This window comes from Mytilus galloprovincialis, chromosome 5 (assembly GCF_965363235.1).
Source record: "Mytilus galloprovincialis chromosome 5, xbMytGall1.hap1.1, whole genome shotgun sequence".
NCBI lineage: Eukaryota > Metazoa > Mollusca > Bivalvia > Mytilida > Mytilidae > Mytilus > Mytilus galloprovincialis.
The window spans coordinates 57,779,395-57,851,483 of NC_134842.1; the positions used below are offsets into that span (position 1 = coordinate 57,779,395).

At 32.8% G+C, this 72,089-nt stretch overlaps 2 protein-coding genes and 1 long non-coding RNA gene across 3 annotated transcripts in view; 1 reads left to right on the top strand and 2 right to left on the bottom strand.

The window, feature by feature from the left end:
* Positions 1–1,280, top strand: part of LOC143076118 (uncharacterized) — an 8,376-nt gene extending 7,096 nt beyond the window's left edge. Inside the window, exons 5-7 of the mRNA XM_076251773.1 lie at positions 1–160; positions 292–467; positions 1,137–1,280. The exon at positions 1–160 is cut by the window's left edge and continues 1 nt beyond it. Of these exons, the coding sequence (XP_076107888.1) occupies positions 1–160; positions 292–467; positions 1,137–1,237 (437 nt within the window). The 3' untranslated portion in view covers positions 1,238–1,280. The remainder of the gene's footprint in view (positions 161–291; positions 468–1,136) is intronic.
* Positions 1,281–5,273: 3,993 nt separating this feature from the next.
* Positions 5,274–28,237, bottom strand: LOC143074093 (perlucin-like protein). The gene is made up of 5 exons (XM_076249641.1): positions 28,195–28,237; positions 26,729–26,826; positions 9,597–9,693; positions 5,861–6,086; positions 5,274–5,407 (listed from the first exon to the last, which is right to left on the bottom strand). The coding sequence occupies exons 1-5, from the start codon at positions 28,235–28,237 to the stop codon at positions 5,374–5,376; spliced, it is 498 nt and encodes a 165-aa protein (XP_076105756.1). The 3' UTR covers positions 5,274–5,373.
* A 31,360-nt stretch (positions 28,238–59,597) lies between these two features.
* On the bottom strand, positions 59,598–62,005 carry LOC143074620 (uncharacterized). Its single transcript, XR_012977972.1, has 2 exons — positions 61,740–62,005; positions 59,598–59,960 (listed from the first exon to the last, which is right to left on the bottom strand). It is a non-coding gene; the product is annotated as an uncharacterized LOC143074620 (long non-coding RNA).
* Positions 62,006–72,089: the final 10,084 nt, after the last annotated feature.

Below are 72,089 nucleotides of genomic sequence, written 5' to 3' on the forward strand. Positions count from 1 at the left end.
TTAAAGTTGAAGTGTACAAGAATGGGTCTGTCATCGCTGCGTTTTACTTCAATGGTCTTGGTACGAACCACATTAACTGGTTCTCGAAGAACAACCTGTTAGGAACCACTTACACTGATTTGACACGAAGTTCAACGGTTAACTATTTTTCAATTGAAGGGTTAGTATTTATTTTTTTATATCTTTCAACTTTCTTCAGATGTCGTTTATGATATTAAACACACACATGCACACACTGGTTTTCTGGAATAGTTAAAGCTTTAGATGTCACATTTCATTCTTCTTTAACAGCATAGAGGAGCGCCATTTCTACATAAATGAACATTTTGGAGGGTGTCCTGCTGATGAAGGATGGCTATTAGTTCGTGATGTAACAGGACAGGTTGCGCCATGTCATTTTGATCATTTGACAAAACCGCCATATTTCATTGTTAGTCCTGGAAACAAGAAAGGGAGATTCGAAAGTGGTAAGTACCTCGTAATGTGGTTCTTACCAAATGACGCATTTCGGGCCAGGGAGGCTTTTATTGTTTAGAAATAATGAAACTGCGGAAGAAGTAAATATGATTATCTTATCAGATAATTGTTCTCTATTCGTCCATATTCCCAATTTTATTGTTAGCCATTTCCTTAATTTTTTAGCACGATTATTCTTGGTTATGAATTAATAACATTCGATTTGTAATATATTTCTACGAGGCAAACTTCACACAGAAGTGTCTCACGAAGAACGAAATAAAGTTGCATTATCCTCTAACTCCATATTAAGCGGTATTTAATCAAAGCTTTCCATGTAATAAAATGTTGACAACTTTGAATGCCTCTATGCATATCTTGCATCTTTAAAAAAAAATAATTGCTTATTTAAATGTGTAAATTCTAGTTGTATGCTATTGGTAATAAGAAAGTAAATGAAGATGGCGGAAGAGATTTTTCATCTGAGATATATAACTAATTTTATTTTTCTGCTGCCATTCAACGTGTTTTGTGCTGGTATTCATACCTATAGTTGTTGAAAAATATTACCTCTTTTATAATGAAAACGCAGAACCCGAAAGCAAAGCTTACAATTAAATATTTTCTGTAAAGTTTTAATTTTAAGTGAAAAGCATTCAAGTCATTTATTTTCATTTCAGGGCAGTATATTCTGGCTGATGCTATGGAGATTTCTGTGCATACCAACACATGTAAATGTCCATCACCAATCTCAAAGGGAACTGAACAGATAGTTGGATGATTGATAAATATATAGATCATATTAAAAATACAAATAGATGGAACTTTTGTTTATTTTTTTTTTGTACGAAAATCAGTCCAATATCATATTCTTATGACCTCGACAATAATGAAATCTAATTCATAACTTTTTTTTGAACATACCAACTATTTTATCACTGAGTATACCGATTACCGCTGGAATAAAATAAAACACACAGTATATCTAGTGCAATATAAATTGCCAGTGATGGTAAGTCGATAACTAAACTGAATTTTTCCAAATATAATTTTAATTTTCAATGAAGCAACTCATCTGCACCATGATATGAGGTAAATATATCAGAGCTGTCACTGTATTCTATGGTTTGTCTTTCTTATCAGAATATCACTGAAAGATGAAAGGGGAAAGGGGGGTGGTGGTGGGGAATAGGAGGGGTCCTGATCCCGAAATGCCGGGCTTAAAAACACGAAATTTTACAAATAAATTTAAATCCCGAAACCCCAAAATTTGAACAAAGAATTCCCGGATCCCGAAAGAGTAATTAGCGAAATCCCGAGCTTAGAAACACCCGTTATATGAGTCTTAGATTACAGCTTATATTAAATTCGAGGTAACAGTTTAAAAATGATGCAGAGAAAGCCGTGCCTGTCTTTTCTTTAACTTCTAGCTCTGGAGGACATATAAAAACAATTAGAAAATTTTGGATTGTAAATGAAACGAAAATCATCAATATATCTGAATGTGAAATTCAATGATATGGTTTCTTTGATCTACCCTAAATTGAGCTTTGACTCATATGTAAATAAGAAGAGGTCGACAAAGAAAGACACACAGTTTGTTTCTATTGGCTTGCCGACAATCTGCTTAAAAGGTCTACCTCCTAATTCATAAATACATTGTCGTGAAGAATCTCCAGCATACTAACCACTTTGTCTCGGTGTAGCATGTTTTACCTTTTTGTTAACTACTGACAAAAATGCCGTATGGTATCCCAAAGGAGTAAAATAGCGTATGCGGAGTTTTCACAAAATGATGTAAAATGGTTGTCTGAAGATATAAGCAACCATCTGTGTTTACGCAACGCTTTCGTTATTGAAAAACTTGATAGTTGACGATAACTCATTCTGGACTAGTACGTTATTTTATACCCAAAGGTAAAATGCCGTATTGTGAATTCAGATCAAGGTACTAAAATCTGAACATACCCGGTAGTTCAATGCAGAGGCACTGAAATTTCCATTCAGGTATCCTGATTTATTTTTAATAAGTTTATTATAACATTGTTCAAACAGATAGTTTACGTAGACATTTGTCAATTATCGTAGACTGTTTTATGCACACTTAACGGATTTGTTTGTGTCATTGGCTTGCTGCCACAAGGACAGAATTATTTTGTTCATGACCATATCTGGTCTTTTTGATAATTGTTCGCACTGATAACGTGAAACGGATATTCCATTACGGCTAACCAACTCGTGAAGGTGTCCGTAAATTTACGAAATGATGTTTTCAACTTCACCATTTTGAATTATCTTTACATTTGGTATGTAGACTAGTGGCCTATAAGTGTTCAAGTCTTCAATACTGTTAGCATTAAGAAAATACTTCCATTGGTCTATACAAAAGCAAATTCCAACAATAACAACTTGCTACTTTTGGATAATGTGTTTTATAAATTTATTTCAGTCGTTCATCATCTGTTTAAATCTTTTAATGTGTATCCTCAACATCGTGTTGTTTTAATGAAGGGACATAACACCACTACTAACCGTGTATTGAAATGATCCCCGCCTAATAACCTAATATGGAATATACACGGTCTACACGTCGGTGCTTTTAATCAACCATATTCCTAGACATGTATATGAGGTAATATAAAAATAGTTATAAGAAGATGTGGTATGAGTTTCAATGAGACTACTCTCCATCCAAGTCGAAATTTGTAAAAGTTAACCATTATAGGTCAAAAGCACGGTTTTAACACGGGGCATTTTTCACACTGAACATCAAGCTATAAAGGGCACTAAAATGACTAGTGTAAAACTATTCAAACAGAAAAACCAACAGTGTAATCTATATAAAAAACAGTCTGCACGTGGGTGCTTTTTATCAACCATATTCCTAGACATATATATGAGGTAATATAAAAATAGTTATAAGAAGATGCGGTATGAGTTTCAATGAGACAACTCTCCATCCAAGTCAAAATTTATAAAAATAAACCATTAAAGGTCAAAGTACGGTTTTCAACACGGGGCATTGACTCACACCGAGCATCAAACTATAAAGGGCACTAAAATGACTAGTGTAAGACTATTCAAACAGAAAAACCAAGTCTAATCTATATAAAAAAACAAGAAAAACTTATGAAGCACATCAACAAACGACAACCACTAAACATCAGGTTTTTGACTTAGGACAGGTGAAAATAAATGTAGCGGGGAAAACGTTTTAATAGATACCAAGCTTCACCCTTACTCCGTATGCAGGCGCTGCTGGAATGTTGTAACATAGAAATGGAAATTCTTAGAATCCTAGCCATACTTCATTTGCCTCGATAGTAACCTGCTCGAAGGATGTACACGTTTAGAGTGCCATCAGAAAAATATGATAGTGGACACAGGTGGAACATGATATTCTTACCTTTATTAAAACATCTAAAATCCTTTTTAATCTTTTTTGGGGATCGTATTACTCAGTCAATAATTTTGTAACGATTTTTATCTTTGTTTCTTTTCGTCGTTTTCTTTTTTGGAATGATGTTTGTTATCTGAATATCCTCGATTAGTGATTTTGATTTTCCCTCTGATATATGCTGGTAAATGGACAATAATCAAGTATTCAGACAGTTTTGAGGAGTCAGATCTTCATCAAGGTCGTCTGATTTAAAAAAAATAATAAACAGAACAAAACTCACAATGCCACAATGCAAGCAATAAGATGACGTTTTGTAAAATGTGGTATATACCGTCGTGGACGGAATGCTACTGAAATATCGACTAATATTATATTAAAACGACAATTTTAAGGTAAGGGTAGCTTCGTGCAATGAATGTATTTTTAATTTTGTTGGTTTAAACATATTTTATCGTTCAAATAGGACAATTGGATTAAACACAGATTTTTCTATTTAGTAACGACTTCCTTTTTTTTTTTAAAAGAGACATGCTTGAAAAATATCTTACAAGTCCTCGATGAATCAGAAACATATGATATTTGACACAAGTGGAACATGATATTCTTATCTTTTTAAAAACAACTAAAATTCTTTTTAAATAATTTTGGGATCGTATTACTCAGTCAATAATTTTGCAGCGATTTTTATCTTTGTTTCTTTTCGTGGTTTTCGTTTTTGGAATGATGTTTGTTATCTGAATATCCTCGATTAGTGATTTTGATTTTCCTTCTGATATATGCTGGTAAATGGACAGTTATTAAGTATTCAGACAGTTTTGAGGAGTCAGATCTTCATCAAGGTCGAAGAAGATATGACTCCCAAAACTAAGGATTTTCTTATCCAAGTAATAGATTACTTTAGCCGTATTTGTTACAACTTTTTGGACTTTTGGGTCCTCAATGCTCTTCAACTTTGTAATTGTTTGGCTTTATAACTATTTTGATGTGAGCGTCACTGAAGAGTCTTATGTAGACGAAACATGCGTCTGGCGTATTAAATAATCCTGGTACCTTTGATAACTTTTTTTATTGTGACTCCAAGCAAGCATTTCCTCGATTTTACATTATTGATGGATGTAAAATGATTAAACCACCATTCTTATTGGTGGCTAATTTGCATATCTATATTGTCCGTTCATTCGTTTGTCCAACAAATATTTCCTTCACTGTTTTATTCCATGTTTCACTTTTCTCGCGATTTACTGACCAGAATAAGTTTATGGTTAGTCAGTAGCTTAAAAGTGCATGTGTGAGTACATTTTGAATCTTTCAGAGACGCATACAATTTGTTGTCTGATACTTTGAGTTACAAATGGGTTGTGCTAAGGATAGCAACGCGTACATTTGTTTCGTCATTTAAGTTTAATAAAACACAAACTCTTTGATAATTTTGTTAAAATATAATGTTTCTTAAAATCATCTGTAGGTATAATTATCAACGGCTAAATAAATGAAAATATGTCTTCTGTTCTTCCTATTCAACCAATGATTTCACCACTGTCAACCATGCTTCTAAACCCAAAAATACAAAAATTTTATTATTCGTACATAGTCATAGTACTTAAGAACATAGACGTTTATTTTATCCAATATACGAATTTTCAGATTTGAATCAAATCTGTGAATGTAAACTATTTATTCATCATTTAAAAAATTATTGCAGTTCTACCTTCAATATAGATGTAACTCTGACTATGACTTTTTTCATAATGTTTAAATTATTTTGTGAAAATCGGCATTTCACATGATCTGGTTAAATTGTGTAAATTAGGTAAGGATGAAATTAAAACACAACTGAATATAACTAACCTGAATAAACGAGGCAACTAACACGAATAAGTGAACGCAGGCTTTATAAAGTAGTTAAATCTGTTTTTATTAAAATGTTGACGAACGAACGTTTACACCATATAACATGTATAGCGCCCATTCATGATAGATGTATAAAAAGAATACAAAACTTACCCCTTCTCACAAATAAAATACAAACTAGTATCTTTGCAAAAGTAATCGCCCCAATCGAACTGAAAAGGAGTCCATAAAACCCCACAGTTTTGATGAGTATGACCCTCCGGTTGTCCCGGATACCAGCTTACATATGTTGCAGTCTTATCTGATGAAACCCATCTGAAATCATCTGGTACTTCTATATCATTCAATCCCATCCAATATCCACTCGGTGGACTAGAATCTAAGATAGAAATGATATTAAATACAAATTTGACATATTCTCTTGCACGATATGGAGCATAAGAAAATATAAGCAGTGTTTTGTAGGGAAAAAATCGTCTGGAAGATAATATAAGAAGAACAGAAACGGGAGATATTGAAATGCAACTACTCGTTTAGGAGTAAATTCGGATCTAAAAGAAAGGCAAAAGACACCAAAGGTATTATTATGCCTGAACGGTCAACCAAGTCATGGTTGCGTCCGTAAAATTCAAATTTATAAGTCGAAAATAAACTGACAGCGCAATGGCTAATAAAGAAAAGACCAACAGACAAACAAGACTACAAAAGCCACAACATAGAAAACTATAAACTGAGAAACCCAAACCCAACCAAAACCCAAGGTGATATCAGTTTCCCCGGGAGAGTAAAAAGATCATGCTCCTCATATAGCACCCATCATGATGCTCATGTTAGTACAAACCCGGTAAGTCTAATGTTGGTAGATTTGATTTGAGGAAAAGGGAACGGAGTTGTAGTTACAACATTTGGAGCATATTCGCTAGCATCTGTGTTTCGGATACATAAATTCCATAACGGTCACCCACTACAAGTAAAATTAACGAAAGGATGACTTCAACTTAATCATATTCAACTGTTGGTTTAATAGCTTCCTTGTGATCAGTAACCCTGTATCTAGTAAATTATGGTAGGAAATACAAGCCCTGGAATATTGAAACTACATTGAGATATAATCCGTATGCAGGCGATGGTGGAATGGTGCTACATAGAATGGAAAGTTCAAAATTGGATGCTTAAACCTTCTCTATTGTCGTAAAATTTTGCATTCAATCGACCCTCATTGTTAATTTCTGGATGTTATTCAAGCTATGAAGAAGCCTTAATTGTACCTGGTGTATCGTTTATCCCAAGTTCGATGGGATAGATTAACTAATCAAAGATACCAGTATTGAAATATAATTGCACCAGACGCGCGTTACGTCTACAAAAGACTCATCAGTGACGCTCGAATGAAAAAAATGTTAAAAAGGCCAAATACTAGTATAGTAACATTACGGTTTAGAGGGTAAGCTGTAGGTTTTGTACATATAACTTTTTTTGGCTACTCAGTAAACCATCACTTCTATTTTTTGCGTTCGTCGTTTACTGTTAGCCAACGCGTATGCAAAGACATTTGATGAAAATTACATATTCTTTTATAGTTTTTGAATGTAGATAGTGTTAGTAAGGTCTCTGGCAATAATGATATAGAGTTCGTCTTCACTGTTTGACCAGGGGGTCCCTGACTGACCGATTGTTCCCACCTTCGGTTTATCCTTATTTCACATGTTCCCGCTTTATAACCTTGTTATTTTATTATTGGAGGGTCTGAATATTGTAACCGGGCCCCATACATACTGAGAGTAAGCTTAGTTAATTAAGTCCCGTTTGGTCATTTCCCGACTCGACATAATGTCAACATTCCGATCGCCGACATTTGCATCACTTTGTTTATTGACGTCGGTGACATAATGACATGAGATCAGCATCCAATCAGCATAACGTAATTTGCCAACCATCTCCATAGGGGCACGAGACGTTGGTTGGACAGACGTATAAAAGCAAGTGCACAACTAACTCGAATAACAGTCTTCCAGGAGACTGCGGCCCGCTACCAGGGCGTTCACTCCTGATACCAAGGAAATTACCAGAGCAAAAAACTAATTAGCCGCAGTCGATGGAACCCGCAAACGACATGTAACATGTATGCATTCCCGTTGGATTAATGGACCAAGCCATGATAGACCTAGATGTTTTACTACGTTTACTACGATGTTGACAAACGATTAACGTACCAAAAGGGGGGGGGGTGTCTCTGAATATTTTACGCTAAAGTTCTCTGTTGGGTTTTAAGTGATTTATACTTATAAAAGTATTGATAAAAAATTGATAATAAATTGTAAAGCTTCAATGCATCTTGTTATCTGTTGAACATGTAATAAGTAAGTAAGTGTTAAAATAATGAGTTTCTGAGCTACAATATTTAGACCAGTGCCGTAGCTGTTTCGCCTGCTACACTACATAGTGCCTTGATGATTGTGCCAGCTACGCTACCAGTATTTACATAGTTTGTAACTCGACACCAGAGTTGACAGATCTATATCAGTATTGACCAATAACCTAGTCACCAGTGTATAGTTAACCTTGTAGAATACTTTTACTTAGGGGACACTCCCATCCCGTAACAGTATGAAGTTAAAGAGCATTTAGGACCAAAAATTCCTAAAAGTTTTGCCAAATACAGCTAAGGTAATCTATTCTTGGAGTAGAAAAGCCTTAGTATTTCATAACTTCAAAGTTTTGTAAACTGTTAATTTATAAGTATGACGATATCAAATGATAAGGAATTTCTTATCCCAGCCATAGATTACGTTTGGAATTTTTGATCCTCAATGCTCTTTGCTCTTTAACTTTTTACTTGTTTGGCTTTATACTTATTTTGATATGAGCGTCACTGATGAGTCTAATGTAGAGGAAACGCGCGTCTGGCGTACTAAATTATAATCCTGGTACCTTTGATAATTATTAATGGACATATGCCTATATAACATTATAATTTAGGTGAAGTTATTCATTTATTTTGTAAACTCATTATTATGGAACTGTATAAAAGAGAAAAACAAGATGCACAAAAATGAAGGGAAAACAAAATAACCGTTAAAAAAAACACAAAAAACTAGCTTGAGTAACACAAACCCTATAAGTTAAACAATAAGGGTGAACTTATATATATATATATATATATATAAGTACGTCTGAGTCAGTGACAACTCTACAACAGATGTATCCATCGGATCGCCATCAATGATGGTGATACATGGCTGTGTACATAATGTATATACAACTCGTCTAAACATCAACCCAACAATGTTAGATCTGTAAATATGCTTTCGCAAATTTTTGGTTCTTCCCTCGCCGGGATTCGAACCCATGCTACTGTGATATCGTGACACCAAATCGCCCGCACTGCAGCCGTCCCGCTAGACCACACGAACACCTGGGCTCTACAAATAATAAAGCTTTCAGTGGCCGTGTGTTACCTTTCCTCGTCAGTTTTAATCTAGCGGCGTACTACAGTACATGATATATAAGGCATGAAGATGTTATTGTTACAGATCAGCTAAATTATCTATAGTAAAAGATCCTACAAATTAATGTAAGAGACAGTCACAGAAAATAATTATATTTATAAGTACGTCTGAGTCAGTGACAACTCTACAACAGATGTATCCATCGGATCGCCATCAATGATTTAAGCTGAAAAGACAGACTGTTCTTTGTTAAAGAAGTGGTAATAGACGCAATCGATAGTAGACCTTAAAAGACGAGAGACCATTTGCAAAATGTTACTGAGATATAAGTTATCAGTTCATGGCTAATGACTAATTGAAATAGCTTTTGGTCTCAAGCATCAAATCTATATCATATTTTTTTCGTTTTTTTTTAACTAAACAAAATTAAGTAAACTAACCATGGTCATGAACACTTCGAAGATGATTTTTGATAAACGTGTCTTCATGTGCTGTTTCTATTTCTAATAGTTGTGACTTGAAAGCTGCACATATTGCCTGTAATGAATATTGTTGATATGTTAATAGAAAGTGGCGCAAATTACTTGTAATGAATAAAGTGTATATGTGACATGAAAGCTGGACAAATTGCATGTACTGAACGTTGGAATATTGTAACATAACATTTGTACATATAACCTAGAATGAATGTTTTATATATAATACAGGTATGTTACACGAAAGAGAGACGACGGGTACTAAAATGGATATTCGAACTTACAAGTCGAAAACAAGCTTACAACGCCGTAGCAAAAACCTACACCAACAAATAGACATCAGTACAAACAACACAAGAGATAAAACTTTAAACTGTGCAACACATGCGGAGCAGGATCTGCTTACCCTTCCGAAGCACCTGAGATCACCCCTAGTTTTTGGTGGGTTCGTATTGTTTATTCTTTAGTTTTCTATGTTGTGTTATGTGTACTATTGTTTGTCTGTTTGACTTTTTTATTTTTAGCCATTGCGTTGTCAGTTTATTTTCGATTTATGAGTTTGACTGTCCCTTTGGTATCTTTCGTCCCTCTTTTAAAAAATTGTGTATATGATCTGAAATTAATATTTTATATATATGTCACTAGAAAGATGCACATATCACCTATAATTACTAAATTGATTCGTTATTAAGATGGTATACCGCAAACAAAAGGTGCAAAATTTGTACACCATAACCGGTTTTCGGCAATTAATGTCTCTTCATGGAAGAATCGAAACGGTATTTGGAAGGCAATATAATTTTACATCAACTTAGGATAGACTCTTGGATATTGAAGAGTCTAATTAGGATGAACGAATCATAATAAGATGAACGGATCATATAAACTCAAAGGCACATTTAGTTCAAGCCCTAAAAAATATAAACATGCCCTAATTGAAAACAACGTTCAAACCTATGATTGCGTTTGATGAAAACCGCAATTCGGTTACGTGTGCCTGCAAAACGCGTTTCATGGTAGAGGGGTCTAAACATAGTGTAAACAAAATTTTTTAACAGACCAATAAAATAAAAAAAAGTATATTTTAACAAACGCATTTGACTAGCAGGTCGAACAACAGATGTTATTAAACCCTGCTGGCTGCCGTTGTCGATTGCCAAATAAACGTATCATCAGATAACAAAAACGGATCTTAATCATTAATCTATAGTCAGAAACAACATTTTCAAAAAAACCAAAAAAGTGAAAAAATATATTTTAACAAAACATACATAATATATGTATATGTGTTACATTAAAGCTGCTCATATTGGCATATATGTAACATGAAAGCTGCTAATATTGGGATATATGTTACCTGAAAGCTGAGTATATTACCTGTATGCACTATTGTATTTATTTTACAAATAGCCTTTTATTAGTGTGGTATGGGTTCATGAATTTTTGTGGGTATGAAGTTTCGTTGAATAAGAGGAAATTCATGTTAACTTGACAGAAAATTGATTTCGCTGTTTTGACAGGTTTCCTGACAAGTCGATAGGACACGTTAGTGTGTGTAACCCTTATCTTATGGGTACAATGTATATAAAATAAATAAAACATATTAGACCAAATTGCGAAAAAACCCAAACTTGGTAAAATCTTGGTAGATTGGCTAATTTAATGGTAGTTTTTTAATTGTTTTGACCAGATTATGTTTCTTTTGGAGTCATAAAATAACCCCGAAACATGGAAGTAAAGATACTTTTAGGAATGGAAAGAAATGACAAAAATGTTCTTAAGATAATGCCATATAAAAATAAGAAGATGTGGTATGATTGACAATAAGACAACTCTCTACTAAAGATCAAATGCGGTAGAAAGTTAGCAGCTATACGTCAGCTTGTGATCTTCAACAATGAGTAAAACCCATGCCATATATCAATTTATTAAAGGTCATGAAATAGCAAATAAAACAATATGTCTAGATAGAATAAGTACGATTTGAGATTAAAAAATATACGAGCTCTGTCTCGCTCTCTCTCACGTAACACGAACTTTAAACTTACAAGTGCATCAGCCCAATCTACTGGCGTTGTACTAAAAAGATAGCAGGATTCGTTATATCTGAGCCATCCATTACGACAGACGTCAGCGCCGTAAACAACTGAAAAAGGTAAAGCATGGTAAAGTATGCATACTTTTGAAATGAAAACAACGATTTAAAAATACACTTGCTATGAAAAACCAAGTATTTCAAAGTTAATTAAATACAAACATGAAAAACGTCGATACTTTGCTGTCACATTCAAGTTTATTGAATACGAGTTTCTTATCAATTTGTAAAGAAATAAGACATGATTGTCCACTACATAATGAATCAACTTTATCATTTCCCAGCGCACTCCCAAATTTGAAGAAATAATGTCCATGTCAACATTTTATGAACACTGACAAACATTAATTATTGACAGTAATATGAATTTACAATAGTTATGACTGTGCTTACCAGAAAAAAGGAATACAAAATAAAATGTTCCAAGTAAATTCATTACTCAAAGCCTGTTAAACTTTATCTATAAAGATAATATTAGTGACGTATTCACCTAACTACTTCTTGGGATCATTTTAATTTATTTCTGTTCGTTTAGAGAATTACGGAAACAAACATTAGCGAAATTTACTTAAAAGTGGCTTCGACTCTATTGTATGTTAGGGTTGTCCATAAGCACAAAACATTATGTAGAATATGGAACCATGTGTAATATATATTGTTGAAAACGGAAAACCGTGAAATTATAAAAAGATTTGTTTTACAAAAGATTTTAGAGATTTTCATCAGGACAATACGCTACAACGTTCATATGCAAGTTTTTGTGATATTACTTCAAGTACAAAAAAACTTCTTTTTGGCAACTCAAATTAGGAATACGAAGTTATTGTCGATTATGATGCAGGATTTGAGTTGTTGTGAGTTTTGGCACATTTACCAATAATTATACAGAGTTTAGCATGATTTACTGTTGCAGTATTCCAATATTCAGATTTTTTTGTGTGTCTTGGGAATCAATTTAAATATTATTGGTAACAGAACTTTTTGGTTTGTAGCTATAGGTTGTGGCCAAACCTCGGAACAATGCACAAAATCATTGTATTTTAACAAGATCGTAAAAATGAGCAGTCTTTAAAGAGCATTTAGTATAATACAAATATTTGTTTTACTGAGCTTAACTTCAGGCTTTTGAAATTGATCAATTTTAGATATGTTTTTTTTTTCTTATTTCTTGATAAAGTTGAAATTCGGGGCAATTTCTTGTCATAAGTGATCCTTGCTATATAATGAAGACTCCCTGTCAGGTTCATTGTATTTTTAATCGTATCGTTAGTGCAATTTTGCAATTTTGTTTATTTCGTACTGTATGCCATTTCAAGGTTTTTGTTAATCCCACATCTTCACCGAATATCACTATGTACAGCAGATAAAGTATGCCATGTTAACAATACCTTATTACCGACTATAACCACAGAAAAACAACCAACTAGAGAAAGCATAGACAATTGTTCTGAAGAAAATATTACAAATTTAACGGAGTAGGCTACTGTCCTAGCAGATTTTTTTCGCGTTAATGACATAAAAATTCATAAAATTTTATATTTTCTTAAAGCTTATATTCTAAACTTTCAAATGAAGTAAATTTGTTTACCAGAAATTAATTTTGAAGAAGATATTAAACTTTATATTTTGATTTTGAAATAATTTCAACAAAATTTCTAACGTGAAAGGCTACTGTCCTGGCAGATTGTTTCACCTTTAAATGATGAGAAAAATATTAAATCATAGATTTTTACAATAAATATTCCATAAACTTTATAATCGTACAAAAATATTATGCCAGACAGTTGTTTTGGAGAAAATATTTCAATTATAAGTAAACTTTTCTCTGCAATTTTAGCCATTTTTTTCATAAGATTAAACTGTCCCAGGCTTGTAGATTTTTTTAAACTTAGTTATTTTTAGGTCTTTCCACTTTTCGTGGAAAGACCTTTTGTTTTTCTTCTGATTATTTTTTTTTTCTTCTGCCGTCTGAGATGCTTTTTTGTCTTACAACATATCGAATGGATTTTTAGGCCAATGATGCTGTACAGTAATTGGGGTTTCAAAACTCACCCTGTGTGACCGAACACTTATTCTTATAGGAGTTATCTCCCCACGTCCCCTTTTTCTTGTTTATCACTATATCTCTAAAACCGTAAAAGATTTTAGCAAACTGTTTTCACCAAATTGTTCGTCTACTCTTGAGAATGATTTGGTTTATTTTGACTTTAGTGATCGGAAGACATCTTATGGGAGTTATTTCCCTTTGAAAATTTAAGATAGGCGATTTGTTGGATCAATTCATACGTTATAAGTCGTAGAGGCCTACATTCTTTTGATATGAAGTCCTTGGTCCATTTGAAAGAAATTGAGGTCAAGGTCAAAGGTCAAGGTCATGTTCTAAATTTTGAATTTTGCTTGTTATCGTTATACCACAGAAACTGTGACAGTAAATAATATGATGTGTTTGCCAAATAACTGTTTACAATAAGGCACAACTTCAACCTATTCAGTCAAAGTGTTTTGGTTAACCCTTATAGGAGTTTTCTCCCCTTATGTATTTCAAATCAGTATTTCTCCACAACCATACAAGTGATTGACCTCCGGTCTTCCGTTTTGTGTTCACTGAACTATGACCTTGAAATTGAGATCAAGGTCGAAGGTCAAGGTCATGTTATAAATTTTGAATTTTGCTTGTTATCGTTATTCAAAAGAAACTGTTACAGTAAATGATATGATTTGTTTGCCAAATTGCTGTTTACAAAAAGGCGCAACTTCAATCTATTTCAGTCGAAGTGTTTTGGTTAACCCTTATAGGAGTTTTCTCCCCTTATGTATTTGAAATCAGTATTTCTCTACAACCATACAAATGATTGACCTGGGGTCTTTTGATTTGAGATCACTGACCTATGACCTTGAAATTGAGGTCAAGGTCAAAGGTCAATTTGACATTCTAGATTTTGACCTTTGCTAAAAATTATTTCAAGTCTTCTGCATATACCTATTAGTCTTATTTTTTATATCAATTTGAAGAACCAAATAACATCAACAAGGAGTGACATTTTCTAACATTGTTTTTTAAATTTCATTCTTATTATCGAGGTGGAAAGACCTTCAATTGTTCTCTGAAGAATTGGTTTTTAATTTATTTCTATTTTTTTTTTTACAAATAATATAAGTAAATACCCTGTTCTTCATTATACAATTAACAATATGTTGAGTAAAACAAAAGTTACAGGTACAAACGTATCGAAAATAACTGTCCTGGTTTTATCTGTCCTGTTATTAGACCTTCCCCAAAATTATTTTATGTCTACCTGTGCGAATTTCAAACGCGCAATAACACAATGTTGACTGCTGTACCCCTATTTTTCACATTTTCACCAATGGTGTCTGTTTAGTTTGTTCACGCATCAGTGACAATATAAGGGAATTTGATGCGACTGTCATACAAGTGAGAGGTTTAGCTAGCTGTAAAACCAGGTTCAATCCACCATTTTCTACATAAGAAAATGCCTGTACCAAGTCAGGAATATGACAGTTGTTATCAATTCGGTTCTTTTTTGTTTATAGCTCTTCATATTTTAATTAAATAAGCTTTGGATTTCCAAATATTTTGGCCTCGAGCATCATTGAAGAGATATTGATTGGCGAAATACGCATCTGGTGCAGAAAAACTGTAAATATCTAAAAATTTTGAAAGACATGTATGTACACAGTTATAGGAATTTTAACACAATAAAAAAATGTTATATATCGCTCAGTCAGGTTTCAGACAAGGTCATTTGTGTCAAACAGCGCTGACTAAACTAATTGATGAATGGTAAAAATATGTAGATAATGGCGAAATAGTTGGTACAGTATTTTCAGTAAGGCTTTTGAGCTTATTAACCATGCCATACTTTTAATTTAACATTTTATGATATCGGAGAAGATATGAAAGATTGGATAAAAGCATATTTGTCTGAAAGACAACAAGACGTTCAATACGCTAACATTAAATCTGATAAATCGTTGTAAAATATGGAGTGCCTCAATGTTCTATTTAAGGTCCTCTGTTATTTTTAACATATATAAATGATTTACCACTTTATGTTGAAAAATCCAACATGTTTATGATAAAACTTTGAAACTAGAGGCTCTAAACAGCCCGTGTCGCTCACCTGTATTTACTGATTCTTTGGAAATCATGTAAAATAAGGTTTAAATCATAATTTATAGTATAAGATATCATTAGATACTATATTATTTCATATCGGTTGAGAATAAGATTCTCTTATTGGATAAAAAAAGGGGTCACATGGCATTCATTATTCTTCAGTAATAAATTCCATCGGTCATTGACAGAAAAAAGGGACCAGAAAACCGGTCGTTAACGAATTTTACATGATAATGACCGGTGGGGCGTGGTTTCCGTCTGACAATGACCGTTGCGGCGTGGTTTCCGTCTGATAATGACCGCTGGGGCGTGATTTCTCTGTTAATGACCAGTGGGGTGTGGTTTCTCTGTTTAGAGAGATTTACCTTTTATGAAACATGTTCCTGATTTTTTATATAATTATAGTTCTTGAAAAACTGGTCATTATCGTGATATATGGACTGCCCACAGGACAGTGGTATTGACTAAGATAGTGATGATGACTGAGCCGAAGGCGAGGTCATTATCGCTGTCACAGTCAATACCACTGCCCTACGGGCAGTCCATGTATCACGATAATGATCAGTTTTTCAAGAACTATTATGTTTATTTCATTGAGAAACCATGTTTTGGAAAATTCTCATAAATTCAAAATGCCTACAGCGAACTCGAGTAGTTGTACAATTTCTATGGCAAAGAGTGAAGACCAGTCGTAATAATACTGCCATTCATTTTAGTGCAATTTTTCAGTATATAAATACTTATTAATCAAGTTATCTTTAATTTTATAATTTATTATTATCGAAAACATATAATAAACAATTTAACAACTTGAATATAATCATATATTAAAAGCAGGAACATGTTTTATAAAAGGTACATCTCTTTAAAAAGAGAAACCACGCCCCACCGGTCATTAACAGAGAAATCACGTCCCATCGGTCATTATCAGACGGAAACCACGCCCCAACGGTGATTATCAGACGAAAACCACGCCCCACCGGTCAATATCATGTAAAAGTTCGTTAACGACCGGTTTTCTGGTCCGTTGTTTTCTGTTAATGACCGATGGAATTTATTACTGAAGAATAATGAATGTCATGTGACCCCTTTTAATCCAATAAGAGAATCTTATTCTCAACCGATATGAAATAAAATATTATATTTAAGTTGTTGAATTGTTTATTATATGTTTTCGTTAATTATAAAATTAAAGATAACTTGATTAAGTAATTATATACTGAAAAATTACACTAAAATGAATGGCAGTATTACTACGACTGGTCTTCACTCTTTGCCATAGAAATCGTACAACTACTCGAGTTCGCTTTAGGCATTTTGAATTTACGAGAATTTTCCAAAACATGGTTTCTCAATGAAATAAACATAATAGTTCTTGAAAAACTGGTCATTATCGTGATACATGGACTGCCCATAGGACAGTGGTATTGACTGCGACAGCGATAATGACCTCGCCTTTGGCTCAGTCATTATCACTATCTTAGTCAATACCACTGTCCTGTGGGCAGTCCATATATCACGATAATGACCGGTTTTTCAAGAACTATTATATAAATAATATCTTAGATTATAGCAAACACTGCAAAATTTCCTTAAAATTACTAACTCAGGGGCAGGCACTCAACAACTGGTTGTCGGATTTATTTGAAAATTTCAGGTCAGATACATCTAGATCTGATGAACATTTTTGCCACCAGTCAGATTTGCTCTAAATGCTTCAGTTTCAGAGATATAAACCAAAAACTGCATTTTACCCTATGTACTATTTTAAGTCATGTCTGCCATCTTGGTTCGCCGGCAGGGTCATCGGATACATTTTTTAAACTAGATATTCTATTGATGATTCTGGACAAGTTTGGTTACATTTTGTCTCCGAGGAGATTTTTGTAAAAGATTACAAAAATTTAAGAAAAATTTGAAAAATTGACTATGAAGGGCAATAAATCCTGAAGGGGTCAACTGGTCATTTTGGTCATTTGACTTATTTGTAGATTTACTTTGCTGAACATTATTGCTGTTTACAGTTTATCTCTATCTATAATAATATTCAAGATAATAACCAAAAACGGCAAAATTTCCTTAAAATTACCGATTAAGGGATAGTAACCCAACAACCGGTTGTCCGATTCATCTGAAAATTTCAGGGCAGATAGATTTTGACTTGATAAACAATTTTTCAGATTTGCTCTAAATGTTTTGGTTTCAGAGTTATAAGCCACAATCTATATTTCACCCCTATGTTCTATTTTTAGCCATGGCGGCCATCTTGGTTGGCTGGTCGGATCAACGGACACATTTGTTAAACTACATACCCTAATGATGATTGTGGGCAAGTTTGGTTAAATTTGCCTTAGTAGTTTCAGAGGAGAAGATTTTTGTAAAAGTTAACGACGACGGACGACGGCGGACGCAAAGTGATGAGAAAAGCTCACTTGGCCCTTCAGGCAAATGAGCTAAAAATAAACAGTATATTACAAAATGATTTTATACAATCTTGGTGTTACAATAACAATAAGAAATATAATTCACAAAAAACTAAGTGTATGAAATTGGGTTCAGAACAAAAAATTACACAACTATCAGAATTATGTATTGCCGTCAACGAAACATGTATTGAAAATGTCTATTCTTTCAAATTATTTGGAATTGACATTGATGAAAATTTAAGCTGGGAATATCATGTTGATCGTATAAATGTGTTCTGTTTTTTTTTGTCTTTTTCTTTTCGGAAATACTTTCCTCGGTGGCAGTTTCTCTTGTAATTTTTTAACCCCTTGGTATCTCATCCTTTTGTTCTATGCCATAAGTTCAAATCTAGATTCCCTGCTTTTGTGTCATGTATTTGTAATATCATTTGATTCCACACAATTTCCTTAATTAAATACCTTGCGGTTTGTATTACCCATAAGTGAAAAAGAAATATACTGGTCGATTTAAGGTTATGTTGCCTATGTCGATTAACATTGCTGCAGGTTTTCCTATTATCTAACTATGAAGTTCGTCTTAGTCAAGGATGCTAAATGTCTTCGTGTTGTATATTGTCAGCTAACTGTCACTGACAACGATTTTCTCAATGTAAAGACTAATTTGCACGCATATAAAATTTAATATTTTTGTATGTACAAAAGTGCACAAATCATTTATTTTCATTTCAGGACAGTATATTCTGGCAGATACTATGGAAATTTCTGTGCCTACCAACACATGAACTTGTCCATCACTAATCTCAAAGGGAACTGAACAGATAGTAGGATGATTGATAAATGTATATATCATGTTTAAAATAGACGTATTTTGAATTCGTGTTATTTCTTTAAAGTATGAAAATATGCAAAATTACCTCATATGACTATGACCCCGAAAGGGTTGAAATCAATTACTGTTTATAAAGATTTATTCTCAATCATTTAAACTTTATTTTCAATACATTTAAGCACTGTGTATATCTGTTATCGCTGGAAGAAAGTAAAATCATACACTCTATCAAGTAGGATAGGTATTGACAGTGATGCTCAGTACTTCACTTTCATTTCTCTCATTTCTGATACAGTATTTTAGGATTTGCCTTTCTTATCTGAATAGTAGTATCAATGAAATAGAGTGGCTGCAACAAGAAATGTATTTAACAGAAAAGATGCAGTATGATTGCCAAGGAGACTACTATAAACCAACTTATAATTGCAGGTTTAACCCTTTTTAGCCAACATTAGGGATGTCTTTTTTATACTTTTCTTTATGTTTTTATAGACGGGTAGGACCAATTATTTCGTATTTGTAAAGATTTATATTCGAGTTGTCTTACTAGTTGGTTTACAGCATCCCCTTTTCAAAATCATGAAAATTCAAGTATCTGAATGTCATCATACATCCTACGACAATGCATAAAACATATACGTAATAATCAGTTTGAAAAGTCCCTGACATATGAAAATGTAGGACATTTCAAACAAATAAACAAAAGACATGCTTTTTTGAAAAAAATAATAAGCGTAACCTTTTTATTCGTATAATTGAAGTGATCTTTCCTTAAAGTTTGGCTTTCTATAATACTTATGTCACAAATAACGAGATGACCACAGATATACACCATCTATTGTTGCTATAATCTAGACTTCTGTTTTCGTCATAATTGTCGATTTCCAAATTGTATTAAGTAACATATCCTCTGTCCCATCGCATAGAATTACTGTTTTGATCTGAGCGTCACTGATGAGTCTTATTATAGACGAAATGCACGTCTGGTATATTAAATTATAATCATGGTACCTTTGGTAACTATTACATAGCATTCAAATTATCGGGCTTCTAGAAAGGTTTTCAAAACCGTGTGATCATAGTACATTGTGGTTTTTGAATGCGATTATGAATGCATGACCAAAAAGCCTGGAGTCCGGTCGAAGCTTAAAATGAAGCTATTAGACCAAGGTTTCAAAAAACTGTAGTGAAGCGTAAGGCATCCCTTCGAAAACAAGAGCTGGTTGACTGCTAAGGAATCTTGTTTTTACAGATGATGTCGGATATGTCTCAATTTTCGGAAACATAACCGTCTGTATTCCTCTTATTGCATTACCGAATTAAACTTATCACCGAGTGTGCTTGCATGTCGATTAACACATCATGTGTCCTATGTATAGCAGGATCTGCCTTCCATTCAACACTACCTGTTATCAATCTGGTTTTCGATTGTTTTCATGTTTCTCGGTCTTAAGCATTCTATCTTGTGTTGTTTATACGGCTGTTTGTCTTTTGGTGGTGTTCCTTTTCGTCATGGAGTTTGTTAACGACTTATAAGTTTAAATATTGTTTTGGTATCTTTCATGCCTCATTGTTTATTTATTCAGATAATATTCAGTGTTGTTTCATCTTGTTTGGTTTAAACCCACTTGATGGCTATACATGTAGTAGTCCTTAACTACATGACCAGTAAACTGAATCTCTTCTGTCTGTGCTGCAAACTAGTATTTCGGGTCCATGACTTTCAAAGCTCTAATTTGTTTATTGGATCATGTACTTGCCTAGTTTTGTTTATACCTTGATTTATATGTTTTGAATGAATTTATAAAAATTGAACAGCTATAAAGTTTTGTTGACATCACATGTAATAGATAGTTCGTCATAGCCTTCTGAATGTGTTTTGTTTATTCTTTAAGTTCATTCATCACGCTTAAAGATATTTTGTTTAATCTCTGTCGGTAATAGTCTGTCTTGTCGACATATGGTTTTTATTTGCCTTCTTGCTACATTCTTTCTGCTTTCAGGAAAGAATAATGCTTACATATATAGTTTTGAGCAACAACAAAAAACATATATAAAAACATTTGTCATTGCATACTTAATTGACGAGAAATAACTAATGGCAAAGAAAAATAAATTATAAGGATGTGATACACAATCTAAGCTATGCCAATTCTTATAACGAACAAATACTCAAAACAGTATCACCGAAAAGAAAAAGGCGCTGTTTCATTTACATCAGGCCTGGTTTAACCAATGACTTCACTTTCGCCAACAACACTTCTGAAACAAATGCATGCAAATTCATTTCGAGAAAATCAAAGTCACACGGATAGTTTATCATTTTTATACGATGCAGCAGAACATTAGCTCCTTTCACACACAATTTTTGTTAGCTAAAATTGAGAATGGAAGCTAGTACATTTTGGAAATGATTATGTAAATCCAAATTTAAGAAATCTTTAATTCTCCGTATTTTATTTTTTTTTGCTGGTTTTATCAGAGTTAATTACTTGTATCCATTTTAGTATTCGTAATACCGCTGAATGTATATGCAAACATAATCAAATAAAAATGTTTTCATATAAATAAATGAATAATTTAAAAGAATCTAGATGCTTACGATTATAATGCATTCGACACAGACTTTAATACATCGATCTTTTCCCCATTTCAGACAACTCTTCATAATTCATGCGTTTTAGGTGGGATTCTTTACTATCAGATTTCTATGTTGTGTTTTGCAAAATGTTGTTTGTCTATTGGTCTTATACTCTTTTTCATGGCGTTGTCAGTATAGTATCGATTGGTATTTTTTGCATCTCTATTTCAAACAGAAATCATTTAGAACCTGTCCCTCTGGTATCTTTCGTCCCTCTTTTTCTGTACCCCTATTTTTGAAATATGTGATGTGTTTGAGCTTTGAATTTGACATTTTATGAGGGACCTTCCATTTATAGTTTTTCTCGGAGTTTGGTTTGTTTGTTATTTTACATTTTAGAATATTCGTCAATATCATAACAAATGTTTTAATGTTGACAAATGACGACTCTACCTCATATCATCGGATTGATAAAAAACGAATTGATACACTTACCCTTTCTCGCAGATAAAACATAAAGTTGCATCTTAACAGACATCACCGCCCAATTAAAATTGAAAAGAAGCCCATAATTTCATCAATTTTGAGTAGGGTGACCATTCGGTTGTCCCGGATACCAACTTGTATATCCTTCAGTCTTATTTGAAGAAACCCATCTGAAATCATTTGGTACTTCTATATCATGCAATCCCATCCAATATCCACTAGGTGGCTTGAATCTGAAGACAAAAAGTGGTAATTTATAAAATGTAACATATTGTCTTCCGCAATAGGTAGAATAAGAAAACATATAAGCAATGTTTAGCCGTCGACAAATCATCTGGATAAGAAATAAGAGAAGAACAGAAACAGGTGATACACAAATGCAACTTTTCGAATACGAATTATTCTTGAAAACCATGAAATCATGAAAACAGGACACTAAGATTATTCTGCATCCCGCTTTTCAAAGCACACAAAGTAACATATAAAAAGAAACAAAGTTACAAAAGAAATTTATTCAATGACTCTGATAATCAATCTTATAGCTTCATATAAAACAAAATTAGTTTATAGAAGATTATAGACCAACTATTGAACAGGTCTTAAAGTTCGTTTTTGGTTCGTTTTTGATTCTTTATTGGTATGAATACGAATACTTTATTAAACCATTCATCGGCCCATAAAGGGCAAGTATCATAAAGTAATTAGGAAAAGAAAGAAGCAAAAAAACATATTTGAATATTGTGTTACCACACGTATTCGTCACTTGAGATTTTACCCTTTATATTTCATATAAAACTACATTTAAAAAAACTATTTTGAGGTCATTTCTGGTTTGAATTTAAGCAACTTGATATCAATAGAAGCAGAATTATCACAGGTTTATTTGATTGTTTTTTTTTGTGGATCATTTTTATTTTCTCACGAGATAAACACAAAAAAAAATTTTTGTTCAGAAATTTGCTACATATTTCAACCAAATCAACTTTTATTATCTGTGTTCACATCAAGAGAAAACAAAAACAACTAAAAAACAAAACTATGGCCATATAAACAAATATTTTTAAGACAATGGGTGTTTAAAATGTCTTGTTTATAAAAATCCAACAATAAATGTCTTCGAAAAAATGTGTTTTTGTATGAAATATATAGCAAATAAATGCAGGCGTGATGCTCGAGACCAATCTATATATCTTTACACTAAAGTTAAAGAACTGATTAGTAAAAAAAGACATTACGTATAGCCAAATATGGACCAGGAATCATAGCTTTGTATGAGGGAGATCAACATTTATTCTTTAATCTTAAGAAATTTCTAAAATTTAATTACAACCAATAGCATATAGACTTACCATGGGCATGCATGCATCGAAGATGATTTTTGATAAACATATCTTCTTGCGCTGTTTCTATTTCTATAAGTTTTGACTTGAAAGCTGAACATATTGCCTGAAATGAATTATGTATATGTTCCGGACCATATGAGTATTTGGACCATACGCGTATGGTCATGACCATATGCGTATACTCATATGGTTCGACCATACGCGTATGGTCGGACCATACGAGTATAATACTCGTTTGGTTATTAACGGGCCGGACCATATGAGTATTTAGACCATATAGGTATTTTTTTTAAATAACATTATAAAAGTTTCAATAATACAAAAACTTTATCTAGAAAAACAATGATGGTTACATGATTACGTATTATTTTTATAACTCAAATACTACGTAAAATTAAATATTGGTGCCATAATTGGTTTTCATCGCTAATTACATTCTTCCATGTAGGCTTGGGGTGACATTTACTTCCACACGGTATCATACCTTTTTTTGCATTAACAAGTCTTGGTTGTGCACGATCCTTTGCATTTACACCTTTTGTTTGCGAGTGAAAAGCTAGCCTTTTCGTAGCTGCGTACATTGATACCGAGGTCTTGGGCCATTCCGATATGTCCACGGTGTTTTTAAAAAGCTGTAGATCTCAAATATCGTAGCATGACTGCAATACATCATACTCACAAGATAACTTAAATAAACTATGTTACTTTCCATTTACTTCTTTTGTGACAATTCATTAAGAATTTTTGGAATTTATTTTTTTTATTGCCATTTTCTCGTAATAACAAATCGGTAATGATCGGTATAACATTAACCCGAATAATCCAGTCGTTATATTACGCTCCCTATCGATCACTACATTCGAAAGGTGGAGAGAATCGGAGACGGTAAGGGCTTGAATTATTCGAGTTAGTATAACATGTGTTTATTATAGTTTTGACAAGTAAATAAAATTAACTGTGTGAAATTTTTTTTTAGCTAATCGTTTTAGTATAATATAATAATAAAATAACCTATATGATAGCGTCTTTTTAATGAACGGTCATACCATATGAAGTTTAGAAGTATGAAAGGTAAACTGTAACAGAGTGTTTATAATTACCCCGACCATACCCGTGAATGCTGCGTACTTTATCTGTAATGAATATTTCTTATTTTGTACGTTACATTAAAGCTGTTCATATTACCTGTAACACATATTTTGTATTTGTTCCAATAAAGATGCGCATATTGCTTGTAATGAATGTTATGTATCTGGTTCTAGAAAATGCACATTTTGTTTGAAATGAAATTTGTGTATATGTCACATGAAATCTGCGCATATTGCCGCTCATGTATCTGGTTCAAGAACATAATCATATTGCCTGCAATGAATGTTTCATATATGGTATATGAAAGCAGCACACTTTGCCTCTGTTGAATGTTGTGTGTACCATGTAAGCTTCACATATTGCCTGTATTAATTCTTGTATATATGTAATACGATAGCTGTACATGTCGCTTGACGAGTAAAATATACTGCGCATATTTAAAATATATTTAATATTTTATTAAAAATTTTAAATATTATATCAAATAGCTAACAATTTTACTTTTCATTATTTTGTTTGAAATTCGTGATAAAAGAATTACGTTTTATGATTTGAAAGGGACTTATAGACCCAATGGGTCGGGTGTATTTTATTGTGTATGTAATATATTGTACTTTACTGAAATGTGATTACACATGTCACTATAATAAAAAAAAAAAAATACTAACTTACTTACTATTTAACGGATCTTGTATATATATGTTACATAAAAAGTAAAATCACAAAAATACTGAACTCAGAGGAAAATCTAATCGGATAGTCCATAATCACATGGCAAAATCAAGTAACAAAACACATAAAAAACCAATGGACAACAATTGTCAGCTGTGTTATTGACCTTTAATGAATGTTGCGTATATGTAAAATGGAAGCTACTTACATTGAAATATATGCTACATGGAAGCTGTTCATATTTTATATATGTCACATAGAAGCTGCTTATATTTAGATTGGTATATGTAACTTGGAAGCATCTTATTTTTGTAATATATATTTTACTTGAAAGAGGGACGAAAGATATCAAAGGGACAGTCAAACTCATAAATCTATAACAAACTGACAACGCCATGGCTAAAAATGAAAAGAACAAACAAACAACAGCACACACGACACAACATAGAAAACTAGAGAATAAACAACACAAATTCCACCAAAAAACTAGGGGTGATCTCAGGTGCTCCGGAAGGGTAAGCAGATCCTGCTCGACATGTGGCACCCGTCGTGTTGCTTATGTGATAACAAATCCGGTAAATAGTCTAATTCGGTAGGTCACATTCGTGAAAGAGAAGGGGATTGTAGTTTCGGAACATATCTGATATTGAAAGTTGCATATAAAATTGCAATCCTGGTATCTATGATGAGTTTTTTGCATATGCAACCTGTAGGTAATGATATGTATTAATTTTAATAAAATATATATTCATTAATTTTTTTGGTATATATTTTCGCAGATTTAGACTAATATTTATCTATATTTTTCAGACTATTCGACAATAAATATATTGTGTTAAACATTTAATTTCTTGGATCACCTATACCCAATAAAACTTAGATAATAAGTCTTTAACTATATTATAATCAATCTACAGTGTTAAAAATGTTACACGACAGAACTTTAATTGGATGGAAAACACCAAAAGGTAAACATACTAGAAAATCACAAATTTCACAATGCAGTGCAGTGCAATGTATATGATATAAATGAAACACTTCGGACAAAAGGGCGAAAAACTGATAAACACTAACATTGACTTATGCCATGGTTGTTTTTCTAATATGTTTTGACGAGATAATGTATCTATGGCAGACATAATAAAAAACGGAACACTGATGTGTATGATACTTTGAGGAGTGAAAATAACTGATAAATGTTTTTAGACGATGTCATATAAAAGTCAGAAGACATGGTATGATAGTTTAAAGAAACAACTCTCAAGTGAGACCAACAGATGTAAAAGGTTAGCTATACATCACCTGATACCGTTATCAACGAGCAAAACTAATACCGCATAGCAAGCTATCAAAGACGACCCTGACATGAATACGATTTCAGATTGAAAAACATTACCATTTTGCTCTTTCCTCCAATCGCATGAACTTTAAACTAACAAGTGCATCAGCCCAATCAACTGGAGTAGTGCTGAAGAGGTAGCAGGATTCGTTATATCTGATCCATCCATTACGACAGGCGTCATAACCGTTAACAACTAAAAATACAAAGCATAATAATGCTTGCGTAATATTGAAATGAACCAATCAATTTAAAAATACTTTTGCTTGATTAAATGCAAACATGTAAAACGTTGCTACTTTGCTGTCACATTGGTGTTTGTTGAATAAGGCGTTCTAATGAATTGTATGTATCATTGTTATTTTGCTTAGTTTCTTTTTTTACCTATTCTGACATCGCACTGGAACTTTTTTTTATTTTCTTTTCGCGTGAAAAAGTATCAATTATTCTAAATACTAATGATTATCCTAGGCAGATAACCTTAGCTGTAATTGGCACATTTCTTTTGGAATTTTGGGTCATTAATGATTTCCATCCTTTGTGTGACTTTCTTTACTGTTTTGACCTGAGCGTCACTGATGAGTCTTATGTAGACGAAACACGCTTCTGGCGTAATATATACTATAGGTCTGGTACTTTTAATAACTATAAGCATGTCGTAATGTTCTTTTTTATTGTTAATTTGTGTATTTGTCTGTCCTGAATATTCTTCCATTATTTGTATTGTAGTCCTGTCATGCAATGTTGTCATTTTAGTGTTATATTTAACATTTCCATAAAGGCTTAAAAACGTCCTGAACAAATTCAGGAAAATTGCAATTGTTATCTTATAGTTTGTTTCTGTGTGTGTTGCATTGTCGTTTGTTTTTTGGGGCGCACTTTAGTGTTTCTGTTGTTTCGTTGTTTTCCTGTAATATTTGATGCGTTTTCCTCAGTTTTAAATTGTAAACCGGATTTGTTTTCTCTCAATCGATTTATGACTTTCAAACAGTGGTATACTACTGTTGCCTTTATTTTTATTGTGCGTATTACAGTGTGTTTGCAAAATGCATCGGGGGAGGGTTGAGATTTCACTAAACATGTTTAACATCGCCGCATTTTTTCGCCTGTCCCAAGTCAAGAGCCTCTGACCTTTGTTAGTCTTGTATGTATTTTTTAATTTTAGTTCATTTATATGCTTTGGATTTAGTATGACAGCCATTTTCACTGAACTAGTTCGCACTTTTATTTTTGGGAAAGCCTAGGCATTGAAGACCCATAGGTGGCCTTTGGCTATTATCTGCTCATTGGTGGGGTTGTTGTCTCTTTTACATATACCCCCAATTCAATACCCAATTTAAGGTAAAAAAAAAAGAGATGTTAGTCATATACATTGTATAACGAATCAGCTTTATCATTTACCGGTGGCAATCCTATTTAGAACAATTTTTTTTATTGACAGTAACATATATTTACAAAAAAGTAAGAAACAAAACCCAACAAAAATAGCGAACTCGAAGAAGGAAAATTCTAAACGAAAAGCCCTTATCAAATCATTTTCCAATATTTTTTATACTATGCTTACCAGAAAAAAGGAATACAAAACAAAATGTTCCAAGTAAATGCATTACTCAATGCAGTTAAACCTTATCTATAAAGATAGTATCAGTGACGTATTCATCTCAATACTTCTGAAGATCAATCTGGTGTATAACTGTTAGTTTTGACAACAACTACGTTAGTATTTATCATTGTGACCAGAAGTACTAATGTGTTTGTAAAAAGTGGAATAGAAATAAGTGAAGTATGGGTTATAAAAAAAATGTTACATGAATGCCAATGAAGCAACTGTTAAATTGAAGGGAATGTAAGCAATCATTATTACATTCTTAAAAAATTCAGATTTAACAATGAGAAAAACCCAAACATTATAGTCTGTCATAAAAGGCAGAACATGAAAAATGTGAAAACAGTTAAAGAATAAAATAAATAGGACAGACGATAGCCACTGAACTACATGGTTCTAACTTAGGGACAGGCACGTACAGAATCTGGCAGGGTTAAAGATGTTTGTGAGCACTCAGTTCTCCCCTAACATGCGACAGTGTATAGATTTTATTTTACATGGTAGGATTTGTAACACTACACACCTAACTCCGCCATCCAACTTGATATTTTATTTTTTTAGTTATATATATAAATAAATTTTAAAAGAATTTTAGATTTGATGTTGTTCTATACTGATTAGCTCATTACTAAATAAAGAAGTTTCATTCCAGCTATAAGTGTGGTTATTTGTCGAGCCATGCCGCTATATGAATGTTACATCTATGTGGAAATATGATACCTTTTTATAATCCCAAGCTATATACAGTCAGAGTTTATTTCAAGATGCCATTTTCCCTAATTAATAAGGAAATATGTGTTGATTTTAAGTTCAATGACATAATAATCAGGTATATATTGGCAAATGTAATATCACACAAACAGTCATTCTTTTTATTGAACTTCCATAAGGAAGCGGAAACTCATTTCTTCCATAAACAAGTAAGACGAAAATATTTAGCCTGATTTTGTATTTATTTATCAGTGTTTAAAGATTTCATGATTATGCTACTAACTGGGGTTTTATTCATGACGTCATCAATATTAATCACAGTTTAAAGCATACTAAACCATGGTTATTCGCAACTTATATAGTAAGGGGTAGTTCCATATGTAGTAACATGTGACCTACAATTATTTAAACAAGCAACCGTATTTATTTATTGGGTTGACCCAAGACCATTATAGTTATGACACAGTAACAATTACAAATACGGAATTAAAGAATGTTTGTTTAATCAAGGGTATATCTTAATAAATAAAAATAAAAATCTCTAAATTTAGTTGAAAAAATCCACAGAATATTACAATGTATTATAAATAGTGCAACATGCAAAAAAGTGTTACAATATTATATGGTATCTGAGAAGCATGGCAGTATTTTACAAGTGCATTCTAATATTGTTATCAATATTCATATTTACAAATGCGAAAAAACGATGTGCAAATGTAAATGATTCAATAAAAAAGTTTCACAGATATACACAGATGTCATCAGATTTAACAACGTACACTGAGAACAACTTCGTCTCATCTAGATCATGTTTTGACAGTGCGAATAACTACAATAAATCAATATTTACATCTCACTATTATGGAGAAAAGAGATGTGATGTCGTTTTAAAAGAAGATTCAAGTCATGTTAGTTCTAGCACAATTTGTCCCTGGTACTACGATATAACATTTGATCGTAACAGAAATCCAGCTATTATGCTAGACGCCAAATGCCGCTGTCCAAGAAAACCGAAAATTCTTCAAGATGACGACGATTTCTGTAACTGTGAAAGACTTAAAATTGCGTATCCAGTATTAAGACGTCGTGATTCAACTTCAAATGAATGGAAGCCAGTCAAGGAAAGTATTGGAGTCGGGTGTGTATGTAAAAAACCTATAAAGACATAAAACAACGCGACGAAAGGTTCAAGTGAATTTGATCCATGGAGAAGCTATCCATGGAGAAACTTCTTAATTAAACCATGTTAAAATTAACACTAGTGGGACGTTAGAATGTTTTGTATTTGGAGCCCCTAAAATGTTTTATATTGATATTTTGTTAATTTTGTAACAGGGGCATTACATTATTGCTTTAAACAAAAAGTTCTAGTCAATCATTTTATTCATTTCCCGTTTTAGGGAAACAGTAACACACATAGCAATAGCTAATTTTCTACATAGTTTCCTGTTTTAAATATGATAACAAGTATTTAATTAGACGTAGTTTTCTTTCATTGATACAGCTGTTTTTTATGTAATGCTTGTGTGAATATGAACCATCCAGATTGATATAAAAAAGACAGTAAATGCTATTGTAAAGCATAACTTGTATTGACAATCTTGAATAAAAAAAAGTAATCGTATGATTTTTTTAGAAAAAAGGACAATTTCATATATGAATATAATCTTTTGAATAGAAATACTCATATCAATTTATCTTTTGGAAATTACATTCTCAATAATACAGGTAAACAATTAAGATAAAATCAAAAATAATCACATATGAACGGTAGATTTAATTTAATTCAAAAATAGTTGAACTGTAAAATTTTGCTGTCGAGAAGCAATGAACAATTACTAAGACAAAATGTAAAGCTGTAAAAAGACTTATTTTTAAACGGTAAATAAAAGAAATTAAGATAGGTTTTGTTCAAGAATATAAAAAAGGTTAGTTCTGAACACAACAGACAACTTGGATTAAAACATCGCGGATTTCAATTTATTTGCGATTTAATATATGATTCAAATCGCTCCATTCTATAAAGCATATATAACATGTAAATAGCTATCATTATTATGTTTGAAAATGTACGTCACATTGACAATAAAAAGATAGAACTACACTTACCAGTTAGGTAATGATAATCATTGTACCACACATTGTGGATGTATTAGTTTTATGTTTTTATTTAATACTTAATAAAATTGTTTTCTGTAATCAATATTTTATTATTTTAAGAAGTACAATTGTGATCACGTCTTTTCAATTTTTAAAATGCTTCGACAAATTGTTAAAAATAGAAGTCATAGTACCTGGGATAACATCAACAATTTGCACATATCAATAAATCAAGAGCACTTTGTCAAATGAACGGAAACAGTTACAGGGGTCCTCTATTCATCTAGCTTTGTGTATTTGATACCCTTTTGGTTATATAGATATCTTCGCATTAATTCCTCTTTGGTTGTCCAAGTTAATTCGGAAATAGGGATCAAAACGACAATGGGTTTATGATTTATAGATATGGATTTGGTCCAAGGTAAGAAGATTCATTGAAGCGTATCTTGATTCGCATATCCGTCACTAATTAAGGTGCATCACCCAATTGGGCAAAAACGGGAATGCGAACGGTTACAAAGGGGAATAGCATTGAATACAATATAAAATGTGTCGCATGATTGTCAATGAAACAACTATACACAGGAGACAAATTGACGTAGCAATATTTTTTAAACCGCAAAATAATTTAAGCGCCTGCCTCATGGTTATCGTTGGTTGCAGACTTTCAAAATTTTTCATTTATTGTTTTATCATTAATCAAGATGTTTAAGAGGTTAGTCTTACGTTTGTATTATTTAAGATTTTGTCATATCGGGGCCTTTTATAGCTGATATTTAAACAGTTAATTTCGCTCTTTGTTGAAGACGTACTATAGGCTTTACTTTCTCTATTCAACGCCACTTGGACATTGGTGGATACTTTTATATGTATACTAATAAAAAAAATCTCCTTATTTTATGTACATGTACCGGTGAAACGTCTGTTTTTACGAATTAATTTCTTAACAGGTTTTTAAACATTCGAAAAAGCAAATGTGTTAAAATGCAACAATATTGAAATATAGTTGTGAGTACCAATAAAGTAATAGAAAAATATTGTACAGAATCTCAGAATGCTCTCGGTTACATTTCAGAGTTAAGCACACGTGATATTTTAAGAATTATTGTGTGTGATCCACTTAAATGGATTTAATCAAAAAATGTACCAAACATCCGTTTTCTTGCTAAATAGCACCTTTGCCAACAGTTAGTGAAATGAATTATTACCGGAAGAAGTAAACTGAAACTGTTAATCTAGTTAAGCTTAGTTGTTATAACAAAGTACTAGTAATACAAATAAAATTGTAATATTGTGATAAAAAAAATAACGAACATTAATGACACATCTTCTACTGGATGAAATCAGCTGTAATAACTTTAATCCTATTACAAAAATAGACAAATATTTGTATACGAGATTCCTGAAAGAAAATAAGGCATACGAAGAACAAGGAATACAGGGGATTACAATAATAGCTATAAATTATTACATGTCAGGATAGAGATAAATTATTTATGTGATCCTAAATTAATTATAACATTTCAATGCACTATCGATCTCCGGTTTTAAATGAAAAAATAAAGCCTGAAATCTTAAATTTGAATCTTTTTACTAACACAAATAGTTAGCTTAAGGTAGCACAATACAAAGATTTTTTCACTCCCAATCAGACATCACAATATAGCGACTAATAACATAATAATTAATTATGTAATAATTATGTCATAATGAAATTATCACAATTTGAAAGATTAATCCTTCTTCTTTCTTTTGGTACCTCATTTATAAAATTTAAAGAAAGATGAGTGGAATTACATCAGTTTAAAGATGTCCGATTGGGGATGAAAAATCTTTGTATTGTGCTACCTTAATAGGCTCGCAAAATTGTTGCTCTTTCTGTTAGATCTTTATCTTAATTAAAAAAAGCTCTTTTAGCTCCAAAGTATAATTCGGTAGGTCACATTCGTATCAAGGGAACGGGATTGTAGTTACGACACAATAAACATAGTCGCTATCATCTGTGAAACGGATATTCAATAACGGTTAGCCAACTCGTGATAGTGTCCGTAAAATTTACGAAGGGATGATTTTAACTTCACCATTTGGAACTCTTGTTTAAATAGCTTCCTTGTGAGCTGCAATTCTCTATCAAAGAAATCATTAAATAAAATGCAAACCTGGGAATATCGTATCAATTTGAAGATACGTCATCTATATAGCGGAAGGGGAAGTTAAACAATACTGATAACTTTTTTTCTTTCCTCTTAAGAAATTCATGTATAAAGAGAGCCTCAATGAAAAAAAAGATACAAGTAGGCAAGAAGAGGGCACTGTTGGTTATCATGAGAATGCCGACAGTTTTTTGAAATATAAAAAAAGAAGATGTGGTATGAGTGCCAACGAGACAACTGTCCACAAGAGACCAACATGACGCAGACATTAATAACTATAGGTCACCGTACGGCCTTCAACAATGAGCAAAGCCTATACCGCATAGTCAGCTATGAAAGGCCCCGATATGACAATGTAAAACAATTTAAACGAGAAAACTGAAATACGCGTTCTCCAAACGGAACAAATATGTTGTCAATCAAGAAATCATTCATCTTGAAGTCAGTTTCACAGACATTTTTGTTTGAATTAGAGTGATTTTGTACAAAGTAGGATTTATCCCTCCCTAAGACAAGATACTTGTATCTACGTTGGCCAATCTGTTTATGAAACAGAGCAATAAGAACTCTTTTAATTTGTCTTTTAGTTTGAAAAAAGGAATACTTGTGTAAAGTGTAGAGAGGTCAAATGTGTTAATACTTTGGCAAGATGAAAGAGTCTCAGATTGTTTGTACTCTGAAAGATCTTTGGAATATTTTAATATCGTTATCTGATTCACTCCACCGCTAGACCAGGCAGTTTCACGATAACTTTGAAGCCTTGCCTTGGTTGCTGATAAAATTGATGTTCATAATTTAGATGCAGATTCGTTGAGCACTTGGAAAACAAGCAATATACCGTTGTTTGCAGGGATACTTATATAGTCTAGGTATCCAATACAGTGAAGGAAGATCCAGTTATTTTTCTTTGGTTGAAATTCAATAGGAACATAGAACAGAACTATGATTATCTAAGTTTTCCTCTTGAGTAAGTGTATCAATATCTGATTCACACCATCTCTAGAATAGGAAGTTACACGATACACAAAAACCTATTATCTTATCATTTATAGCTGTGTGATCTGATCGAAATACTGACCACGACTGACTATGACGGTTTCTTATATACCCCTTGGTGATCGGAATATATCAGTATGGGAAAAAACCATAAACATTTATTGCCTATAGTAACAAGGGTGTTTTAACCCTGGATGAGTCCCTGGAAGACCATAAAGACACTAATGAAACTCTTGTCGCATCACAGTCCGAGCATTCTTTCTACAAGTTTCACTAAATTGCCAGTTTATTACATAGCCTTAGATATTCATAGGCCCCTGAATTGTCAAGGAGGGGAGAAAGATACCAGAGGAACAGTCAAACTCATAAATCGAAAATAAACTGACAATGCCATGGCTAAAAAGGATTAAAAAAAAAAAAACAGACAGATAGTAGTACACAAGACACAACAAAGAACACTAAAGACTGAGCAACACGAACCCCACCAAAAATTGGGAGTGATCTCAAGTGCTCCGGAGGGTAAGCATATCCTGCTTAACATGTGACACCCGTCGTGTTGCTCATATTATTATAAACCCGGTAAATAGTCTAATTCGGTAGGTCACATTAATAAAAAGGGAAGGGGATTGCAAAGTTGAATGTAGACGAATTTATAAAAGTTTTTCCAAACTTGTTTTCGAAACCCATGTTTGAATTTCATGTAACATGGTAATACTCCATCGTTACATTTTTCAATAATACAAACTGTTTAAACTAAACTTCGTTCTTTATTATGCATTATCTTCCAAAATAAATTCGTCACATTACCCTTTTGTAGAATCCGAAATCACGCAGTTTTTTGGACAGGGTTTGTGTCGCTCAGTCTTTAGTTTTCTTGTGTATATGTTTTTGTCTTATGATTGTTTTCCTCTTTTTGATAACGTTTGTCGGTTCGTTTTCGACTCTCTTTGATATCTTCTGACCCTCTCTACGCCCTTAACAAATTACCTTAGCTGTATTAATCAGATCCTTTTAGAATTTCGAGTCCTCAATAATCTTCAACTATGTACTATATTTGACCTTTTTAACATTTTGAATTAAGCGTCACTGGTGAGTCTTATGTAGACAAAACGATCATGACGATTTATTTGCCTTTATGAGGAGGTTATTTGTAAGAAGTCATCTGAAGATCTTGGGCTGCAAATATTTTTTGCTGTTTCAAATTCAAGTCGATTTATCATATTAAAGGTTTCAAGATATTAGATAAAGCACTAGTAAAATTGGACAATATAATATAAGTTTCACAAGACGATTTTCGGTATTTTGACTTATTTGCTTCATCTCATCTTATTGCAATAAACAATGTCACTGAGGAACAATACATCATCGATAGGGTCGTATAACTAGATTAGTTCTAATGATAGATAGTATCATGCTGATATTGTTTACTTCAAAGTTCCTTTCCAGCTTTAATTATTTTTAAGATTATGGCAAATTAAAAAATGAATTGAAATCATCTTTTGAAGGAAATTTCTGCTACAGGGAGTCGACTGATGATTTCCGAAATGATTGAATTAATTGAAGATCTTGATTTTCATTCATTAATTTTATTTGAAATATGTCTCTATATATTTTTGTTATCAAGATGATAGCTAAAATCATTACAAAAAACTTATGAGAGTAACCTGATTGGGATTTTCAGAATTTCTTTGGTTTTACTATTTTTAAAGAATCCTCAAAACACTCCTTTGCTATTTGAAATGGAAAAAGAAATAAATAGATGAGAGAAATACGTAGCTACAAATTGTTGAAAGAGAAATTCGTGTATACAATTTCTAAAATAGGATGTAAAAATTTAAAAGAAAGAGAGATACACAGTACACAGATGCATTCAAATATTTAGGGTCTAATAAGGCAGACAACAATATAGCAACAATAAAAAAAAAAAAAAAAAGACGAAAAGAAAAAAGAAATCGAATATGTTTAATTTGTATGATGTATTTAAGATAAGTATATTTTTACAGCTGTTTGTGAACCCTTTTGACGAGTGCGCCAAGAAAATTTGAAATCGACAGGGCATTAACACACTCTGACAAAATTAAGACTATATCGCGTCTTTGTAACATATTATCTTAATGTGTAGCTAGTAAGAAAAATTGAAAATGTCAGACGAAAAGTTATCAGCTACGTCATAATGTGCGAGAAGACGTAATCAATCTTACGTGCGTTAAGCGTAAACTGTCTAGTGGAGTTGTTTACCTTTAGATATATAGATATCGTAATATATCAGCCGATCGACGCATTGTTAAATTTTTTTAATTTTGTAAATGCAGAGTAGATTTGATATTGGTATACACTAAAAGAAAGTGAGTAAAGACCAGAAATAGCAAGATAGTTATCGGGTTTTCTGCGTCGACATCATAAAATATCAGCTAATCAACACAATGTGAATTATGTGAATTATGTTCATGCTGGGTAGAACTATAATGTTGTATACACATGGAACGTTACATTTAAAAAACAAACGATTACTTTGTTGTCTTGTCTTTGGTATTCCAAATATCTAAAAAAAAAATGAAAAAAATGAAACCCTAACGAAAAACATGGTTCCGCAGAATTTTTGGAGATACATAATTCTATTTAACTTCTTGATGACAGTTTTCTTCGTTTTTCTACACAATATGATAATCTATTACAAAGATACAAAATAATGTACAATTTGTCATAGAGTTGATTTCCTAGCCAAATCTCAATTTTCTTGATTTTCAAGGATAAATATATATTTTTTTTTCTAACTTCATTCCATTCTGACGAAAAAAAGAACTTATTTTCACATATATTTTGTTAAAACATCGTTGTCGATGTAAGAACTTACTATGTGCATTTCGATTGTAGATATATTAAGAAGAATTTTGAGTGTTGCTGATAAAGTCTGATCATGACTCAAATCCGATGTTTAATATACAGCTTTCACACATGTTGGAATTTCATTTACATTTCAAAAATTTGTGGCAGGCGGCTGATACTTTTTGATATCCTTAATAAGAAACCCGAAATTGTATACATCCATTTACGTAAATTTAAAGTCAAAATATAAAATAAAAGACCGACAAAAAAGGACATACTATGTTACTCCTCAGTAAATATAATTGATAGTAGTATTCTCATTGAAATTTAGATTTAAAACATGTGATTTCTTTTGTTGCCATGTCTTTAATACAATAAATATTTCATAATATTCACATTGACAGTTATATTTAAAACAGATGATACCTTTTATAGTCATGTTCGTGATATGATAAATATTAAAAAAAAGTACAATTTCAAAGCCAAATGAAAACATAGACACGAAGAATTTTTACAAATTCCGAATTCTGTCGCATAAATGACTTTTAAAAAGGTTTATGATAATTTCAAACCCCTCTTGTTTCTATATCAAATTACATAGTAAATTAACAGGAAATATTTATTGTGTATCATTATATTTAATTGATTTTTTTTTCAAATCACTACCACAGTTAATATATTCATCATCACATGTCTTTAATTTTCACAAGGAAACGGAACCCGTTTTAGTTGTCTAAAGTATAATATGTGAAAATAAAATAATTCAATCATATTTCTTTCTTTTATTAACGATTTTCTTTAAAACATAATTTTGTGGAAGGCCTAATGGGTTCTTGATTCTTATCTATTGGTTTCTTTATCAAAGGTCAAATATGAAATGAAAACTTCAAAATTTAGGGCCTTCTGAATACATTACAAAGTATTGGACGAACATAGCATAGAAAGCAATACACATGTTATTTAAATATGTTTCTACATACGCTGAACATTTCTGTCAAAAAGTTTGAATTTGTTGCAAAATTTTGAACAGAATAGCACAATGTTAAAAGTGTGTTTCCTATTTACAAAAAAAATATCAAACGTATAGGAAAACATATAAAATGAATGTCTTGGTTAGTTGAAAGTCACAAAGAGAGTTGATATCAAGACAACAATGACATTCCTTTACGTTCTCATATTTCAATTTATCTTTATTTCTACTGATGGTTCAAAACGATGTTTCAATGTTAAAGATTCAATCAGTACTTTTCACCAACATACCAAAATGGCATTCGATCTAGCAACATATTCTCGGACTGGTTACGACTCAGAATGCATTGACAATGAAGAGAGTTACGAAAAATCTACGCTCCGTTCTCGTTACTTTGGTGAAAACAGATGTAATAGAACATTGAAGAGTAAATTACGTCACGTAAACGAGAATGCATTATGTCCATGGTATTATGACGTAACGTACGATGCAAATAGAAATCCATCAGTTATGCTAGATGCCAAATGCCGTTGCCCTAGACAGAAGACAACTTATGAGAAATCACTATATAACTGTGAGAGACTTACAATTGCATTTCCAGTCTTGAGACGCCATAAAAAGACCTCAATCAAATGGAAGGCTGTGAAAGAAAATATAGGAATAGCATGCGTTTGCAAGAAACCAATTTCCAATTAAACAACAAGATTTTGAAAATCGCAAGGATCTTAAAAAACATACGTATTGATGTCAAATGAACTTTTTTTGTATTAAAAAGGAACAATTAATTTATTATGTAATAGAATCAATATTTATGTGTGCAAAATGTATTTGTTTTTACTTTAGATTATTAAAAAATAATGTTCAAAAAATGTTTCAAAAAATGTTGACATACAAAAATGATAATATTTCATGTTATTGCTAATTGCTACAATATCATCATTAGAATCAATGATGTTCTGTTTGAACCCAAAGTTACCTTAAGTTTTAAATATTTTATTTGCTATATCAAAGAAAAAATTGATGAGAAAGACCAAACTCACACTAATGAAATCTTCTCTATATAGCATATAGTATCAACTATGAATGAAAAAGAAACAAAAAAAAAAGAAGCAAATTATATTTTTTTGCGATGATGACTAAGGTTTGTATGACGATGATCGGCCGTGTTGGTATCATTAACTCTCTACGAAGAAACTAGAATCTGTTTGACATTTTAATAAGATCTTTAACGTATTTGAAAATAAAGATTTTTTTTTTGCAAGTTTAAAGTCTCCAAAACCTTATACAAGTAAACCAATTAAGATTGTTTAATACATTTTGCAAGTGTAATTTGGGCAAACGAAAAATAAAATCATGAACATCGTCAGGATCATACCCAAACTGACGGAAGGATCCAGTATAATTTTAGTCTGAAAAGATCATAGGTTAGAAATGAAGCGGAACCACGTAAGTGACAAACAATTATATTTAGGTTCCATCAATAACATACTAGATTGTTATGGTTGTTCAGCCTTGTGCCTTTCTGTTTTTGCATCAGGTCTTTTTTATGTTTTGGATTCCAAATGGTTCTATACGTCCCAAACTAACCTGATCAAAATATTTAAAGTTTATTCATAGGGACAATTTGAATTTCGGACAAATATAACAATGTGATTGAAAAATCTATGGTGCTGTTGTTTCAAAATATGTAGTAAAAAAATAAGAACAAATTCAAGGCGCGTACAAATTATTTAAATTCATATTTTTTTATATGGACTGTCTGGACTGGTAAGCTTACAAAAATATCCATTTTGTAATATGTAAAGTTTTTCAACTTGTGTAGTAGAGGCCATTTGATTATCAAGTTTTTTCTCATTTATTTATATGGAACCAATATGTAACTTTTTAAAATTATTCATAAAGAATTCAGCAGGAAATTGGCAGAGTCCTTTTTAAAAAAAATGAAAATGCTAAGTAAAGTTACAAATAAGAAATTTGAATTCTTGATAACGTCGTTTAGATGATTTATTGTAGTCAAACGCAGTATATAATTACCTTAATATATTGAATTATATTGTTTTAAAAAAGATATAAAAAAATTATGTTATGATTATAAAAGCGTTACGCAAGTGTTTGAAGTTATGTTTTCTTTTTCACAAGATGCAGGATGACTACTGAAGCATTAAATCGACCAATAGTTTAAATTACTTGATAGATTGATATTTTCACATTCTCATAAAAGAAATTTAATGCTATGTTACTGGACTAATAAAAATAATAATTTATGGTAAAATTAAATGGGGACAAAAAGTAAAACTCCCCACAAAACTGACTTTTAATAACTATTTGCCATTCTGATATATAGGTTACTAGAATGTCTTTTCGACAAGTATTACTTCTTCAAGACACATATACAATTCCCGTGGGAGTTGTCAACTTCTTACCAACTTATGTATTTTGATTGTCTATTTTGTTTCTCCTGTATCTGCTTTTTGGTAGTACATATGGTATTTTTCCGAATATTTGTTTTTTCGATACTTTTTAACTTCGTATTTGATTTGAAGTATGTTTTACTTTTCAATGAACTTTTTGTTAACTATTCGTCTGATGTGTTTAAGCTGTAAATTTTGCTATTTGATTAAGGACTTTCCGTTTTGAATTTTCCTTGGAGTTCAGTATTTTTGTGATTAAACTTTTTACAGGCTTAAAAGGGTTTATTATGGTGGAAATTTTTATTTTTTTCTTATTTTTTTTTTAATAAATATGTAATTTGTAATTATTAAAATCAGATGAAGTGTATTAAAGAAAGAAATATTAACGAATCATAAACAAGTCAATTTCAGTTTAAGTGCACCGAGTTTCCATCTTCATATCGTTTACTTTTACTTCAGATTCCGCGATATAGATTTTATCCCTTCAGTTATTTTGACGATAACTATATCCACTTACTTCGAACAGAGATGCTACAGATGCACCTAAGTATACCGCTACAAATTGACATTGAGTTTCGGTTGAGAACTTAAAATAAAGACAAAAAATGAGGAATTTGTGTTATAAAGGGGTTTGTATAACTATTGTTTTTAATTTTCTATGCAGTTTTCGTCGTTTTCTTTTGCCACTGTGTTTGTTTTTATTTCACTTATAACTTTGATTTCCATACAGTGGTTAATACAGTGTTGATCATATCACTTAAAAATCCTGAAACACATTTCATATTTACCCATTGTTAAAATGATCAGTATTGTTTTCTATAATTCCTGGTAAATACAATGTTGATTGTTTAATTCTAAATGTTGAAAAAAAAATTATTCATTACATAAATTCTAATTATGATGGCTTTAATTTGAAAAAAAAGTAAATCACAAAAATACTGAACATCGAGGAAAATTCAAAAAGGAAAGTCCCTAATCAAATGGCAAAATTAAAATCTTTAACACATGAAACGAATTGATAACAACTGTTATTTTCCTGACTTGGTATAAGCATTTTCTTATGTAGATAATGGTGGATTAAACCTTATTCAATAGCTAGCTAAACCTCTCACTTGTATGACAGTCGCATAAAATTTCATTATGTGGACAACGATGTGTGAACAAAACAAACAGAAATGATAAGTACAGCAGTCAACATTGTGTCATAATCTTAATTGCTATAAAAACAAACGAATGTGAAACAAAGAAGCTCAAAATTCCATATTAACCAAGCATTTAAGCAAATATTAACTACCAGAATGCACAAATTTACCATGGTAAATCATAGTACAATAATACAATGAAGGGATGTTTAAGTAAAGAGCCACGTCATATATGTATCAAAGAAACATAAAAGTCATATAAACAATGCACATTAAAAATACAAAAATGTTTAACAATAGCACAAAATCGAGATGCATAAGTGCAGAGCCACGTAATATGTATCAAAGAAACACCAAAAGGCAAATAGACAAAGCAAATAAGCAAAAAATGAAAGACAAGAATACGAGAACTATCATAGAACAATAACACAATGACGGGATATATAAGTACCGAGCCACTTCCAATGATATCAATAAAACAGACTAAGCAGTAAAAGTAATACTCATAAAGACTAACAAAAGAATAATTAAGCACGTTGATAAGATGGTGAACAACATAAGTATCCAGAATCTATACTACAAGACCATCATGTATTATTTGTGAAGTTGATACGGAATGTTTATCAACAAGGTTTTGGTACCATAAGCTTCCGATTAACTTTTTTATTTAGCAAAAAGACGATACGTTCTTTGATATAGCCCTGGTTCATTTTTCTGCTCAGACATTGATGACGTTTTACAAAATCTGAGTAGGAGATGCAAGCTCTTGAATACCGAATAAGTAGGGAAATGTATATCACATATGCAGGTGAAGTTGTAATATTGCCTCGAAGGTGTGCGAAATTGATTGACTTTGATAAAGATACCTAGTAGTATATAACTTTGATTGATATGATATCAAATTTAATACCACATATGAAAAAGTTGCTTAAAAATCTTGAAACAAATTGAACCAGATTTTATATTCAAACAAAGAGCTAACGATGCTTTGTGGTTTTCCCAAGAATTTTTTTTTTATAGACATTATAGTAATGAAGGATAACGATGTATTTTGTACAACGTAATAGATAAGGATAATTAATAACACGAAAGCATGATAATAAGAAAATATATTAACCTTTATTTCTCAATTGCTTTTTGATATGCATGAATTGGAAAAAGCACTTGCACATATTCAACAAGCATTCTATGTCGAAGGATAATATCGCGTAGAATGTTTATATATATTAAATATTGCGTAGAATGGCATATGTCAGTGGAAAATCATAGATGAATTTCTTATTCATCATTTGTGTATGAAGCAAACTGACTTTAATATGTTGACAAAATTAACTATTTGGTAATAAATAAAAATTAAAGACGTGCTCTGTGCTTTCTAAAACGGTAGTATATAAACGTGAAACAATATTTTATGCCGTAAGTATCTTTCAAAGATGATGAGCTCGATACGACAGCTTTTTCCATGGTTTCTGCTGACTTTTCTTGCTTTAACTACATGTGCTATATCCATACAAAATAAGACAGAAAAAACAATCGAACAACGTATCACTGCTATAGAAAATTCTATGCAGATCTTTGAAAGTAGGATTCAGGATCTCAACGATTCGACTTACAAAGGTATGTAGACTTTAGTACAATTAAAGCAATGTTATTTTAAATATTTGGTCCGGGACAAAAAGGTCGTTATTTGCGTTATAAGTAAGAATAAAATTCAAATGACATGTTTCCTTGTCAAACACAATAATATAACGCATTCAAAACAGTTTCGTTATAAAACGAAAAGAACCTTAATTGCCCAATTATTAAAACACTTGGTCATTTACCATGAGTAAAAATTCCTAGAGGCGACCGATCACTACATACACTAGACATAAGTTAGGCTTGAGTATTTTTCTGAGACAGCAATTTTACTCCGCCAAGGAAGTTATATTTGACGCTTGGATAGCAAATTGAACGTAAAATACAAACTCCATATACAGGTGAATTTATAATACTATTCAGAAAATAAAAGAAAAAAGAATTATGGAATGATCATTATATCAATTGACATACGAAATATAATAACGCAGCACAACATATATGTATCCATCTGGTATGTCAGACAACAATTTATTGTTCCATATCCTAGAAGCCCCCATCAAATAAACTATTATCCTAATTTTTATATAGATTAGACCGTTGGTTTTCTCGTTTTAATGGTTTTACACTAGTAATTTTGGGACCCTTTACGGCTTGATGTTCTGTGTGAAACAAGGTTCTGTGTTGAAGGCCGTACCTTGACCTATAATGGTTTACTTTTATAAATTGTTACTTGGATGGAGAGTTGTCCCATTGGCACTCATGCCACATCTTCCTATATCTATTAAACCCTGGTTACAATATAAACCCTTGCAATCTTGATAATGATAAATATATATATATTGATAACACATTTTCATATTTTATGTTTCGTTGCAGGTTCCTTTGAGTCTAAACCGATAATGTTTTATGCTACAACAAAAACTACAACACATTCATTTAACTTAGAGAAGAAGTCAACAGTCGTATTCGGAAATGTAATTATTAATATCGGAGACCATTATAATAACTTCAACGGCATATTCGTATCACCAAAATCTGGAATTTATCTATTCTCCTGGACAATATGCACAAGCGGAAGTAACTATGCATTCACGGAGTTGGTTGTTCAAAATACCAGCATATCAAGGGCTGGAGAGTTTGAGAGTAGTGGTCACTATGACTGTGGATCAATGACTGCATTATATAAGATGAACAAAGACGACCATGCATGGATACGCACTACTGATTATGTTTCTGGTTCCAAAACGCACTATTTCTTTACAAACAAGGATGCCACCAGTAACACGTTTCTTGGAATATTAGTGTGTGGAGATTAGCAGTGCTTGTAATTTGATAACCGCTAGAATCCACATTGGAATCAGACAGTGACGGACTATTCTTAATAGATATAGTATGTACATTCAGTGAAAGTTCATGGATGCATTTGGTCAGTGAATTATAGTTTGAGCACAGTAAAAATGGCTCAAGTGACTTCCTTGGTGAGCATTTTCGACAATGTCATTGCATCTCCAAAATTTCAACATGTTGAAGGAATAAAAGCTGTATTCACATTCATTTGCAATTGCAATCTTTAGTTTGAAGTTTTTTATTAATAAAATAAAAATTAAGTTATATAGCTATTCTTTCAAAAAGTCAGTACTGGTGAGATCAAGAATATTCAAACAAAACGTAGCTGTAAAAAAAAAAACTAACATATAGGAATTGAATACATAACTCAGCAGTACATTTATAGGAATCCATGAATAAAAGAAAAATTCTTACAGATGGTCGAGTCAATCTACGTGTACTCGCAGCTGCTGAAAGAGGGACAAAAGATACCAGAGGGACAGTCAAACTCGTAAATTGAAAATAAACTGACAACGCAATGGTTAAAATGAAAAAGACAAACAGACAAATAATAGTACATAAGACACAAACTAGTTGAAATATAACAATAAGGAGATGTGGTATGATTGCCAATGTTACAACTCTCCACAAGAGACCAAATGACATTGAAATAAACAGCAAAATGTCACCTCACGGCCTTAAATAATAATAATAATCCATAGTCAGCTATAAAATGCCTCGGAATGACAAATGTAAAACAATTTAAACGAGAAATTGGCCTGACGTATACAAACAACACTGGACAAAAAACGAATACGATGTTCAGCAACAAATGATATTATATAGTCCCGTGACTTGGGATAGGCACATTTCGTCTACAAAAATACCCATCAGTGGTGCTAGAATCAAAATAGTTAAAAAGCCAAATAAATTACGACGTTGAAGTTTCATAACATACTATTAAGGTCATGATAGCGGCTATGAAATAGTCTTTGAAGTTGTTTTTAACAAATTATTCATTAACCGATGCAATCAGTAGTTTAATATATTCCAAGGAATCAGCGTGTTTCACCAACTAAACAATTCAAACCTTTTATGGTTACATTTATAACCATTACATAGCGGTTTTAGCTTTGGTCGTATATAATGGTAGAATGTCTTCAATAGATAAAGATTAATACATGGCCTTTTTCATATCGGACCGGGTATCATCCCGAGACGGAGTCGAGGTGCTGATATGGGTCGAGGGATGATACCCGGGCCGATATGGAAAAAGCCATGTATTAATTGCTTTATCATATCCTTCCGACAATTGTTTTATGTAAGGCAATTAAACAAAATGCAGTCAAAAACTTTACAAAGAAGTCAAATTATGCATCCAACATAATGTAACACTATAATTTTAACATAATAGCATTACTATCTCCATATATATGTATGGTAACATAGATCCCGTAGATCTTGTAAATCCATAATTAACTTGACTATCATAAGTTTGAAAATCTATATCATTGGATTTGATCATGTTTACATCTATTTTTTTCAATAACAGCTGGTTCTGTACAAACAGTTTACCACTAGATTCAATACACCTTATTGCTATTTGTCCGCCATAAATGGACTTCACAAAAGTTCCCGTCAAAACGTTGACGTCATAATAAAAAAAAAACATTTGATGCAACAATGGAAAAGTAACCAAACGATTCCGGAAATAACGGAAGTAACTTGCACGAGAGGCACTATTATGGGTTTTGTGCACGAGATGCCCCTGATATGGGTTATCAGCCCGGATGGGAAATTATGGTTGTGTACTTCCGTTCATTATACATATGCAAAACTATCATATCAATGCTAAGTATATGATGCTAAGGAATAATACAGGTGGAAGTCGAAATATTGGGAATCACAGCATTTGTATAATACTCTAACGTGTGGTATTGATGGACTTAACTTTATGCAAAAAATTGATTAAGCAAACAGGTTATTTCTTTAATTAAGTAATTAAAGTACATTAACGTTTTATAAATTTAAAAACCGCACAGAGGTGATACATGGTGATAATTCAAACAGAAATGGAATAAAATAAAACAAGAATGTGTCCATAGTACACGGATGCCCAACTTGCACTATCATTTTCTATGATTAGTGGATCGTGAAATTGAGACAAAACTCTAATTTGGCATTAGAATGAGAAAGATCATATCATAGGACATATGTGTACTAAGTTTCAAGTTGGTTGGACTTCAACTTCATCAAAAACTACCTTGACCAAAAACTTTAATCTGAAACTTGCACTATCATTTTCTATGTTCAGTGGATCGTGACATTGGGGTCAGAACTCTAATTTGACATTAGAATTAGAAAGATCATATCATAAGGAACATATATACTAAGTTTCAGGTTGATTGGACCTCCAATTCATCAAAACTACATCGATCAAAAACTTTAACCTGAAACTGAACAGACGAACGAACGAACGGACGGACGAACGGACCCACAGACTAGAAAACATAATGCCCTCTACTATCGTAGGTGGAGCATAAAAAAATCTATCATTAATTTTAGAATATCAGTTTGATATATAAAAAGGATGCAAATTATCTAATGTTTTATAAATGCTCGACAACATTTTGATATTACAATAAAATATATATAGTTCCAAAGGTACCAGGATTATAATCTAATACGCCAGACGCGCGTTTCGTCTACATAAGACTGATCAGTGACACAGGTACGAAGTTGAAGAGCATTGAGGATCCAAAATTCCAAAAAGTTGTGCCAAATATGGCTGAAGTAATTTTTCCTGGGATAAGAAATCCTTGTTTTTTCGATGAATTCAAAGTTTTGCAAACAGGAAATTTATAAAAAATGACCACATAATTGATATTCAAGTCAACACCGAAGTGCTGACTACTGAGCTGGTGATACCCTCGGGGAAGAAAAGTCAATCCACCAGCAGTGGCATCGATCCAGTGGTGTAAATAGTTATCAAAGGTGTCAGGATTATGATTTAGTACACCAGACGCGCGTTTCGTCTACATAAGACTCATCAGTGACGCTCATATCAAGACTAAAGTAATCTATTCCTGGGACAAGAAATCCTTGTTTTTTCGATAAGTTCAAAGTTTTGTAAACAGGAAATTTATAAAAATGACCACATAATTGATATTCATGTCAACACCGAAGTGCTGACTATTGAGCTGGTGATACCCTCGGGGACGAAAAGACCATCCACCAGCAGTGGCATCGACTCAGTGCTGTAAATAGTTATCAAAGGTACAAGGATTATAATTTAGTACGCCAGACGCGCGTTTCGTCTACATAAGACTCATCAGTGACTCTCATATCAAAATATTTATCAAGCCAAACAAGTACGAAGTTGAAGAGCATTGAGGATTCAAAATTCCAAAACGTTGTGTCAAATACGAGTTCAAATCATATCTATCAACAGATTAAAACGAATTTTTAAAAGCGTTCTTAATCTGTACCTACGGAAGCCGTAAGGGGACACACAAAACATTAGAAAATATTTTTTTAATTCGAGATCACGATAAAACATTACCGTTTTACCGAGATCTCGATAAAAAATATATCGTTATCTCGAGAAAACGAAATTGTTACATCGAGATCTCGATAAAAAATATATCGTTATCTCGATAAAACGAAACTGTTATATCGAGATCTCGGATTATTAAATCGTTATCTCGGTTTAATATATCGAGATCTCGATAAAAAAATATATCGTTATCTCGAGAAAACGAAACTGTTATATCGAGATCTCGGATTATTATATCGTTATCTCGAGAAAACGAAACTTTAATATATCGTTATCTCGAGAAAACGAAACTGTTATATCGAGATCTCGGATTATTAAATCGTTATCTCGGTTTAATATATCGAGATCTCGATAAAAAATATATGGTTATCTCGAGAAAACGAAACTGTTATATCGAGATCTCGGATTATTATATCGTTATCTCGAGAAAACGAAACTTTAATATATCGTTATCTCGAGAAAACGAAACTGTTATATCGAGATCTCGGATTATTAAATCGTTATCTCGGTTTAATATATCGAGATCTCGATAAAAAATATATCGTTATCTCGAGAAAACGAAACTGTTATATCGAGATCTCGGATTATTATATCGTTATCTCGAGAAAACGAAACTTTAATATATCGTTATCTCGAGAAAACGAAACTGTTATATTGAGATCTCGGATTATTATATCGTTATCTCGGATTATTTAATCGAGATCTCGGATTGTTAGTTATCACGTGTTAACTGATTACAGAATGGCGGATCAAGAGGTGGCAGGCCACCCGGCGGAAGGAGTAAGTATGATTTGTGTGTTTCAAAGCTTGTTTGAATGACTGTTCACTCGATATGCATGATAAAGAAGCCCGGAAAGTTACTTCCAATATTTGATGTGATCAGGATGTTTCACTATTATAGGTGCATTCACATAGGAATATATGATACGGGTAAGAAATCTGTATGGCAATATGTGAGTGAAGCAATTTCAGAAATTCGTCAATTAGTCAATTTTTACAGTAAACAAACATGTCTTATGTAGAACTTGTACTGTTACACCACTGTCCTAGGTTAAGGGAGGGTTGGGATCCGGCTAACATGTTTAACCCCGCCACATTATGTATGTATGTGCCTGTCCCAAGTCAGGAGCCTGTAATTCAGTGGTTGTCGTTTGTTGTTGTGTTACATATAGAAAATAAGAGGTGGTATAATTGCCAATGAGACAACTCTCCACAATTAACAACTATAATAGATCACCGTCCGGCCTTCAACAATGAGCAAATTCCATACCGCATACTCAGCTATAGAAGGCCCCGATATGACAATATAAAACATTTCAAACGAGAAAACTAACGACCTTATTTATATAAAAAATGAACGAAAAACAAATATGTAACACATAAAACAAACATATTTATTTTTCGTTCATTTATTATACATTAATTAGGCCCTTAGTTTTCTTGTTTGCATTGTTTTACATTTGTCATTTCGGGGTCTTTTACAACTGACTATGCGGTATGAGCTTTGCTCATTGTAAAAGGCCGTACGGTGACCTATAGTTGTTAATTTCTGTGTCATTTTTGGTCCCTTGTGGAGAGTTTTCTCATTGGGAAGCATACCACCTCTTCTTTTTTTTTATATGCGTATTTTGCGATGTACCTAAACTATTTCAGTCAAAAATATAGACCCTATATATAGTTATGAGATATGATATATAAAAACGATTTCCAAAAACTCTTGGTAAAAAAGATATACATATAATAGCTTGAAAATTCTGAGACAAGTGCCTATGGTGAGTGTCAATGTATTTATGGGTTCGTATATATATGGTATATGAGGCTAATAAAGTTATTTCTCTTTTAGTATATTACTCAAATTCTTATTTTATTTCAATGCGTTTTGTTTTGTTTCGGTTATTAATTCGTTTCGTTACGTTTCGTTTTGTTTCATTTCTTGTTTTAATGGGACCCTAACATGCATGCATTTAATTATGCAAGCATGGTCTTGTATTGTTTATTTAAGTTTTGGGATGGTTAACTTTCTGTTAGTAAGACCCGTTACGGCCTGTCTTTGAAACTGGATAGGCAAATGCTCACATTAATCTGTCACGGCCGAAACAATGTGCTAATATGTCCTCCTCTACAGCATACCTTATGGTGATGCTCCTTAGTAGGAGGTATTATACACATACAATAAGGTTCGTATCTTTCCCCTTTATTATACTTTCCATGAACTAGGTAAGACATGTTAGAATATAGCGTATTTTTCACCACTATTTTTGCAAAAGTTTGCAGTTACTTCGACACATTCAAGATGTTAAGTGATCAGCCATACTAAGTTTTATAAAGGACCGACCATTTAAATCTTAAACAGGGGGGCTTTTGTTTAAAGTTCCGAAACAAACAACACTTATTGCGATCCTGAATTTTCAGGAAAAAGACTAGTCAAAATAATTATGACGTCTGTATGCAAAGATCTTTCATACAGAATAATAATGCCACCTCAAAGAATAATTAAATGTTCTGGCATTGTCTCACCAACGTTATAAATCCTTATTCTTACTGAGAAAAATAAATCTGTGTTTAAAAGCAGATTTATCTCATTTGGAAAGGAATATGAAAGAAAAATATTATAATTTGTCTATTATATTAAAATAAGATTATTAAACAAAGGAATCTTAAATTATTGATTATCCCTGAAATCATATTAGGGAGTTTGTATAATAATCATTAACATGTTCAGTGAGTATGTAAAATCACTGGTCATTTTCAGGGATTATATATAATTACTAATGATTTCAGTGATTCTACATATTCCCATAAAAATCAGGGATTCTACTTTATCCCTGATTATACAAATTCACTGTAACATATATACATAGACATGATACATGTAGATATAGGAAGATGTGGTGTGAATGCCAATGAGACAACTCTCCATCCAAATAACAATTTATAAAAGTAAACCATTATAGGTCAAGGTACGGCCTTCAACACAGAGCCTTGGCTCACATGGAACAGCCAGCTATAAAGGGGCCCAAAAATTCGTAATGTAAAACCATTTATATATTATGAAGAGAAAATACATGGTGTCTGTTCTCTCCGAGTTAATGTATAAAATGTATAAATGTGATCAAATACAGAACACGATAAGTCACGACACACCTTGATTTAAAGTCTCAATACAGTAAAACAACTTTATGAAGGGAAAAAAAATCACAAAGCACACAAACGTATATACATGTAAAACAATTTAGACAATACAATAAAATTGTATCACAGTGATTATATAACTTGCAGATAAATTAAATGATAGAAAATATACAGCAAAAACAAGATAAAAAGTTGGTGGAATTTCCAACAAACAATAAAATATATGAAACATGTATGAAACATCAGAGTGAACGGACATAGGACAAACAAGAAGTAGAGTGAACAGGTCCTAGGGCAACGTGAATTAGAGCAAACAGACCCGGATTCAAGTTCAAATATCCCTAAAGGACCGACCATTTTAACTTCAGGGGGCCTGACTATTTATAATATCCTGAAATTTGAGGGGGGGAATTATTTGTCCAGGAAGGGTGGAATAAATTGATCTCAACATGCTCAAAGAGAAAAGTGGGCCTCAAAGGTACAGACCATTTGATTTTTCTGAGGGGGGAGGGGGGAGGCATCTGGGTTTTCTTAGATAAAATCATCCAGGCCCTAAATTTGCTGGGGAAAAAAATCTGGGTCCACATGAAAAGCCAACCCATCCCCCCACCCCTGAAAATCAAATGGTCCATGCAACAGTTCTGCCCTTCTCCAAAATAGCTGGATTAACCGTAAATTCCTGTATCTTGGGAAAAACATGCTTTGTTTCGATGTGTGCAATAAATAAATAAAATTTCACGCACTGAAATTTTCTGACTCAACAGAGTTTTCTTTGCCTACGGTCCTTTCTGTCCAGATTTAATACACAGACAGTAAGTGTGCATTCATTGTGACATGTCCACAATCTATGTGCCATCCCGGTTCCGTCAATCTCTGAAAGCAGAGGACTCCCTAGATCCACATTCTCACTACTGACCTACAGAACTAGAACTATGTGCTATGGATATTGCGGTTGCGTGAATATGAAAAAGTCTGAAGTAAGCATGTTTAAGTCAGTGCTGGTTGAGTATAACTTAATCAGCCATAACCCCAAAAACTAAAGTAAAGTTTTCCATACGATTATCTGTTTCTCAAAATGGGGAACATCTTTTCTCCCATTGTTGGTGAATTTCCATATTTTTGCGCAACGGCCTGATTTAATATTATTTAATTGAATTCAAAGGTATGTGTTTTCTCCATGGAAGAGTTATTGCCCCTGATAAGCGTTATTTATCGATTTTTTAAATTTTATTGTTTTTATTTATTGACTACTGCCCTGGATTTTTGCTCATCAGTTCGGTAATTTTGTTATTACTCTTGATGTTATTATCATATTGATATTTGTCTTTGTTTTACAGAAAGAAATGGATGACTACTGTGAAGTATTTGAATTTTTAAGAAATGGAAATGCATCAGATGAATCAATACAAACAATTGGAGAAGAGAAGGTACATTATCATTATAACATGTATATTCACATTTCAATACACAATACTACATTATAATTGGGGGTACTTTATACTACCTCAGGCATAGATTACCTTAGCTGGATTTGGCAAAACTTTTATGAATTTTGGTCCTCAATGCTCTTCAACTTCGTACTTTATTTGGCCTTTTTAACTTTTTTGGATTCGAGCGTCACTGATGAGTCTTTTGTAGACGAAACGCGCGTCTGGCGTATATACTAAATTTTGTCCTGGTATCTATGATGAGTTTATTTATACTTTCACAGTTTTAATCATGTTTATAAGCTCTTTAAATTATTTTGCTGGAAGTTTTATGGTATACAAATGTCTGTCTATTTGTCATCCACATGTCACACTGTTAATTAAGGCCACGCTGACTATCAACGGGAGCCCTAAAGTAATTAGATTGTCAGTCCGTCCAAATTGTGTCCGCTCTACATGATTGTTAACCAACATGAGAAAGTGTGTTGCATACAAGAATGCATATAATATGCATATGAATTTAAACCAATTTGTGTCCCCACCACAACTTTCTCTTGTGAGCTCACCTGGACCGAAGGTGCTTGTAAGCTATTGTCATCACTCAATGGTGTCCATTTTGTTTATCTGTTAAGTTAACAAAAGTATGAAGCCACTAAAGGGATTTAGACGAAACATTGCCACAATCCTCTTTAGGGTATATTTTCTTAAAAAATTGTGTCGCACATAGCCATTTTCCGAAAAACATGGCTGCCGTTACTAAAAAATAGACCTTGGAGATGTGGACAGCCTATTTGGCCATATCTGGGACTATTATACTAAAAAATAAAAAAAGGCAAATCCAAACTATCACCTATAAATATGACTTTACAACAAACCGAACTTGCGTAATTCTTTTCAATCAAAAGTTATAAGACATTTTATGAATCATATACTTTTTTCCACATCGTCCCCACGCTATTTTAATCCTGAAAATTTCAATGTTTATATGTTAATTTTTACAATTAAGGCGGGATTTGGTGATTTATATTAACTGTCAAAGATCGGGATATCTTTTATCATTAAAGTAATCATGTTTATGTTAAGGATAATCATTACTAATACATTGTAACTATAAAATAGAAAAACAAATTACTGAAATTATAAGATCAAGGCACGATGTCACTGTCAAAACAATATGGCGTATCAATAAATAGCGCAGGTAAAGTCTCGTTCTAATGGCTGTGATGTAGATATTATTACACTGATTGGTGTAATGGTTTCCAGTCCCGTTAGTATTATAGTCCCAGGCCATGTAGAGACTAAAGGAGTCAACATTCCTTCTACCGAATTAGAAGATCTGCTAAAGTCTCCATTGTACGGCAAGTCGTACGACAATCCCTTATTTGGGGTTTATCCCCTTAAACTTCAAAATTGACCATATTTGCTGTTAATTGCATATATTTTGAAAATGGTATTATTAAAGATTATTACATGGCATTTTCCATATCGGCCCAATTAATAGCCAAAGACTCTCATATCGGACCAAGGGCTTTAGCCCAAGGTATAGATATGGGTCAAGGGCTGATAATAGGGTCGATATGGAAAATGCCATATTCTTCTTCTTCTTTATTCTTTCCTCCACTATATAGATCTGGAGTACCAATACTTGTGTAGTGTAGCATGGGTAAGCAACTGAGTAATGTAAGCAACTGTGTGCATGTACAGGAATAATTTACAGTGAATAATAATCTATTTGTCACATATTTAGCAATTGAAAAAAAATGAGCTAAAAAGTAAACATTGAATAAAGAGTGTTTAGTTGTTTAATTTCTTTGTTTTTGTACATTCGTTCTTCATTCTTTATTGAAAGCTCAAAGGGAATGACAATGCCAAAAAGCAAGAGAGGAAGATTGAAATTGGGTGGTTTGATTACGATTACAGAAGTAGTGAATATCGTCAAGTCAGGACACTAAATGGTGGAGGCGTAAGATACATCAATGCACCGAAGAACTGGATGCAAGATGATATCCTGCAACATGGGAAGAAGGTATTTTTCCTGAATGGCAAATCGAAAAGAGGAAACGTAACAGATTTTCAATTTGAAGTCAGAAATTTTATGGGAGGCAGAATGGACAATGATTGCACAATTGGAGACCTATATACTTTGACAGGATCAAAACTTCTACGATTTTACATATACAGCAAGAAGTTACCAACAACTGCTGTGGGCTGTTCTGAAATGGAATCTCCATCCGATGATAGTTTACCTGATCACAAATTACTACAAGTAAATAAACAAGTCGCTAACTTATCTTCTGATCCATCAAATGAATCACCTTCAAAGACTTCATCATTAACTCAACAAACAGTCCAGCTAAGAGTTGAAGAGTTTATGAAGACAAGAACCCAACAGTTGCAAAAGTGTTGAAACTTCTAAAGTTTCCTGATGTTCTTGAACTCAAAGAACAGATTGTGGCTGGTTATCTTTAAAAGTTTATAAAAAGTTTAGACGAGAAAGGACTTCAAAACTTTATGCGTTTTTGTACTGGATCAAACCTCATGTGTTACCAATTAAATGTAGCATTTAGTATGCTTTCAGGTTTTGAGAGGAGACCCACAGCTCAGACTTGTGGGAATATGCTACAACTGCCATCTTGTTATGAGTCTGTTGCTGACCTCAGAGAAGACTTTATGAACATATTCAAAACAAACATGTGGGAGATGGATTATGTTTAGTCACTTCTTTGATTGAAGTTTGGACATTCCTTTCTTTTGCCTTTATCACTTACATTCAATAAGTTGGTATTGTATGATTTCATGTAATGATTCAAAGAAGAATCGACAAAATGTAAATTTGTCAGGGAGTAAATGCACATTGTTTTAAGATTGTATTGTATGATTTCATGTAATGATTCAAAGAAGGATCAACAAAATGTAAATTTGTCAGGGACTAAATGCACATTGTTTAACCATGCTTACAGCAATGCTAGATCACTGCAGCATCCTTTGAGTGACTGGCCTGACTGAATCTAGATATGTTTAACTGAAGATTATAACTGTAGAGTGTATACTTGTCTCAACAAAATAAACATGCATGGTTCAAATGGCATTAAAATATGTCATTTGAAGTTAATCCCACCTCTTGCATTTTTAGGTCACCAGTCTGAAAGTATTATCGATATGGGTCAACTATCCATCATAAACATATTAAAATCTTTGACCCTGTAAAAATCAAAAGGGTCCTGATCTTAACTAGGTAAACATAATCTAAAGGGTTTACTAACAATGTTCAAATGGCTTGAAATAGATCATGAGGTTAGACTCAGTATTTGTAAAGCAGTAAAGCTATCAAAATATTGGTCAGCATATTAATTACATTGCTCCAATGTCTCGTCTTGGGAGATATGTCCCTTTTTTGCCTTTTTTTTTAATAAGCTGTAGGAGTACTTTCTGAAAGTATCAGAGTAGTTTCCAGCAACTGGGGTAATTTTAGGCATGTAACCAATAAATAACCTTTCCACCATTATTTTAACTCAGTGTGCATTACACTTGTTTTCTGAGTCAGAGGTATTCCTGTCGAAATTTTGTTTTCATTTTTTTCAAATTTAGACCAATTTAAATAAGATCATAAAGTTTTTAGCTTTTTTTCTTTATTAAAACTTTAATATCATATGCACTGAATGTAACTTTTTAATGTAAATATTATTAAGTAAACATGCTAAGTTTGCTTTTCAGTTCAATATATAAAATGTACTGAGTATGATGCATTACTGAGAATGGCCTGAGCCTGTATTCATAAAAATACTGAAGTTAAGATTTCCATTTAGAGTACCAGTAGACGTCCATTGCTTTTGAAGAAAAAACTGTCCTTTACGAACAAATATAACCTTAAGATGTGTTATGCATACGGGCCCCCATTTTTCAGCTTTATATTATTTTGTCAGTTTTGTTGACCAAATAAAGATATTGAAGGAGATTTCATGATATTTATTTTTTAGCTTAGTATACCTAGCCGAAGACTATTTGTGCTTTTGCTTTCCATCGTATGTCGCCCGCTGTTAACATTCCGAAAATTTTCTCTCAAAAACCACTGAAGGGATTTACTTTGAACTTGGCACAGTCTATCTTTCATGTCCTTATGCTACATTTTAAGCTCACCTGACCATCAAGTTGCATCCGTCGTCCGTCGTAATCTTTTCACATTTTCATCTTCTTCTTTGAAACCACTGGACGGATTTAAACGAAACTTTATAGGAATGTTCAGTTGAAGGTTCTTTACGAACTTACTTATTTTTGTTCTGGTCCAATGAAAAACAGGGTCGCTATAGCAAATCTTAGATTCTCATTGGCCGATTTTCTAAAATCTTCTCCTCTGAAACTGTTAGGCTAAATGTTTTGAAACTTCACAGTAATGACGAACGACAGATTTATTTGCTAATTTAGTTGCGTGGGAATATTTGAAAGCTTCCGTCCTTCCACCGAAACATTTCTTGTGGACACTCTAGAATCAGCATGCTTCGTTTGATGATAGTCCAAAACAATATCACGGATGCTTTTGAATTTCAAAGTCAGAGGTCAAGGTCGCAGTAAAACTTGTAATTGTTTATGTTGTCCATATCATCCCTTTGTGGACACTTTAGAATCAACATCTTTCAATGAGTTTTGACGAGTTTTGATGATAGTCCTTTGTATCTACTCGGAAGCTATCGATTTTCAAGGTAAAAGGTCAAGGTCTCAGCGTGGGAATGGTGGTGTGTGTGCGGTGAAACGTTAGTCTGAATCATGCTTTACAGCGTTAAGAGTCGTTACTTTCAGGGTTTTTGTCTCGCCAGCGACTTCTGTCGCAGAAAGCGAGACTTAGGAATAGTGATCCGGTGGCGTTAGCGCTTGATTTAAAAGCTTTATTTTCCAGAAGGTAGATGACCTGGATAATTCATACTTTATATATAGATGCCTTATGTTACGAACTTTTCGTCTGTCATGACGATTTTCCTTGTCGTCATTTCCATGGTTCAGTAACTACTTGAGAAAAAAAATCTTTTTCTTTTGCAATGATAATTTCTCGCTTAATATAAGTAATAGGATACCCGTATATTTGATATGTACTACCTTGCAAGGTCCTCATGTCTGTCAGTCAGTTTTCACTTGGCCTCGGCATCATTGCATGGATCAGTTAACAAGGTTAATGTTTGTTTATGTGTTACATATTTGTTTTTCGTTCATTTTTTTTTCATAAATAAGGCCGTTAGTTTTCTCGTTTGAATTGTTTTACAGTGTCTTATCGGGGCCTCTTATAGCTGACTGCGGTATGGGCTTTGCTCATTGTTGAAGGCCGTACGATGACCTATAGTTGTTAATGTCTGTGTCATTTTGGTCTTTTGTGGATAGTTGTCTCATTGGCAATCATACCACATCTTCTTTTTTATAAGTCCATATCTATAAAGCAATAGGTCTTCTATAATTGGTTGTGCAATGATTGTAAGTTGTTCATGTCCAACTGGCAGGTGACATCTGACCGTGACCTCATTTTCATGATTCAGTGGTCAAAGTATATTTTTTTTGGTGTTTTGGTCTATTTTGCAGATACTATAAGTATCCAGTCAATTATATTTGGTGTATGGAATGTTTGTAAGTTGTACATGTCTGTCTGTCAATAATAATCTGACCTTGACCTCTTTTTCATGGTTGACTGGCCAAATTAAAAATTTGTGATATGGTCTATTTCTCAGAAGTCAATTATATTTCGTGTATGGATTCCATTCTGGCAATAATCATTTGACCTTGACCTCAAGGTCATGGTTCATTGGCCAATGTTACATTTATCTGTGCTTTCAGATACTAAAGGGATAGTATAACTATATTTGGTGTAGGGAATAATTGTAAGGTGTGTATGTCTGTTAAGTAGGTGTAAGTTGATCTTGACCTATATTTCATGGTCAAGGTTATTTTTTAAGAGGTTTATTCGGAGATACTTTTAGCAATAGGTAAACTAGATTTGTTGTATGGAATGAGTGCATGAACTACATTTCTGTCTGAAAGGGTTTATCTCACCTTCGTCTCATGTACATTGATCATTTAAATGTTAATTTGTTTATAATGCTTGTGGTTTAAACTTGTTTTTTATACTTACAACATAAGTTATATTATGAACACTGGAACAGGCGAGACATTTCAGTGTGTCCACTCTTTTTCATACGAATCGAAATGTTGCTCATAGTGCTCAAAGCTATGCTAATACGACTCATGTCTATTTTTGAGGAATTTTGGACACAAGACACAAACACCTAACAAGTGAGTGAAAGAGACCGAGAGAGTCGTTGCTCGCAGGGTACCTCATACTACTCGTATGGTTACTCATACGACTCGTGGCTTTTTCGTATGACTCGTTGGCTTGCTCATACGACTCATGGTTACATTTTGCATCGGCCACAGTCTCTCTTCTCCTCCTTTGCTGTCAAAATAACGCCAAAAGTAGGAAAAGCAAGGTTGTGAGCACGGATCAGAGCAGTGTAGATCACCGGGGGTACCGGGAATAGGAACGGAAAAGAGCCCATTGGAGCGAGAAAAAAAACAAAAGACAAAGGTGGGGATAAGTTGTGAGGGGAGAGCTATTTTGAGCGAAAAGAAGAAAAGAAAAAGGTTGGGATACGGTGCAAGAGAGCGCAAAAGAAGAAGAATTTTTTTTAGCAAAAAGAACAAAAGACCAACGTTTGGATACGGTGTGAGATAGAGCAAAAGAAAGAGAAGCATTGGAGAATATCTCAGAGAATTGACATACGGAACAAGATGGAACAAGTGTAATTAGCAAACAGTTGATTGACAGTTCAAGTATCAAAAGACCTATATATGTACGCACTCGGTCTGATATACAACAAAAATCATTAGCATGGTTATTTCCACGTATCATTTTGGAACGTTTACAAAGTCAAAAGCCAAGATCTTTATAAAAAAAAACTACCATATTTTGTACCTGTGTGATAGAAGAACATCGGTTACACCCATTTTCGTAAGGTACTGCTTTGTATATCACTACATGCAAATACAAAAGAGCGAGAGCATAAACCAATTTATTTATTTTGTATCTCTTTCATTTTCATAGCTGTTGAATAAACCAGCGACGCAAACTTAGGTATAGCGCTACTGACTCGTCGACGTTTTCGGGTGGTTTCAGTAGATTTTCCTCCATGTAAATGCATCCCAACTCAAAAATCTCTTCTTCGCATGGGTACTCGTCCTCTTCAGCGCATTCTGATCGACAAAAGTGTAGCACGTCGTCATCGACCTGTCGAATATGCTCCTCAGCATTGAACAAGTCGGGATAAAGATACATGTTGACAGGCCGTCCATGAAAAACATACTCTCTACTTCTAATATAATGAGTGTTCCATACCTGCGCAGTGTCATCTAGTTCGTTCTGTAAAAAAGACAAAGCCATTTTTCATTTTTAATCAGGACAAAAGGCCAATCAAATCACAAAATTTTCAAATGCAATCTGATTAAAATCTTCCCCATTAATTGTACACTACCGTTAGAAGTAGGGCTGATCAGTTTGTTCCAAATGTCCCTGTAAAAATCCAATCTTGTTGGCGTAATTGTCTTCTCTAGGTTCTGATTGGCAAACATACATTAAGACGAAACGTCGACTGAAAGTATATGTGTCATTCTCAAAATATGTCCAGATTCAACAGCACACGATTAAAAGGTGGGGGAAGTGGGTGTTCCGGGTATGTGCACTCCCTTTTTTTTTGGAAAATTTTGTTAAATTCATGTGAAATATAGGCCAAAATCGGCAAATAGTAGCCTGGCACACCACCACCCCTCATTTGTTCTAGCACCCTTCCTTTTCAAAATTCTCGGATCGTCCCCCTTAGACGGATTTGTTATCACATAAGCAACACGACGGGTGCCGCATGTGGAGCAGGATCTGCTTACCCTTCCGGAGCACCTGAGATCACCCCTAGTTTTTTGGTGGGGTTCGTGTTGTTTATTCTTTATTTTTCTATGTTGTGTCGTGTGTGCTGTTGTTTGATTGTCTTTTTCATTTTTAGCCATGGCGTTGTCAGTTTGTTTTAGATTTATGAGTTTGACTGTCCCTTTGGTATCTTTCGTCCCTCTTCTACAATTTCGCGTTACCGAGAAATCCTAATGTGGGTAACTTTTTTCTATGATGTTATTTTTTTTTCTGTTCCAGATCACATTTGATATGTATGTCGTTTACGAGTTTATACGTTAAAATAGGATATTACTTATTACAAAAACTCCTATACGTTACAATCATTAGAAGTCAGGTACAATTTATGGAATAAATGCCAATCAGATACCAAATCATCGAACAATTAAAGCGTGACATACGGAGGCCGCCATGCAGCATGTACACCATGTACGACCGTCTATGTATGGTCCCATAGGGCATCATGAGGATATGCCAACTTAACACCAAGGCAAACCAAATGAGAAACCTTCTCCCAGAAAGAAATTAAAAGATTAATTCAAATACAAACTCTGACAAAGGTTCCTGACATAAGACAGGCGCACACTTAAAAATATGAGGCGGGGTTAAACGTATTCAATGCAGCCTGTCCCTGATATACCAAGATGAGAATAACAATTTTGAACAAGTAAAACGTACAATCTAAATAAGAATTAAAAAGGATCCAATTCATCGAGAAAAATCATAGACAATTTACCATGTTTACAGAAAAAGAAGACAAAACATAAATAAAAAGATTCACAAGAGAACACTCGCTGTTGCTGACAGGCAGATCAGACAACCTAAACGACTGATAATAGAAAAAAAACCCCAAGCACCTCGATATCAAATCCTTCATCCTAAAATAAATTAGTCAAATGAAAATTACTACGATGAATACGGAGTGACATTCCAATGATTTAGTAGATACAGTAGATCGTGTAATGACCTAACTGATAACTAAAATAAAACAATTTTGAAGTGTAAGCCAATTACGTAGTTATGCTCCAAGCAACGTATCAAATAATCTATATTTTCCCTTAAAATACCGTTTGTGAGGGATTGATTAAAAAACATAATACATTCCTTATATCAAAATAAGAGTTTTTAACAAGTAAAACGTACAACAAAAATTGGTATCAAAAAGGATCTTTCAAAGAAAGCCTATTGCCATGAGCTCATATTGGAAGGTAAAATATTTCTACAAATAGAAAAGAAAGGTACCTGAAGTAACTGCATGCAACAAAATTGAATTAGGTTAATGTCAAGTTTGTCTCCTGAAAATTGACCTCGTTCCTGAAGGCCTTTCATCGCTGATATCCATACTTGACAGCACTTCTTTCGCAAAATGCCCCACCAGGACTCAATTCTAGTGTTCATAGTGCTTTTTCCGTAAATGAAAGGTATTGTCACTTCATCTCCAGCAAACAACGTCTGCATTACTGCAACCAGCCCATTTTCTGTGCCCATATCACCTCTCATGCTATATGGATGACCCCTATGCTCTTCTATTGCGTCTATAAAATACCTAGCTATGACTTTTGGATTACTACTAGATCTACCAACTTTGAGCCATATTATTTTCCTGGAAAACCCATCGATGCAAGCATTGATGCATAAGCCATATCTTTTCAATTTATCGTAGGAGTCCAAATGCCAACAAAAATTTGGCCCCCTTGAAAAATATTCTCTTCTTTTTAGTCTTCGCCGGGCTCTAAGATATACCCCCTCTGGATCAATTGTGTTAAGCATGAGGCTAATGTGGTCTCTTTTTATTTTAAACCCGTGCCGCTTACACCGGGCTCTAAGATATACCCCCTCTGGATCAATTGTGTTAAGCATGAGGCTAATGTGGTCTCTTTTTATTTTAAACCCGTGCCGCTTACACTTCTGATACATCCAACGATATCCATGCGCTGGTCCGTATGAAGTGACTTGCGTATGAACAAAGTTAAATACAGATCGAATATTTGAGTAGTCTTTTCTACGAGCAAGATTCATTTCTTTTAAATACCTCTTAACCTGACGAAGTGATATACTAATGGCATGATTCATTTGTAAAATCTTGACAATATCTCTATAAAAGAATTCCATTTCAAAATATCTCTTCACTAAACGAAGCACGTTTACCTACAAAAGAAACTGTCAAGATCAAATATTTTTGTATATATCTATAATACTAAAATAACGAGGTCGAATTTGTCAGCCGTCATGGGGTAAAAATGACAAACCAAAGAATTCAACTTTATATATAGCTAATGTTAGAACAATGGTGTTGATTAGAATTTACACCACTCCAGACCCGTTTGTTTTCCACATAACATTAACAAGTTCCGGGTAGAATCCGATATCGATATAAATAATATATTCACCTGTTACCTATTACCTTATCTGTACGTTGCGCATCTTACAGACGCACCACAAAACGGTGTATTTAGGATTTTGCTATATACACGGGTCATAATCAAAGGGTTGACACTTCTAAATTCAATCATTGTCATATTGTTCCCTATTGTAGTATTTTAATCAGTATGACTATCTAAGATGTCAATACGAATACAAAAAATCTGGACTTAAAATAAGGCGTATAGGTAGTTTTCGATTTGTTAGCCGGCATGACTTAAAACAGCGAATCAAAGAATTCAACTTTATTTATAACTAATATAGGACAATGCTGTTATTAAAAAATACTCCAATATTACCAATAACTGATAAAATCCAGGTCGACGGGTTCAAACAGAAAGATTTTGAAAGCAGAGAAAACTGTGAAACTTATAATCGGCATGACTTTATCAGATGACAATACTAGTACTAAAATAAGGCTTACGCATAGTTATATACTTTAATTCAGTCACGGACCCGTGATATCACGGGTGTGTTCTAGTATATACAAATGTTATGACTTTGGAACTTTGTTGTAATTTTTGTCTTTTTGTCTACATACATAAAGCAGATCTTCCGATTATCCGACTATAGAATTCAAAAGAAAGAGTTCCTCATATCTCATTGAATTGATAAAATGTTTACCCAAAGGATTACTATACACATAATTGATAAAAATTGGGATGAAAATATAATCCTTTTTAGCTCACCTAACTGAAAGTCAGTGTGAGCTTTTACCATCACGTTGCGTCCGTCATCCGTCGTAAACTTTTACATTTTCACCTTCTTCTCTGAAACCACTTGACGGATTTTGACGAAACTATGCAGGAATGTTACCAACAATCCTACCTTTGTTTTGGTCCAATTAAAAACATGGCCGCTACAGCAAATCTTAGATTATGAGCCTAGATCGTTCATATGACGGTCAATGGCACATTAAACAGATGTCAATACTTCTTCTAAAGGATGAACAAACACAATCAAAACATAAAAATGTACCTCCTCTAAAGTTTGGACGCTGATTTATCAACCCATCAAGAAGTACTGTCCCTTTTTCTACCTTCCTGACGGAAATGATCGTGTTCTTCAGTGTTTACAGTATGATTTCTAAGAGAACTTTACCATGTTTTGTTTATACTGTAAACATTCACTAATTGACGAATTTGTTCAATTGATTTATTCAGATATTGCCATACAGATTTCTTACGCATATCATATATTCCCAGCTAAATGCACCTATAATAGTGACACATCACCATAACATCATATATAAAACAAGCTTTAAAACACACAAATCATACTTACTCTTTCCGCCGTGTTGACTGTCACCATTGTGTAATAAGTTGACACGTGATAAGAAGCAATTAAATAATCCGAGATAACGATATAACAATCCGAGATCTCGATATAACAGTTTCGTTTTCTCGAGATAACGATATAATAATCCGAGATCTCGATATAACAGTTTCGTTTTCTCGAGATAACGATATATTTTTTATCGAGATCTCGATATATTAAACCGAGATAACGATTTAATAATCCGAGATCTCGATATAACAGTTTCGTTTTCTCGAGATAACGATATCTTAAAGTTTCGTTTTCTCGAGATAACGATATAATAATCCGAGATCTCGATATAACAGTTTCGTTTTCTCGAGATAACGATATATTTTTTATCGAGATCTCGATATATTAAACCGAGATAACGATTTAATAATCCGAGATCTCGATATAACAGTTTCGTTTTCTCGAGATAACGATATATTAAAGTTTCGTTTTCTCGAGATAACGATATAATAATCCGAGATCTCGATATAACAGTTTCGTTTTCTCGAGATAACGATATATTTTTTATCGAGATCTTGATATATTAAACCGAGATAACGATTTAATAATCCGAGATCTCGATATAACAGTTTCGTTTTATCGAGATAACGATATATTTTTTATCGAGATCTCGATATAACAATTTCGTTTTCTCGAGATAACGATATATTTTTTATCGAGATCTCGGTAAAACGGTAATGTTTTATCGTGATCTCGAATTAAAAAAAATATTTTCTAATGTTTTGTGTGTCCCCTTACGGCTTCCGTATGTACCAGTAACTAATTTGAAATAAAAATAAAATCCCTGCGTTAATTTGTTTACCATGTATACTCTGGATTCGTCAACAATAGTGTTAAATAGAGAAGGTAAAATAAATCTTGTTTCGTGTTTGAAAATCTAAAAACGATTTATAAATCCTAATATTTTGATATTACTTACTTCCGCCAAAGGAAATTAAAGGTTAACAACTCTCTCATTTGTGCCAATATATTTAGTGTTAGTTTACAAACAAATTATTTACATACAGTGATTAACATTTCAATTCTAACAAGAATAAATACAATCAAAATACAATTGTAAACCCGCAGGTTTGATTTTCCATTTATCTACTGATGGAAATTTTAAAAGGAACACCTTACTGGTAACAGGTTTTTCTTGGGGAACAGTTTATCCTTAATATCTACTAGATCTGTATACCTAAATTTTAATTCTATTAAAAATTCGTTTTTTTATTATGTCATATATACGTAAATTAAATAGTCTCAACATGAGTTATCGTATTAACAAAAATATATCACGAAGTCAGAGACAAAAACTTATCAATAAACACAAAAACACATGATTATATTATTTGTAAAGCAACCAAGTTTTTGTAAATACCGGTATCAAAGAAATAGATCAGCTTATTTATAACTGGTTTTCTTAGTTTTGGTTCTGATAGCTCCTTTATGTCATATGGCTATTCAACGGTTTCGGTTCTTAAACATCCTTTGTTGACGATGAAGGTAAATCTAGAAAAGCGCTGCAAACAAATTAAATTTAAATGTTGTTTTCATATTTTTCAGCTCTAGGTCGATGCCTCTGCTGGTGGGCTATCATTCCCCGAGGGTATCATCAGAGTAGTATTTAATACTTTGGTAATAACATGATTTATTACAAACCTATCTAACATTGTCCATCTATATTTGTAAATTATTTAGAAACTTTGGTTTTCAATCCCTCAGGAGAAATTTGCTGGTTAGTCCTTTTTACAACCCCTCTCTCTCTCTCTCTCTCTCTCTCTCATACAACTCGTCTAAACATCAACCCAACAATGTTCAATCTGTAAATTTGCTTTCGCAAATTTTTGGTTCTTCCCTCGCCGGGATTCGAACCCATGCTACTGTGATATCGTGACACCAAATCGCCTGCACTGCAGCCGTCCCGCTAGACCACACGACCACCTGGGCTCTCATAAAAAGAGCTTTCGCTGGCCGTGTATTACCTTTCCTCGTCAGTTTTAATCTAGCGGCGTACTACAGTACATGATATATAAGGCATGAAGATGTTATTGTTACAGATCAGCTAAATTATCTATAGTAAAGGATCCTACAAATTAATGTAATATACAGTCACAGAAAATAATTATATTTATAAGTACGTCTGAGTCAGTGACAACTCTACAACAGATGTATCCGATGTATATATATATGATATATAAGGCATGAAGATGGTATTGTTATAGATCAGCTGAATTATCTATAGTAAAGGATCCAACAAATTAATCAAAGATCACCATCACTGCTGGTGGTGCGATGGATAAATCTATTGTTGAGTTATCACTGGTTTTTATAAATATAATTGTTTCTGTGACTGTATCTTGCAATAATTTGTAGGATCCTTTACTATAGATAAGTCAGCTTATATAAGTACGTCTGAACCAGTGACAACTCTACAACAGATTGGTCCATCGGATCACCAGCAGTGATATTTAAATGATAAGAAGCAATAATCTAAAAATAAATTTCAGTCTGGGAAAACAAGTAAGAAACCGGTAATTTAATGGTTGTCAGTGGCGCATGTTTGCCATATATTTTTTTTATATTGCTCGCTTTAAATACGGGCGTCAGTTTTCTCGTATGAATTGGTTCACACTTTGTCATATCAAACTTAAACTAATTATACGAAACATTTTTGCTCATCGTTGAAGACCGTACGGTGAAATATAGCTGCTAACATCTTCGTCATTTGGACTCTGATTGATAGTTGTCTGATGGTTATTATACAGGTGCAATCATACCACATTTCATTATTTTGATATTAAGAAGACGCGTAATCTTAATTATTATCAGATGTTTTGAAATCGAAAGTGTTATTTATAACTTGGTACAGGCAGATAGTATTTTCAAACCCAAAAAACCTGAAAAATTGTACTTCCGTAAGATTTAAATCACCAAATAATAGAGGATATTGATTCTATTCTATATAATGTCAAGGTCATTTTACAATGTATAACTGTACACGAAGTATATCTTTTCATTATAAGCATTCCTAATAAAATTTAAATCGTTCAACACAACCCACACTAGTTTGTTGGAAAATATTTTCCAACTTTGTTCCCTAAATTTGAAAATTTGTACATAAGAAAATAAATGAAGAAAAGCGCGTTATTAGTGTAATAAAAATTATAAATAAAAAAGGATGATATGAAGAGTGTTATGACTTTACTATGCAATCAACTTTCTCTATAATGTCAAGAACTGTGATTTATATTACAGTAAGTGTGTAACCAATTAGGCGATACATATAATCTTTTAATATATGAGTAGATATTTTTTTGTTCAGCATTAAAGTTTTATGTGTCAAAAGTCCATTCGTAAATTTATGCCGTTGTAGCCGAAGTAAAGCTTATTGCTCGCTTATTGTCGTTATAAAATGTTGAATTGGAAATCAGCACGTGCTCGAATGCTGTGAAGTATGTTTTATGAATATTATTATCTTAATGTCTACCAATACAAAAAAGTCTATAAATACAATTGGACCATTATCTTGCTTTTCTGTGTTTTTTTTTAAAAAGGTGTTTAAAGCAAAGGAATAGTTGTTGATGTCATATAGCATGTATAGTTCGTCAACTGTTCCGGTTCTGCAACATCCGCGGCTGTCAAATTTTCAGCTTTGAGGGTTCTCGATGAAGGTCATTCAGACGGTTAAAATTTATTGCGTGTTGTTTTCATATTTATACAGTACTAAATCGATGCCTCTTCAGGGGGACTATAAGTCCCCAAGGGTATCAGCCGCTCAGTAGTCAATACTTTGTTCTGCCATAATTTATAACAAACCTTTCTAAAATTGTCTGTCTATAAATTCTGTAAAATATAAAAAAAAAATTCTGTTAACACTCTCTCAGGATTAATTGACCTTAAATCGATTTAAATATTTGTTTTTTGTTATTTCTGGACATATAACATTTGAAATTTTTGTTGTTCTTCTGTTATTTGCATGTTTTGGAACCAGACATAATCGTATTGGTTGTTCAAACGTTGTTGCATTCCAGTTATATATGTTTGCATATATAGTGTTCGTTGGTAAAATCTTTGCTAGTGTTTAAAACATTTTAATAGCTGAAATCTATTTTATAATATAACTGACAAATTGCACTTCCAAGAGGATATTGATTCCATTTTATGAAATGTCAAGGTCAAATATAATGTATACCTGAACGAAAAATATACCATATACCTATCATTCCTTTTAAAATGTAAATCTATCAAAACAACCCACAATAGTAATGCATTAGTCGAAAAATATTTCCAACATTGTTCCCTAATGTTGCTCACATTCGAAACGCGCGTCTGGCGTATTAAATTATAATCCTGGTACCTTTGATAACTATTTACATTAGATGTATTTTAGCACTTTTATGTTGTTCTTTCTGATCTTATAGCATTTCAACTTTTCGGTTTTTATACATCACTGGCTTTCAAATCTTTTGTTTGGGATGGATATCATATTTTCTTTTATCTGAGTTGCAATTCATCTGTTGTTTGGATACATAATACAGTAACTGATATTTAATTCAAACAAATCATTCAATTCTTGGAAATATTTTGTCGTCTGAATTGTTTCACGTTTTGTCATATCCAACATAATACTGCACACTTCGGTTCGTCAGTAAGAACCGAATATTGTTGTTACATCTACGTATAATGGTAGTTATACATGTTCATTCATATCACATCCTTTATTTTTATTACAATGGTGTCATTATCGAAATGTTTTGAAATCGATAGTGTTATTTGCTTGTTTTGAAACCATACATAATCGTTTTTGTTGTTCAAACATTGTTGCATTCCCGTTATATATGTTTGCATATAAGTGTTCTTTTCCCTTTAAGCTAAACAAGAAGTTACAGATTCGAAGTGGTTCTTACAATCTTTACTAGTGTAATAAAAACATAAAGCTGTAATCTATTTTTTGTAATATATACACTGACCTGACAAATTGTACTTCCGTAAGATTTAAATCATCAAATAATAGAGGATATTGATACTATTCTTTATAATGTCAAGGTCATTCTACAATGTATAACTGAACGCGAGGTATACCATTATATTTCATATAATTCCCTATAAAATTTAAATCTGTCAAAAAAAACAAAAACACCATAGGAATGCGATAGTGTGAAAACATTTTCCAACATTGTTTAAACAATGTTAAACAGAAACTATATATAAAATAGGATGATATGAAGATATGATATGCTATGACTTTATAACGCAATAAACTTTTGCTATAATGTCTATTTTACAGTAAGTATAGAACCAATTAGGCCATTTACTTTGGTTTTTATTGATAATTTAGCTGATCTGTAAAAATAACATCCTCATGCCTTATATATTATGTACTGTGGTACGACGCTAGATTGAAACTGACGTGGAAAGGTAACACCCGGCCACTGAAAGCTTCATATTAATGAAGCCCAGGTGGTCGTGTGGTCTAGTGGGACGGCTACAGTGCAGGCGATTTGGTGTTACGATATCTCAGTAGCATGGGTTCGAATCCCGGCGAGGGAAGAACAAACAAATTGCGAAAGCAAATTTACAGATCTGTATATACAACTCGTCTAAACATCAACCCAACAATGTTAGATCTGAAAATTTGCTTTCGTAAATTTTATGTTTTTCCCTCGCCGGGATTGAACCCATGCTACTGAGATATCGGTTATTGAATATTTCATGAATTTTCATATTTCATATCAAGAAAAATATCTGAATGGCAAAATATGTATCAAATTTTATCGGCGTAATAAACAAGATTCAATGATTTCATATATTTTTATCTTTGAAATATTTACTTGTTCGTAATATACCTAATGTATATATTACCACTGTTCATCTCGGCATGAGCATACTTGAACTTGTAAAGTTTTTTTTTCGATTATGTAAATGATAACAATTTTGTTTTTGTTTTCCATTGAAGCATACCTGTCTCTATATTAGACTAAGCTTTATTTTATGTTTCATTAAGGGTAATAAAATTAACGGTATCAATTTTCTTGCACCAGACGCGCATTTCGACAGTACATGTCTTCTGCGTGGCCAAAATATTTGAAATCCAAAGCTTATATAAAAGATGAGAGCTATAATCCAAAAGGTCCAAAAAGTATAGCCAAATCCGTGAAAGGAATTAGAGTTTTGGGTAACCGTTCTCACTACACTAAAGTTTTTCTTTTTCTCTTTCGGAAATCTGTACATATTGAAGGTTCGTGAATGCCGAAATTACATATTCATCTCCTCTATATTTACCATCAAAAAGCAAGCTGTAGACAAAATTTTCAAAGTTTCGCATTTTTTCAGGAGTCATGTTTTACATACAATCATAAGAATCTGTCGGTTGTTTTGTTACCATTGCAGGTTTCCTTATGAAAGATACTGCAAAAGTAGTGTATACACGACAGGATTTTCGGTGATTTGAATGTTTTTCTTCTCAAACTTAAACTGTCTAAACGGCTTTTCTGGAAACAGCAATAGACCATTATATGATTGACTGTTGAATACAAATTGCACTACATTCCAGACTTCCACAAGGGTATCAGTTTGCCATTTGTCGTCTTTGTTTTATGTGACATGAAACTATTGAAACGCTCGTATTTCAGTTAACTTACTGATTACAAAAAATACTGTTTAATTTTGTCAGACAAATGTAATGAAAATTCATTCAACAATTACATGTCATCGAAAAACAAGAAGTATATGTGTATGGTAGTCATGACATGTGCTAACAGTTCCGAATCGTTCAATAAATTTGCTACTCGATTGACGAGGTGAATCCAGTATATAGTCCGTTATAGTATGGTATTATAATGTATGTATGTATGACTAAATTGAACTGGTTCTTTAAAAGAAAATCAGAAACAGTTTCATAAAAACCTAGATCAGTTAAAGAAAAAAAAAATGAAATGTCAAATGAATATAAAACTCATATCCAATATTCAATTTCCAACCAACTTAATACTTCGGTATTTACTTGTTGTGTCCTATTCTTTCAGTTTCGTTTCGCTAAACATAGTTCAGCAATACTTTGCCAAAAAACCGGATTGATTGAATAATTTAAATAGCGTATTCTATTGTATGTTGATACGGGAATTGCTCTGAAAATACACAGAGGAAATGAAAAAAAATATGTTGAAAAAAGTTACCAAAACACTGTCACACACAAATGCTAAGCTATAGTCTGCTCTTTGAAAATTCATTCGGGATATAGTTGTCAAGAAGTGACTGCTAAGAAACACAATTAGTTGTACCGCCAGGTTGAAAAGAAATTTGCAAACCTCGTTCCGAAGAAATTTCGTCATGAACACATCAATTAGAGCGCCTGCTTCTTTCCAACCATTACTTTATTTGAATTGATCACGACTGTGTACCGTTGTCGAAGAAATAGAATGCCATATATTTACTACCCGTGTTCATGATTTGTAATTTTGCCTCGTTATATTTTATCATTACTGTGATTGTTTCGATGCTTTCATTCATTATATGATTATAGATAATAAAATGATTACAGGAAAAGATTAACTGACAGCTCGCAAAAAATATCTATTCGACACAATATTATTCTACACAGTCATTTTTATATTTCCTCTTGTTTCAACCATTACTTTTAGTAAATACAAAGCATGCCTGTCCGTTCTTCCGTAGAATTAGTTTTGATCCAGTTCAATTCCTAAATATGATGGCTAATCAAAAACATTTCCGCATATGAATCATAACCAGAAATAACCTAAAAGTATGTTCAGGTCGAACATCTCATACCTTATATAATCTGTATACTTTGATTTAATGTAATACTTTTAGTTTTACTGAATGGAAAACAGATACCGAGTTTAT

Coding starts and splice junctions, on each gene's coding strand:
- LOC143074093 (XM_076249641.1), bottom strand. CDS start 28,237: ATGCATTTACTTGGAACATTTTGTTTTGTATTCCTTTTTTCTG. Junction 26,827..28,194: donor TTTTGTATTCCTTTTTTCTG/GTAAGCATAGTA, acceptor TTGTATTTTTAG/TTGTTAACGGTTATGACGCC. Junction 6,087..9,596: donor TCGAAGTGTTCATGACCATG/GTTAGTTTACTT, acceptor TTTCTATCTTAG/ATTCTAGTCCACCGAGTGGA.